General features: G+C 34.1%; 3 protein-coding genes across 24 annotated transcripts; 2 read left to right on the plus strand and 1 right to left on the minus strand.

Annotated features, from left to right (window-relative positions):
* Nucleotides 1-11,010: 11,010 nt before the first annotated feature.
* LOC18439386 (Nitrilase/cyanide hydratase and apolipoprotein N-acyltransferase family protein) lies at nucleotides 11,011-21,286 on the minus strand. Of its 3 annotated transcripts, none has more exons than XR_016053779.1 (10): nucleotides 20,912-21,286; nucleotides 20,303-20,419; nucleotides 16,068-16,292; nucleotides 14,178-14,271; nucleotides 13,676-13,750; nucleotides 13,036-13,114; nucleotides 12,027-12,042; nucleotides 11,778-11,864; nucleotides 11,589-11,671; nucleotides 11,011-11,448 (listed from the first exon to the last, which is right to left on the minus strand). XR_016053779.1 is itself a non-coding variant. In XM_006849552.4 (10 exons), the coding sequence occupies exons 1-10, from the start codon at nucleotides 20,984-20,986 to the stop codon at nucleotides 11,358-11,360; spliced, it is 936 nt and encodes a 311-aa protein (XP_006849615.3). In that variant the 5' UTR covers nucleotides 20,987-21,286; the 3' UTR covers nucleotides 11,011-11,357. The 3 variants fall into 3 exon arrangements, 1 of the variants encoding a protein (XP_006849615.3); XM_006849552.4 differs by having other exon boundaries at nucleotides 11,778-11,858; XR_002281828.2 differs by lacking the exon at nucleotides 12,027-12,042.
* Nucleotides 21,287-22,341: 1,055 nt separating this feature from the next.
* LOC148782189 (uncharacterized) lies at nucleotides 22,342-29,026 on the plus strand. Of its 6 annotated transcripts, none has more exons than XM_088863619.1 (5): nucleotides 22,342-22,530; nucleotides 23,418-23,591; nucleotides 24,881-24,969; nucleotides 27,466-27,565; nucleotides 28,736-29,026. In XM_088863619.1, the coding sequence occupies exons 1-5, from the start codon at nucleotides 22,485-22,487 to the stop codon at nucleotides 28,843-28,845; spliced, it is 519 nt and encodes a 172-aa protein (XP_088719745.1). In that variant the 5' UTR covers nucleotides 22,342-22,484; the 3' UTR covers nucleotides 28,846-29,026. The 6 variants fall into 6 exon arrangements, 4 of the variants coding, with proteins under 4 accessions (XP_088719745.1, XP_088719746.1, XP_088719744.1 ...); XM_088863620.1 differs by having other exon boundaries at nucleotides 22,353-22,545; nucleotides 23,410-23,591; XM_088863618.1 differs by having other exon boundaries at nucleotides 22,353-22,530; nucleotides 23,410-23,591.
* A 3,839-nt stretch (nucleotides 29,027-32,865) lies between these two features.
* LOC110007714 (uncharacterized) lies at nucleotides 32,866-57,065 on the plus strand. Of its 15 annotated transcripts, XR_016053785.1 has the most exons (9): nucleotides 35,831-36,669; nucleotides 37,356-37,520; nucleotides 38,399-38,661; nucleotides 51,520-52,710; nucleotides 53,028-53,128; nucleotides 53,799-53,848; nucleotides 54,400-54,468; nucleotides 56,066-56,175; nucleotides 56,720-57,065. XR_016053785.1 is itself a non-coding variant. In XM_088864326.1 (3 exons), exon 3 carries the CDS (start codon nucleotides 49,262-49,264, stop codon nucleotides 50,450-50,452), a length of 1,191 nt encoding a protein of 396 aa, XP_088720452.1. In that variant the 5' UTR covers nucleotides 34,287-36,669; nucleotides 37,356-37,520; nucleotides 49,159-49,261; the 3' UTR covers nucleotides 50,453-51,390. The 15 variants fall into 15 exon arrangements, 1 of the variants encoding a protein (XP_088720452.1); XR_002281817.2 differs by having other exon boundaries at nucleotides 35,832-36,669; nucleotides 51,520-53,128; nucleotides 53,775-53,848; XR_016053783.1 differs by having other exon boundaries at nucleotides 35,832-36,669; nucleotides 51,520-53,128.
* The last annotated feature ends 3,467 nt before the right edge of the window (nucleotides 57,066-60,532 follow it).

Below are 60,532 nucleotides of genomic sequence, written 5' to 3' on the forward strand. Positions count from 1 at the left end.
ATATATCTCAAGCGCCAAAAAAACCTTAGAGAGGCATGAAATTACAAATGCATGAGAACATATTTTTTCCAACTCCATTTATAAAATTTAAAATTCTAAAATTGCATGGGTGTAAATTGTAAGAAGCATTGGCGTGCACATGCACTAGTACGGCTTAATTTTGGTCACCCACTCTTTTTTCCACCCAATGTTCTTGCAAATGGCAACCAATATTTCACCTTTCACAATTTTGGGTGGATTGCTAAAAGATTTAGTGGCTAGTTTTTTTGGGCGAGTAAGTGGGGAAGAGGCTTCTATTCAGGTAAGAATTGAGCCTCGAACGTAGCATTGCAAATCATCAAGCGCTAACTGATTAAGCTCAAGCTTTCTTCCTAAAAGATCTGGTGGCCGAACCTAAGGGAATGAAAGGAGGATATGCAAGCATGTAATCTTCTCACATTAGAGAACAGGCTCTACCCAAGGTGTTGTTATAAGGTAAGAACCTTCTACTATTGAGGTAAAGTGTACCTAAAGAATTCTCTGGAAGAGAGTGCTTTTGCGTTGGAGAACCCGTCTATTAATCATCACGACCTTGAGATATGTGGATATGAAGAAAAATAGAATTTCTAATAGGTTATCTAGACCGTTTATTTTCTAGATTTTCAAATATTTATATAAATACTGGATTTTATTCCAGTTTTTAAATTTTAAATTTGATAACTAGGTATACAAATAGATTTCCAAGCCATGATAAAGTCATCGACATTGGAACTATATCTCCAAGTAAATTTTAAAGGTGCACCTTACTTCGATAGTATATGAAGGATGCCTTATAAAAAACTCAAAAAAGAACAAAAAGAAAAACTGTTTTGATAGAGCCTCCCCTCAAAACTCACAGAAAATTGTATTTCTGGCATTAGAAAACCTTCAAATTGATCATTTCGACCTTTGTCATTATGGTTGTGAAACATTCGGATTTAAAGCCCAAAAATTAAAATATAGTATAATATGTTATCTAGACCGTTTATTTTCAAATCTTCACAAATTCACACAATGTGTACCATTTTCTAAGCTACGAATTTCATAATCGATAATGGAAAATAATTTTAGGTTTGTATAAAGGGTCCGTCTTTTTCATTAGGCCTAGGCCTTACAGGAGTTGTATCAAAATAGAAGTCTTTTTTATAAACGCAAAGGCCAGCATGCCCTAAAAACCATGATGGATTCCCTTCATACCCACCTACTCCTCAGCGGGGGTAAGAATGGGTCGGGTCGGTCTTGGTCGAACCCGACTAGGTCTAAGTTAGATCCGGACAGTCCAAGTCTATTGGACCCAGACCCAATCTAATGAGTTGGGTCGGATTTGGATCTATAAATAAAAATTTATTTTATATATCTTATATTACATAATTAACATTATATATATGATTTATACTAACATTCGGGTCAGGTTGGCCTCGACCCAGACCTGACCCAATAGGATCCAACCCAGACTAGACCCAAACCCGGATGGGGTCAATGTCAAGTGGATCCAGACCCAATATAGACCTAGTCAAGCACTACTTATCTTTCATCTCTTTCTCATATTTATGCTTCTTAACTCTCAACAACCAAAAAAAAAAAAAGCCGAAAGGAAGAGCGAGAAACCTTCCCCGTTATAATCCCTTTTAGGCTTCTAGCTATAAGCTAATATACAATTTTATATTATATTAAAATTATGTTATGTAAAAAACATATAATAAAATAATAATAAATTATATAATCTACGATATTATTATAATAATAACATAAAGAAAACAAATTATATAAAGTTGCAACTTTAGAATGTAGAATTAAATGTCCACCTTGGATTTTGGAAACCTTTTAATTGATCATTTTGACATCGAGATGTATTAATATGAAATGAGTATATCTTGCAGCATATTATTTAGACCGTCCATTTTTTAGATTTTCATTTGTTTATAGATCTACTTGATTTGAATTATTTTTAAAGTTTAAAATTTTATAATTAGTGATAAAAATAGATTCTCAAGTTATCCATCCTAAAACTTTTTTATATCAAAATTACATTTGTAATAAAATTTAGAAGTGCACCTTAACTGGATTGTTTAAAAATGCAACTTTATACAAACCACACCCTAAAATAAATAGTACGTCTAAAATATTCGAGTCGTGTCAAACCAGCCTTGCAGTTTGACCCGAGCCGACCCGTTACTGACCTTTATTCGTTAGAAACTCAGCCTAGTACACAGGGTTCACTTTTCCACTCGTGTGGGTGACCCCACTTGTGTTCCACACTTGTGAAAAGACATATGAGGATATTCCAAGGCTTGGCACTAAGGAGACCAACCCATGTGCAATTGCTCAGACGTGTGGGCACGTAACGCAGCATGACCTTTCCTTAAACCAAGATGGGCACTAAGTTTAGGCGATAAATTTTTATTTTTTTTAGAATAGTTAAACTTATTATTTTCTGAAAAATAAATAAATTTCTTATATTTTAAAAAAATTTAGCAAAATACTCATGAAATTTGCATTAGTTAACTTTTTACACATTTACAATTATTCTATTATTCTGACTCATGATCATGTGTTTTTTTATAGGCATTTTGATATAAAATTGAGGGACATTAATCAAAAGGAAAAATATACAAAGACCTATTACTTTTAGTACATAGAGGCTGCATTTATTCTTGTCCGTCAGATTTTAAATTGAGTATTGTAAATATGTTATTGACTAGGCTCAAATTTCAAACAAAATTTATAAAAACCTCGTGACATATCCCAAACAATCTAATTTGAAATCTAATGGATTAAAAATAAACAAATGTTTGTGACATCGTTCTAACAATGGTAAATGGTCTCATATTGTACAATTTAATCAAAATACCCATAAGAGATGAACTATTCAATATTTTCCTATTGTTCCAATTCAAGACCATTTTTTTCTATAGGTATTCTAAAATTATACTAAAATATATAGATAAAGTGTTAAATTGTTCATCTCTTATAAGAAAATTAGATGAATTTCTCTAAAATCAAATTAATATAGGTAAAATGTTAAATAATTAATATATCATCAGTATTTTGATCAATTTCGCCCTATTTTCTTTGGTTGTATTTGATTTTAATTTCCTTTTGCTTAACCTCCTTTCTGGATTTCATGGACATTCTGACCTTGGGGATCAACATAAGAATCATGGAAGCTAAAATCCTAAATTTAACCTCATTTGGTGTTTTTTAAGCTTAACTTGTTATAGCCGTGATTAAATGAATAACTCGGATATCTTAGCTTTTTTTTGGGGAAATGGAGAGAAAATAAAAAATTTAATTTTATTTTACACACACACACATGAAAATAATTCCTCCTTGGCCGGCCCCATACCGGTCATGCCGTCTCAAGCCCGGATAAAGGAGGAGGGTTGTGTTAGGTAGAACTTTACCACATCTTTTCATGAATCCTAAACCTATATTTCATAATTTCCCACACACTCACACAGGTGGAAAGAGTTTGTATATGGTGGCAATCTTACTTGTAGAAACAAGATTGTGACAGTTTGCACCATCAATTTTAGTCGGTGTAGAGTTGCTATATCTTTCAAAACAATGTGTATGTTTGTGTATAAAAAGTTTGGAAAAAATGCATAGTGCCATCTCGACTTCTAAGATGTATAGAAATAAAAAAAGAAAAAGATTGCGAGTCCCGAATATAGCATCTTGTATTGTACCACATTATCTAGGTAATACATATCAAGATTTCCAATAACTTATAGATTTGTTAGATTTAGACCATTTTTTTGACATTAAATTTCATAATTAAGAGTGAAACTAGATTTTTAGAATTTTATAATTCGACATTGTGGAGCTTTCCAACACTAAAACTTTAGTTTTAAACAGGGTTTGGAGGAACCCCTTACCTTGAGAGTTTAAGGTTGGTGCCTTATATTAACATAAAAAACAAAAAAAAAAGAAGGGATTTTCAGCATTTAAATTCATAATTATTCACATATTATCATATCAAAATGATTTTTTGAGCTACAAAATCACGGATCTAAATTGAAAATGCATCTAGGGTGGCTCATGATTCATTTCAAAGTCTAAATATCCATCTCTAAGCTGGCTTTTTAAACGAGGAAGCATTTGCACAGTGTCATACCTAAAGTTTCTCTCTTTCTATGTCATATAATTTTTTTTCTTATTTATTTTATATAAAAATTTTCCTAAACTATTTCATGCTTATTTTAGATAAAATTTGTGAAACCCACTAGATGGTAATGGCCAAAGAGGGGGATTTTTCACCTTAAATAACCAATTTGTAACCTCCACACATATTTTTCGTTAATGAGTATTAATTTCTAGTTGATGTGGCTAAAATTTAGCAAATTAAAACAAGATGGAATACATGATGCGAGTGGTATGAAGGGCAATTTGTTATCGTTGATGTCTTTTGGTGGGTAAATTTATAGGCTTGTGATAACTGTGCTAAACGTATGGCCCTCAATAAATCTGGGCCCGGGTCTAGGACCGATTGATGGCGACACGTGTCGTGGTGGCAGAGTGTCTTCGGGGACAACAGTTGACGTCTTTCACACGCTTGCCACTTTTGCCTTGGACAATATCCATCCAAGTAGATGTTGTCTGCCACCGTATGGTCACCACGTGGACAGCCTGGTGGAAGACGCGTGGAAATAATACACGTCATCAAGTGGCCTTTTTTACAAGATTCAAGATTCAAGATTCCGTGCATGGAAGGAATTTGTTATTGGGGTTGATCGGGTCGGGTTAGTCATGATTAGGGCCTCACTTGGGGTCAGGTCCAACTGAATTGGACATGATTAGAGCCTCACTTGGGGTCAAGTCCAACTCAATTGGACATGACAGGTCCAGAAATAAAGAATATAAAAAACATATTATATGTATATATAGAGCACATACTTAGTGTATCAGGTCAGGTCTAGTGACTTGAACTAGAACCCGACCCTATAAGGTCCAAGTTAGACTGAACCTCAGAAGTGGCCCGAGTTGGTTCAAGGTCTAAGTGGACTTAGAACCGACCTGCTAGGTCTTGACCCAGTCCATTCCCAACTCTTTGTGTAAGTGGGACTTGGGGACCTGATGGTGTATATGATTCAAGTCGGGAAAGGCTCGGTTTCCCAGGTTGGATAGGCTATCAATGCATTTGTTGATCAGGTCCAATAAAAAGTCGAGTTCGGTAAAAAACATTAAAATTTAATCAATTTTTGCCAATTGGATCAGTGAATTTGGACAGGTTCGATCAGCTAAATTAATTTAGGTAAAATATTTAACATGCTTCATAGTTTTAATTATTAGTTTTCTTTAAATTTAGTTCGACCAGTTCGATTGACAGTTTAAATAATTTTGATTATACCGTGCCCCTAACCTGTGATTCAGCAACAATGCATTGTATTAAAACAAGTCACTTTTTAAATCTTATCCACAGGTATTATATGCACATGAAAATGGTGGGTTAAAATTCTTGAAGCTAATGATGTGATTGAGGCTAGGTCAATGAGCATGGCCTCATTCTGGAGCACTGAATTTGACTGACTGGAAAGGTATCTAATTCACCTAAGAATCAAGTTTCAAATCAAGAGGAACTCTTTATACGTAAAGCAATAATCCGTTGTCAATCTTTGTAAGAGAGACTTTCAAATCAAGAGTAACTCTTTAAGTCTTTACACATAAAGCAATTATCCGTTTTCAATCTCTGTAAGATAGACATTCAAATCAAGAGAAACTCTTTATACATAAAGTAATAATCTTTTTCTTTTTTTTTTCAGTCCTAGTAAAGCAATAACCCGCTTTTAATCTTTATGCAAGTGTTCCTGCAAGAGAGAGCGAGAGTGAGAAGTTTGTCTCAAGAGCCCATTTTATGGTTTGATGAGTAGGGAGAGGTTTGAATTTTGTAGACTTTTTTACAGAAAGGAACGATACAATGACATTATAATGCATTTTCACAATAAATCTGTATCTTTATATCATACTAGCTAATTGTGAAAGAATTACTCCAACATTCATTAGCAAGGGTTTCACAGGTTATGCAGGTCTATGAATGCAAGCGTGTGTTAATTTTTGACAAAATACAAGTGTTAGTGCAATCTCAAAAGGATAAGGTTTCTATTAGGCTTAAGCTTTTTATGAAAACAAAATAATGCCTCTACTTTAGGCGATGGAAAATTTTATGATAGCTCTAAAATCAATTTCCAACGCCGACAATAAAATTGGAAACTCAAAAAATGGTACAGATCTTGTGGATTTATGAACACTTATTTTTAAAGAAAAATGGATGATCTAAGATAATTTATTACAATATATACTATTTTTATAGCTTGAAGTCCTAATTCTTTTTCACAACCACAATGTTCAAGTCAATATGATCAATATAAAGTTTTTCCAATGCTTGACTTGCAATTTTCGATAAGTTATGAAGTGAGGATTTATAAGGCTGCAGCCCTATCGAACCATTTTCATCTTAAAATTAGCCTTTTAGATAGGATGCATAGACAAAAGATGGGGGATGTTGTATTTTTTGTGAAATTACATACAACTTGATTTTAAGAAAAAGATACTGAAAGTGTCTCGACTTCTAAAAGGGTGTGGTTTGTATAGAGCCTAAGCTCTAAACAATCAAATTAGAGCCTACCCCCAAATAGTGTCAAGAAATGTGGTTTTAATACGGGAAATCTTTGTGATCGCCTTAAAATACGTTTTTATATTTATTTATAAAGTTTAATGCTTAAGAAATAGTGTAGATCAACAGATCAATGAAAACTTGAAAATCTTGAAAATTGACGGTCAAAAAATGCATTATAAAATGCACTATTTTCAAAACTTGAAATCCATTTTTTTCTCATGTCCATGCATCTTGATGACTAGATGATCAATTTGAAGATATATGCGTATTAAAACAATTTCTTCTAATGAAATTTTTGAGGTACGCTCATTTTTTATTGTTTAAAGTCTCGGCTCTTTATAAACTTTTCCCCTTCTAAAATGTCATTTATGGATATCATGACTTTGGTGTATTGGGACGTGCAAAAAGCCATCGACAAACAAGTTTTCATGCATAATTCACAAAAGTAAACAAGGAAATAGTATAAGTTGACCATATTGCTCTTAAATTTGAAATACATAACGAATCTTGGGCATCCTATACTATGTACTCATCGAATGGTGAGGACTTTAAATTTTTCCTTAACCTATCCAATGCCCGGGTAAAAAGGATGGGTTGTGTTAAATAGACAGTCAACGTAAAACTTTGTCAAAACTTATCATAAATCGCGAAGCGGACTAAGATTTGTGTAGCTGATCCCAATTAGTTGGGAAAAGACTTTGACAGTGATGATGATATGCTGATCCCTTGTTAATTTCTATTTCGTGCTACACGCATGTTCTTTTGGCAATGCCAAGCAATAACATCTCATGGTGAGTGTATTTCCATATTCGAGTTTTACAAAAATTGTTGGACCAAATCCCAAGTCAGGAGCCAAGCGATTCTGGTGTTTTTTGAGAACCCCGGAATCGCTTGTTTGTCCCTATTTTTCATAGTTTTTACTTCCTCGCATAAAAAATTACACAGTCCAACGCTGACTCCACCCCCAGGGGATAATGCTTGGGGCCCTATCAAGTCCATGCCGAGTTCGACTGTTTAAACACCATTATCTTCCCTCATAATGGTACATGGAGAGATCTATGCCATATTATTATGAATGGTCCATGAAATCTCAACCGTTCATCTCCGTCATATTGCATGGTTAATTCTTGACCCTAAATAATAACATCTCCATCACCATCCGTTTAGGAAAAGGATGCTTAAGATTCTATCTACCATAAGTGCAATATGCCTAGAGTATCGTACTTAATAATCAGTCTATAAAAATAACCCTAAATTCCTAGCTCTCCACATCATCCTACTTTCTTTAACCTTCATGCAAGCAGTACACTGCATGATCTTGTCAACCGTCCGTTTTTAAGTATGCATGATCTTGTCAACCGTCCGTTGTTAAGTATGAAAGGTTGAATTGAGCAGTTTCTGCGCCCGATGCCTGCTTGCTTTGAGGACTCTCACATCAACCATCAATCGTCGACAACAAACAGTTGAGATGACGACCATTTGCTGTTTGCTAACTGCTTCAATCATTTTATGCAATCGCTTTCCTTCCTTCCAAGCTTGTATTCTATATAAGAAAAAATTTATATAAGTTTGACACCTTAAATGTAGAATTAAGGTGCACCTTTACCATCCTTCCAAAAAAACGTTGTTTTGAAGTTGGAAAACATCTAATTGATCATCTTGACTTCGAGATGTGTCGTTCGGCTTGATAATGTATGGATTGGCTTGATTTGAACATCTAGTTGATCATCTTGACTTTGACATGTATTGATCTCATCTCGACTTTAGACTATCCATTTCTAGGATTTTCATGGGGTTATAGATCGGCTTGATTTTGTACCATTTTAAAATTTTATAATTAAAGATAAAAATAGATACCCGTACTATTCTAGAATGTTTTACACCAAAATTACATCTCATGACAAACTTTGAGGTTTCACCTTAAATTAATTGTTTCAGGTTATAACCTTATTCAAACCACACCTTATATATATATATATATATATAATTTCGTCTACCTTCAGTACCATCCAAACTTTATTTCACGGTCACAGTTGTTCAGTAATGTTTCGATATTTTTTTTTTTTTACTGATCAGAATGATCTGAAATTTGGAACGTGTGTACATCTTAGTGAGGCTCAGCTAATAAAAATATGAAAAAAATAATTCGTAAAATACAAAATTGATCAAAATACCCCCATAAATTTACGGGGGTATTTTGATTAATTCATATTTTGTAAATTATTTTTTCATATTTTTATTAGGTGTGTATCACTAAGATGTACACACCTTCCAAATTTCAAGTAATTTGGATTTGTAGAAAAAACAAAAGAAAAATGAAATACTACCGGATAACTATAACCTTGCAATAAAGTTTGGATGGTGATGAAGGTAAGCAAAATCACAGTTCGTAGCCTATAGGCGTTGGGAAGAGTTGTCTATATATATATATATATATATATATATATATATATATATATGGGATAATTTAAACTTCACAACCCTTCAAATTACAAAGGTTCAAGATAAAAAGAGTTGTGAATGGTGGATTTATTAATTTTGTAGTCTATTTTTTTAATAAAAGATACTTTTGTAGGGGCAATTTGTAAATATTAGTACAAGACAAATGGTACTTTTGTCATCTCTATAACGAGTAAAGTTGAAATTTTAACTAAAAGACAATGGCACTCTACCGATAAAATTCCAATACACTAACTTCCAAAATACTATTGTATTTTTGTAAAAATTTCAAATTTGTTATTGCTTAATGGTAAAGTTACTTGCTTAAATAATATTTTAATAAAAAAATAATCATTGTTTCAATAAATACACCCATTACAACCCTTTCTAACTTGAACATTTGTATTTTAAGGCGTTAACTTTAGACAAACTATATATATATATATATATATATATATATATATATATATATATATATATATATATATATATATATATATATATATATATATATATATATATATATAAAAGAAGATACTATTGTTAGCCCAAAGGCTAACGGGAAGCTATGAGCCTGACGGCTCAGATTGAATTTGGACCGATCTGATGATCACGACTTCATTTCTTGTTTGAATTTTAAGTTTTTTTTCTACAAATCCAAATCACTTGAAATTTTAAGCATGTGTTCTTTTCATCAAGCCGTACCTAATAAAAATATTAAAAAAATAAACCGTAAAAATAAAATTGACAAAATACACCCAAAATATTATAAGGGTATTTTGGTCAATTTTTTATATATAAAATATTTTATTGATATTTTTCGAAAATTCACTTATTTTTTATAAACACACCTAAAATTTCAAGTGATTTGGATTTGTAAAAAAATATTAAAATTCAAACACTATCAAGTGTCTGTGATAATCAGATCGACCCAGATTCAATCTGGACCGTTGGACTCATGTCTTCCAGTTAACCCTTGAACTAACAGGAAGATTTTCCACATACATATAGCTATATATATATATATATGAGTAATAATTCTATGAGATCCGTTCCAATTTAATAGTTATCCTTTGAAATCCTACACATATAGGTGTGATAGGTGTGGGAGGGGGTCTCATAGGATCCATACCAATTACTATATATATATATATATATAAAGAGAGAGAGCCTAAGTGCATTTCCTTTCAGGGGCTCTTATACCATATGCACATGTTGCATGTATAATATAGGGTACACAGACCGGCCATGTGTCCATCCTCATCATCAAACGGTGGAGATTAACCCTAGATCCTCATAACGACTTTGGAAGTGGAACACTGGCCAATTTACACCGCCCCATGATGAAAGCAAATGGTTCATGGACGGTCCATTTACATCAGACACACGTCTTGTCTAATACACTCCCTACAGAAATCATCCAGGATGCCAATTCAAAATTTAATATGTGCTTTAAACGCACATTAACATGGGGATCCAGGGCTGGGTATCAGATCGGGCAGGACCCAAACAAGGTCGAGGTTTTGACCGGGGTAGAACTTCATGGAGTGAACACAACTTAAAAGTTCTGTATTGTTAAGAGACAAGTTCATACCTTATGCCACTGAAATCTAATCTGCCCTGTGACAATATTCATGTGGATGAAATCATGGGTAAAAGACAATTCTTTCAAGGAAAAAAAAAAAAAGAAAGAAAAACTTATTAGACTGCACCTTATACCACTTCAAAATTTGACTGCACCTTATAGCACTTTAAAATTCTGCAATCTTTCTGATAACAAGAACAAAAGCTGGTGGACATGCAAAAAACTGAGCCAGAATTTTCACAGCTCAACTTTGGGAGGACAAGGTCAAAAGCCTGTACCAGAATTTTCACTCAGCTTAATCCTTTTTTTAGTTACGGAAGCCAGTTACTGATAAAGAAGTTGAAGAAAAATATTGATAATCCAGAAATTCTGCATTAAGCTGTACATCTAATTTAAAAAGTCTCAACAATAATTCTACTCTCAACAAAGAATAGGTCTAAAAGGTTCAGGAAATATAAGTAACATCAAGTGAACTTCGTAGTTCACAGGTCTTTGTAAGATATAGGCAGACTTCCACTCACCTTTTGGCTAACCTAGCCTCCTCTGTCCCTCAGGACCAACAAGGGGCAGTACAAGAGTTTAATGGCCCTTTTCTTCAAAAGTCAATCTCGCTACATCCACCAACTGAGACTTCCACTCACCTTTCGGCTAACCTAGCCTCCTCTGTCCCTCAGGACCAACAAGGGGCAGTACAAGAGTTTAATGGCCCTTTTCTTCGGAACTCAATCTCTCTACATCCACCAACTGATAAAGATCGCCTCTCCGTTGCTTCTGGAGGGGGAGGCCCATTCTGCATTAAATGTAAAGCACAAACTAAGAAAAAAATTAATGATCAAGAAATTCCTAAGAAGGGAAAAAAAGAGATCAATTAAAGAAACTAATATCCAGAATCTTATTTTTTCCCTTCTTGGGAATTTCTGATCAGCCAACCTTATTTGATCTATCAGTGAGTAGTCGATCTCCCCTACAACAATTGCCTCCTCATGTTCAGTTGTAGCAATCAATTCCCCATACTGTAAAGAATGAAAAAAAGTTATAAATGGAACAAAATTTTGGAAGAAGGAAAATAAAGAGAAGATGAGAAAGCATTTTGAATGATTTCTTGACTGATTTACTTACTGGTGAGACAAGAGTGGAATGGCCCCAAGCAGTGTAGCCAGCTCCAGCATCTCGAGCAGGAGAGCAAGTTGCAACATATATCTGTCACTTACGATCACCAAAAAAAAAAATAGCTGTCACTATGGAAACAAGAAATGCGCATTTATAAGATGCTGGATCTCAACATCAAAACTGCTTGAGTAACAAAAAGGAAAATATAATGTCTCTTTTTTGTTTTGCCCTTAAAAGTAAAATGTTCAAGGATAGTACCTGATTATCAACAGCCCTGTTGTGTGGACTCAGTGGTACATATGCAATGACAGAAAAGCATTGGACTCAGTGGTACATATGCAATGACAGAAAAGCATTAAGTCATGTACTTATAAAGGAGGCTAAGCTTAGCCAGAGGGGTTCTGACCTAGGTGCTAGGTAGGGGCCTCAGTTTCAAGGCACCCCAGACACACATACATACAACCATGTCTGAACAACCCAAAAAGTTCCTCTATCACCCAAAATTCCTCTTGTAACCTCTCTTGATAGTTTGCATTCAGTCCCAAAAAAAAACAAAGTTGGGCTCTTTGAATTTTTTGATCTCAAGAAAACTTAAGAAATCCAAGAAACTTGATGTTACTTGCTTTTAAAACCCTCAAAGAGTTTCTAAAACCCTAAAAGAAAGTTAGAGGGGATCAGAATACCAATCCCACCATCCTTTTTCTCCCTTTAGAGGAAAAAAAAGACAAATGCTCCTTGCCAAAGGATAATTTCCACCCTCTGGCAAGGATGACGGAGGCAGCACCTCAGCTTAGGCACATGGCACCTTCCCAGGGACATGGCGCCCCGGGAGGCCCCTCCAGCCTAGGCAGGGTACTCTGGCATAAGGCAGAGCAGGGCAGATGCCCAGGTGCAAGGCGAGACAGGTGGGACAATTTTTTAAACAATGCTTATTGGCAATGAAAAGAAATTGAAAATTTTGTGCAAGTAAAATGGAAAACTTTTAGTTAGCATTCAATTCCAAGTTCTGATTCCTTCTGTTACAATAGGTGTTCTATCATAACCAGCCAAAAGGAAATGTTTGACCTTGAACTCCAAGTTAATTAGATCCTTTTGCACTTTTTATACATCTTAAATCATCTTGCTTTTAGGATGTCAGATTTTTATTTTTTTATTTTTTATTTTTAAGAAAATACGGGTCATCATCTAAAAACAGTATATACCTGATCCATCCTCAGGCCTATCATTGCAAAATTAGTTGAAGAAATAAACTTGAAATTGAAAATACCTAGCTCTTTGTAGTAGTTCCCAGTGCAGGGGACCAGTGGTCAAGTTAAAAGCCCCGGGATAGCACAACAGATGAGCACCTGTCATATGAAATAATACAAGCATCAAAGAAATGTCAAATACTGTTAATAGTAATGATAAATCTTTTAAAAAGAAATCTGTCAAGATGAAGCAAAAGGAAATGGAGCATCCTTCTCCCAAGCTTGTGAAGCCAACCAATCACCAAATGCTACTGATTTCAAGGTGGGTGGTGGAAAAAAATTCCGTTAAGTATTGCCGTTTATTAGCAAAAATAGCAAATACCCTGAGTTGTAGAGGCTCACTAGCAGGTGGAGGAATTTGTTTCCCAGATATATCACAAGGAAAATTATAATTGCATGCATTAAGCCAAATCTTCACACACTTTTTCTTCATAAACTATGGTAACCTTAACAAACAACAAAATCCATATATATCCCAATATGAAAGTTCTTGAGGGCTAATTAGTAGTACCACCTTAACAAACAACAAAGTCCATATATATCCAATGTGAAAGTTTTTGAGGGTTAATTAGTAGTACCATCTTAAGTATGGATCAGATAAAACAACATATGAAGCATGTAAATAACAACACTTCACAAGCTGATAAGAAAGAAACTGACCCCTTGCTGCATATATCATTGCCAGCTCCTGGAAGCGAATGTCATAACAAATTCCTATACCGATGCGTCCTACATCTGCAACCAAATATTGCTTGTCAGTTCTATTTTAAACAAAACTAAAACATTTATTTGATGATCTTACGTTAAAATGAGAAGATGGATCCCGGACTATGGCAAGTCCATTGCATGGATAATAGATTGAAAGGGAGTTATGAATACATTTAAATTCCAAAATTTGGCTAAAAACAATAAACACTTTCAGAATCAAATAACAGAAACTTGTTTATCTTCTCTACTTTCACAAGCTTCTGATGCTCAAGTAACCAAGAGTCTAGAATATCATCCAACGCACCACTATTTGTGTATGTGTGTGTGTGTCTCTAGCATTTTCAAGTATGCCAAAATGTCTTCCACCTAAGCATAAATCCTCCAAACTTGAAATGTCCATTCAGCAGAATCATACAAGTAAATTCGATAAAGAAGAATTAGAGTTATGGCACACCTGTATCTACAATGGTAGGAGTTGTTCCTGCTGCAAGAGTCTTGGACTCCTGGAATGTTATCTTTCCCGGAATATCAATGTCAAAAAGATGTATCTGTACATCATTGCACACTTTGATCAGATGTTTTCATAGTTATCAAATGCACCCCCTGATGCTTTATGCAGCCACATCAAAGCTGATTTCCATGGGCATACGGCATATGCCTGCCTATTTGGGTTAGCATGATACACCTGCTTAAGCAATGCATCACCCTTATACATGGGGCTCACGACTCAAAGTGCACCCACATGTGCAGAAACCTGCAAGGGGGCCAAACAATGCCTAAGAGCGGGGATCAACACCAGGAGGGGGGGGAAGGGGACAGGGAGGGGGAGGGGAGGGGAGGTAGATAAGGGGTTTTCTAAAGAGTGTTGGGTGGGTATATACCCTTACCTCCTCCCAGAAGCCTAGAACCACTTTCATGGTTCTAAGGGGATTAAATGAAAAGAAATCAAGAATTTATTTCGATGATTTTGATAAAATTTATCGATTCTTTGGGCAAAAGTTCTAGTCAATTTTCGTACTATTTTTTGATGGATTTTTGGTGAAGAGTTATTTTCTATGTCACGAACTTTCAGTCTTAGCATGCTATGTACTTGTGAGGTACTTTTAGACAATTAGACTCTTTCCTGTAAACTATTTTGGGTTATGGCTATATGCTACAGTATACTTAGTTGCTAGAAAGTATTGTATATTTCTTAGTGGCTAGAAACTATTGTATCTTTCTTAGTTGCTAGATACTATTTATCTTTTTTAATGCCTGGTTGGTAACTTGAGAATATACATGTTCCGTTGTGTTTTATTCAATTAAATAAATGAGTTGGATTCATTGTTCGTAAAATCGTCCGATCTAACAGCTAACTGACCAGTTAGATTGGAACTGGCCAGTGGCCGGTTCCGGTTTTGGGTGGTTAGGGTGATCAACCGGCATTTTAAAAAAAAAAAATCAAAAAAATGTAAATAAATTCTCAAAAATAAGGAATTTGATTTGTAATGCATTTTTAAATATTATTTACATTATGGTAAAGATTAAAAATTGTTTTGGGCAGTAATACTTACTTTTATTTTTCCCATTTTTTTTAGAAATTTTTTAAAATAGCCCTTGGAAAATATAAAATGGGTTAAAATCCATTTTTTTCGTTAATTTTCAAATGAGTTTTGTTTTAATCATTCTTTATATGCTTTTCATTTTTTAGTAGTTTTTTCTTTTGTATTTTTTTATTTTTTTTCAACACTTTTTTGACTGCCCGGGACTTCCCCAGTTAGAGCGGTTGAATCAACCGGTTTACCGGTTAGGCCAGTTAAACCATTTCCAAGCCCATGTCCGGTTAACCGTTCCGGCTCGATTTTGCGAACACTGGTCGGACTCCTTATCTTACTTGTTAGTAGAGAAAGAACATGTCTTTATTACTCCTTATCATGCCCATCAGTGACTCAGGCAACTGATATGCCACAGACACATATTGAACTAAAGTGCCTACCATCAAAAAATGATACATCCATGATATTCTTCGTTTACTCAATATTTATGTTTTTTTCATATTTATTGACTGCATTGGAAGTGATCCGACGGCATCAAAACCCCATCAACATGCATAGTGCAATGAACACCCCTAGCACACTTGAGTCCATATCCAGCTTTTGATGACCTTGTTTTGATCCATATGTAAATATTTCAATGCAACAAATTTTGATTATGCTATGAAAGAAAGAGAGAACAAATGAAGAAAATGCCATGAGAACAGGCACAAGCAATATCCACCTATTTTATTATGGCTATGCAAGTTCCTTTTTTTTATCACAAGTAAATTCTTATGGAACCACATCAAAAAGAGGAGTTTACACCTTACTTTTCTGTGTTTAGCCTTTAGCTTTCCATCAGCGCCAAATACACAAGAGGTATTGTACAGTTGATCACCGCAACGCTCTGGTATGGACCCGCCAACAATTGTGATCCCAAGACGATAAGCAGCCTCCGACAACATTAGGGTTGACGGAGATGCATCTCCCCCAGCATCAATATCTTCGGCATAGACTGGAAAGCTTTCATTTGAATATGGACTATTCCAAATTTCCTATCATGTATTGAAACCAACCAAGCCTTGTTAGATCCATAACTACTATTTTAAGAACAAATCCATAACTACTATTTTAAGAACTAATCACAAGATACATTTCCTCTGATATGGAAAGCATAATAGAGAATGGCATCATATTTACATCACATGAAGGGAGGGAGGACCAGTCAAAAACAATTTTCCATAGCCAAGAATACAGAACATCCTGAAGCAAATGTAAAGTAAATATCCAAGCTACACAACAAAAGTGGGTCACTTTATTTTTGGACAGTGATGGAAATACAGTATGCTGAAATTAGTGCTGTAAATTTCTGTGGCTGAAGCAATCAGATGAGAGAAGAGACACACAATAACATCATCAGTCTATCATTTTAAGTTTGTAGACATGAACAAGAGAAGAGAAAATCTCCAATTAATGAGGAAAGCAATTAGATATATGGTACATAAAAGTAAAAATCTCACCTTATTTTCTTAAAAGACAGTTCAAAGATTATTCGAAAATGTAAAAAGTATAACTCAGATTCCATCACTTGATTGGTCTCCCAAAACTTATACATGTTTGCCTTCACATCTATTGTCTGTACCAGCTATCTGAGATATCCTCCCCTCAAAGATTGGCCAAGGATTAACAGCCAGGAGAGTCCGTACATTCTGTGTGTCAAACACCTTTAGACAGCATGAAGCCCCAAACTATTACCTTTTTCTAGTCCCTGATTTCTAGGTCCAACAGGGATGCCCCTCTCATAAGTACCCATAGGTTTTCAAGGAGCATCCCTTGACTCTCAACTTCAATTTCGGCTTGTCCACCTCCCCAAATAAGTCACCCACAAATTCCAATACCACAAGTATCACCATTTCCCCCCTCTTCCAAACCCACCTTGAGCACTGTCATGGTATTGGCTTCCACTCCTCTTACAGAGACAATCTTCCCATATGCTAAAGACTAGCACAAAACTTTAGACAATCTCATCTAATAGAACAATATATGAAAATAAAGTTCAATAAATCAGAGACAATACATTAATATAGATCAAAAATTGAATAATGGCACGTTTTTTCTATAACAAGGGCTTCTACTTTTAAGTTTAGAAGTATAACATGTAAATAATACGAAAAGTTCATATAGAAGATATTTTGCCATATAGAAGATATTGCTACTATATTATAGGACTCATTTGTAAACATGTACATATATCATATCCAATATAATCGGAAACCATGAAAATCTAGAATTGAGAATTTAAAAAGATTTTACCACTGGTATTCTTTTTGTTTTTAGTATATAGAACAATTTTATTTCAAAGATTTAAGAAATCATACATGGAAAAGTTTTAGAAATTTATTATTTTTAGAAGCATAAAAATTTATTTAAAATATATAGTTATTTAAATAAACCAAACATTTTCTTATTTCTTACTTTTAAAGAAAAATATCATAAATTATGCAACGTATTTAAAGGATCATTATAAGAAATTTAGTAATTGGTCATAAGTTATTCTCAACGAATGAAAATTTTCATAAAAAATATGTCTTTTTCTATATTAAATTTTTCTCAAATATAAAGGAAATTTTGAAAGCATTTTTTGTTTTTTTGAAATTAACTGTTGTAATAAGATATCAAATTTATTGCAGCAAAGTTGAAACTCAAAATTCAAATATATAAAAGATCTTGAAACTCAAACATAATTGCAGCAAAGTTGGCATGGTATGTTAAAATTCTGAATGACAAAGATAAATTATGTTACCTTCGCTACAAACATAGCAATCCAGAAACGACATCATGAATGAAATATTACACATGGATAATATACAATATGGCTCATTTGTAATTTTTTTAAAAATCTTTAAAAAGGAGAAATACACATATACAACAATTTCAAGCCATAAAAAAAACATAATCCAAAAATAAAAGAATCCATAAGGATATTTGTAAACTATAATTTAAAAACATAGGCGTTTTTGAAATTGATGCTCTAAATTTTGTAGAAAATATAATATACTGTAGTTTTAAAATTTGAAAATTCTTAATAATAAAACCTGGCATTAAAAACTATTTATATTTAATTTTATAAGGATATAAGAAATATTTAAAATGTATAATGTTATTTAAGTAATTATGAAAATATGGATGCCGATTGCTTATTTTTCTGAAAAGACAACATTGAAATTGCAATTAAACACCCATGAAAGAGCTAATAGTAAATTTTTAAAAAAAAATGAAGCAAAAATGCTCACAACAAAAGGAAATCATTGGTAAAGATATGAAAGAAGGCACTTTTTATGCTTTAAAGGACATAAGTAAAAGGATTACTGAGTCACTAATAGAATAAAAAAATTAAAATCCATAATTTTAAATAGAAAAGCTTTTGAAACTAATTTATATTTTAAAATTATAATTAAAATCGTTTTCAAAATATTGGAAAAAGTAAAATTTGTCAAAATTGATACATAAAAAATCATAATTTAGAAAATAAAATATTTACTCAAACTATTTTTTGAAGCATAGAAAAACGAAAGAAACAAAACTGGTTTGCTATCTATTTTGGGTTAAGACCACAAAAGTTTTAAAATATTGGATGGTGGTAATACGTAATTAGTCAATAATTATTAAATCCTGATAAAATTCTTTATTGCTTTTGAGAATTTAAATCACAAATAAAAATAGAAAAGGCTATTTCTTTAAACATTGAATACGAAAAAATTTCTAAAGGACAACATTAGAGTCTGTCAAAATACAAAGGGAAAAGCTAATAAAAAGAAAGGAAATCTAAATGTCCCCGACAAAAGTAAATCATTAGTAATAATATAAAATAATAAATAGTGAGTTAATTGTTGACTCCTAGTTGACCCCAATTAGTTGGGAAAAGGCTTTAATGATGATGATGAAGTTAATTGTTAATTCCAAAAAGGTTAGAATTACATACACAAATTTGAAAATTTTGCCATTAAATTAAATACATAAAAAACTATACTTCAAATCACATGCATAAAGTTTTGCTGTAAATTTGAATACAAATCAAAAAGAAATTTAATCCATTAGCTTTCTAATAATGAAAATTCAAAAAAAATAAAGACCATATAATAAAATTGAAAAGATGGATAAGAATAGATTATACCTTATTCAAATAATGGCTTTGGGAGAGAATAAGAGATCACCCCAATTACTCAATATCTAAATTCTCCAACCTATATAATTGGGGTGATTTATATATATATATATATATATATATATATATATATATATATATATATATATAGAGATAAAGAAGATTGGAGAAGCATATGATAAAATCAAACCTCTAGTATATACAGATATTGTTAAAAGAGTACATCAAGTTCTTCTCACACATTGGAATACATCAATAGTATTGCGTACACATATGGAGCAAAATAGAGAGTTGAATGCAAGCATTGCCACATCACAGAAACTGAACTCACTACGATGCATATGATTGGGGTCTCCTTTGACCATTGGAGTGAGGTATTTCATACAACTGTTTATTATTCTACAAACTAGCTGCCACTAAAGGTGCTTAGTAGACTATCACCTCACTAAGCTCTCTATTGACAACGTCCAAATTATGGTCTCTTGAAAACTTCTGGTCACATTTTGTTATGTTTATGTTGACAGCCTTGAGGAATAAATTTTTACCATTGGCAGAAGCATGACAATTTTAGGCTATCCCAATGGTTTTAGTGTCTTTTTGAGCGCACTAGCATATCAATTTTAGCATGAACAAAGGTGGCATTTAATAATATAAAAATCCCCACAACTCCTAACAGTTGATTCGAGATAAAAAATTCTCATCTATGTATAGTGAATACGTAGACATTCAAAGAAGAAATGATTCCCCATAACTGAAGCCCATTGGCGTAGACATAAGAAGTGAATAGATCAACGCCTTAAAAAAGACATAAGAAGTAAATTCCAATTTCATTTGTAGCTTAGAAGGGTTTTGCTCTGTTAAGAAAAAAAAAAACAAAAATACAACCCCTTTGTAACTTACAGGCAAGACAACAAGTTTTGCACCCTTTCCTGCTGCTTCTTCAATTGCTTTACGGGCATGAGCGATGTTCCTTACCTTGTCTGCAGTGACTGATAGTTGGCAGAGAGCAATTTTGAACTACACATACATAGAACTTCGAGTTAGCAGTGGATTGATTTCTTGAAATAGGGAAAAGATTTCTTAAGCAAAGACACGTTATACAGCAATGGTTTCTTAAGCAAAGTGACAAGATTTCTGAAGAAACAGTATTACATCAAAATTGCATAACAATGAAAAACAAAACCCAATATCGAACAGTGTTTTCCTAATACATGGATAATATTTCTAAAGAAACAGCAGTATAACCACTATAAATCAATAAGATTACACAGTCAAATGTCATTCATGCCTAATCAGCGTAAAACACTAAAATTTACAGAGAAATATTTCCAACATTATCATCAAATGAACGTACTTAACTAGCATCCAGGAACTCCATGTCAATGCATCAAACAAGTACATGACCACTAAAACTAAATAGTCGAAAAGCATATCTAGCCAAGGACCAAATTAGCTCACAATCAGCAAACCAAAGCAAACAAATGACCCTTGATGAGAAATGATCATCACCTTTGATACTGCAGCAGGAAGAAAAGGAAGGGCTGGAGGGCGCCTAGCTTCCTCCGGCTTATACGCAGTGGCCATCACCGATATCGCTCTGCTTTTCTCCCTCTTTGAGAATTTCAATCGACTCTCCTCAAAAGAGTAACAAAAAGAGTAAAATCTAGGGTTTTCTCCTAAATTGAGTCTAAACTTTCTTCTCTCCGACAAATTTAAGTGCCTCTCTCCAAGTGAAAGACAAAAGGGGAAGAACTTAGGTTTCGCTTCTTTGTGTTTCTCTCTCGGTAAAAGATTGAGGTGCCTGGACTTATGGGAAACGGAAAATTGTGAAAATTTAGGGTTTGTTCCAGGGAGGGGAGGAAGTAAAGCAAAATGCGAAGGGGTAAGAGAGGTTAAATGGGAACCTATTTTGAGAGAAGATGGAAGATTAGCGAGCCCGGACCTCATATTTCAGAGAGCACTGGGCTGGGCCAGAGACCAGTGGCAAATAAGGCTCCGAGGTTTAAACCGCTTCTGGGCCCATGCCCGGTTAATCCTTGCGGTTCGATTTGGAAAGACTGCACCGGACACACGGTTTCTACGAGTCTTATATCTCACGCACAAATGAGTTTCCGACTAATATTCTGTTTTTTTTTTTTTGAAGAAATGTGGTTTCAATACTTTTGTGATAAGCCTTAAAATATATCTGGGCGCGGTTTGTATAGAGCCGAGGTTCTAACCAATCAAATTAGAGCTCACTTTCAAATAGTTTTGTGATAGCCTTTAAATTATATTTTCATTTTTAGCTATAAAATTTAATAATGTAGATCAAGCATATTTATGAAAACCTTAAAAATTGACGGTCAAAAAATGTGTTACAAAATGCATTATTTCTAAAACTTGAAACCCATTTTTTTCTTATGTCCATGCATGTTGCCGTGGAGATGATCAATTTGACGATCAATTTGACAATATTTGGACATCAAAACAACCTTTTCTAGTAAAAGTTTTGAAGTAGGTTTTAATTTGATTGTTTAGAGCTTAGGCTCTATATAAACTTTTCCCAATATATTTTCACCTTTAATTAGATTGAGTATATTTATGAAAACTTGAAAATATTTGAGAATTTACCGTTACAAAATACATTATTTTCAAAACTTGAAATAAATACGTTACAAAATACACTATTTTCAAAACTTGAAATCCATTTTTTTCTTATGTTATTGAGATGATCTATTTGAAGATATTTGAGCATCAAAGTAACCTCTTCTACTAAAATTTTTGAAGTGAGCTCTAATTTGGCTTTTTTTTTGTCCTTGTTGGATAAGGTGAGGATGATCTCTACCTTTTTTAACGTGTCCTTCACCCTTTTTGACCGTTAAAACGTAAAAAAAAAAAAAAAAAAACGGTTAAATAACTAACTAAAAGGTTTTAGTGTAAAAAAAAATCCCTCTCTTCTCAGTGTTCTGACAGGTTGTGTCCCTCCATCGTCTCTCTTCCCTCAGTGTCTTGAACTCTCGTTATGTATCAATTTTGGCAGTTCGATTTGCAGGGAACGCATCCTGACCGTGTGTGGTGACTCGTGCAGTAATGCAAGTGCAGTATGGTAATGGTGGGATCCCTTCTTCACAGGAGCAACGACTATTTGTGTAAGGATTTAACAGGTTGTTTGGCAAGCACAAAACATGTCTTAATCCATGACGTTCCATTAAAAGATGAAGGTTTTCAGTGCTAATCATGAGTCTCTCTCTCATAACTCATGCAACACAATCCCTCAAAACACACACACTCTCTTAACATGCACACGTAACACATGCAACATATCCCCTCAAATCTGAAATTTTTTGGGGTTAATAGTAATGGCCTGCAAGTAATAGTAAAAAAAGTTATATTGAAATTAGATTATTATTTTTTTTTGGGTAATAGTGGGGAAGAAAACCCTTACTCGTTTTTCTAGATAGATTAGGAAGTTAGCTTTTTTGAAAGTGTCCGTAGGTGACGTCAGTATGATTGAAAACCACAACGTGACAATTAGGTATAGGGGTGCCACGACCACAACCCGGCTCGATATGGTGCTAATTATATATGTCCCCGGTGTGCACAATGCTTAAAAAGTAAATTCATGCTAGCACTGGAAGTCCCTATAATAACCTGAGTATCTATTTTTGCCCCTGATTACAAAAATTTGAAACTCAAAAAATAGTGGTAGATTTGGCGAATATGTTAATAATTGAAAATAATGCGTTACAAGAGATGCACAGTTTTTAAAGCCGCGAATTCAAATTTTCTTTAGAGACGTAGTTGTTAGGGTCCAGAAATTGATTTTAGAATTTTCCAGTGAGATTTGAGCCGCGACGATATGCTTGATATTTATTCTCTAAGTGTGGTCTGGTCTAGTCATGTGATTTTGTATCGATTATGTTTTTAATAGTATGGATTAATTGAGGTTGCACTATGTTGAATTCAAATTCGATTATTTTCAAATGGCATTTTGGATAGTTTTACATAGAAATTGAATGATGATTTAGGTTCACAGATATGGAGGAATTGCAGCAATTTCTACTGCAATATGCACAACTGAGAAGGCGGGAAGGCTTTGCAGTGATTCAAGATTCTCTCTCTTCATTTTATGCGGCCTTGTGCACCAGCATGGAAGGGGAACCAGGCTCAAGCTCCATGTCGATTCCGCTTTCCAATGAAACTACTTCGTGTACTCTCTCTCACACACAGCTTCGGGTGCCAACGGTCTGGGGAGGGCGTTGGGCTTTCATGGAGGGGTCTGGTTCGGGCTACTTATGAGCCGCCTTCGGGCTTCCGGGCTGGGTTCAGGCCAGGACAATTACGGGCCAGTCTGATATTGAGTCATGTGGGGTTGGATGGCCACGTGCCTCACTTTTCCTAATTCTTCTTTTTTTTTTTTTTTTTTTTTTTTGTTTTTTGAGAAAAGTTTGCATAGAGCCGAAGCGCAAAACAATCAAATTTGAACTTACCTCAAAAATTTCATAAGAAGATTGTTTTGATGCCCGAATATCCTCAAATTGATCATCTCGACATCAAGATGGAATAGTATATTTTGTAACATATTTTATGACCGTCAATTTTCAAGATTTTCAAGTTTTCATAGATCTATCGATCTACACTATTTTGAAGCTTTAAACTTTATAAATAAAAAATAAAAATAGATTTTAAGGCTATCAATAAGATTTCCAGTATTGAAACTACATTTCTCAATACTATTTGAAGGTAAGCTCTAATTTGAATGTTTAGAGCCTAAGCTCTATACAAACTGCACCTTTTTATTTTTAATGGAAAAAAAAAATATACAAAGAGATCATTTACCTTCAGTTGAAGAAAATCGTAATTAATTTTGACCATTGGATGGTTGCATTTATTCTATTGACCAAGCTCAATATTCAAAAAAGAATTTATCAAACTTTATGACACACCCAAGCTATCAAATTTAACATCCGGTTATAAGTAATTGTGACCTCCTTGTATCAAGATCAATGATGTTATTGTATACCATCTCTATTTTTATTTATTAAATTTTGATTGAAAGAAATGTTTTAGTATAGTTTTTTTTATAGAAATTTTTTTTTTTTTTTTTTTTAAGATGGACTAAAAAAAACTTTGGGAAGAGAGATCTTAAAGTAATTTTTTCCTTTTTTTAAAAAAAAGTTAAGCCGGGCTGGTGTTTGGGCCTAAAGTCCACCCATAATTTAATTTTGGGCCGGTTAGCAGCCGGGCCTGAAGCATATTCTGGGCTTGGCCCAGCCCAAGAGAAAGACAGAGATTCCAGCACGGGCCGCCATCAGCCTGGCTGAAATGTTTGGACTTTTCGGTTCGGGTCAAACACGGCCCGTTGCAGCCCTACACACGCAACTGCATATGCTCAGTTAAGGGCGAGCACCTCTCCTCCTCTCTTTCTCTCTCTACTGCGATGAATGTGTCATTGTGGAACTCTCTCTCTCTCTCTAAGCGGTATGTCATTCATTGCAGACAACATGGTTCAAGAAGGCACAATTCAGATACCACAAAGCGTGAATAGAACTCCCATGAAAACCCAAAAGAATAACATCGCAAGACAGGTACGTAAAACCCATCTTCTCACGTTTTTTTTTTTTTACGTAAAAAATATATAAATGATCCACTCCGCTTTTTTATTATTTTTTTTCATTTTTTTATTTTTCTTACTGGCCAATCCTCTCAGGCGAATCGTCTAGATGGCCAGTTTACTTTTCCAGTCCGGATTTTTAAACATTGATTTGAACTCTTGAAATGGTAAATGCATTAGATTTTTTTAGTTTTTCCTAGTTTGCTAAAATCTTCAACAAGTGTATAATAAAAAGTCATTATTTTTTGTTTATCGGTAGTATTGTGTTTGTATTTATTAGAAATTGATCATTTAATTTTAATACAACGAGGCCATAATTTTTATTGACCATTGCATGTGAAAGTAGGGGATAGGGAAATGTATCATTGATTAGCTATAAAGTCCAAAATAAAATTTCTTCAATGTTGTGGCCGGTGTTTTCAAACTCGGTCCGTCCAAGTCGGAACTAGCCTATCAAACCAGAATCGGGGATTGGCCGATCCGATTTTGGTCGGTTTTGGTGGTCTGACTGGGTATTTATAAAACAATCAAAAAAAAAATATAAAATCCCAAAAAATAATGGATTTGTTTGTAAAGTTTTTTTAAATCTTTTTTTATCATTTTGGCAAAAATTGAAAAGTATTTTGGCTGTGAATACTGATTTTTACATGGACGCGGTTAGCATGCGGCCAAGCTGGCACATGTAGAAATGTGGGTTTGGCAATAAATATATTTTTTAAATATAGTTTGATCTTAATTTTTAGAAAATAATATAATTTTTAACATGAAGACCATGAATATGAAAAAATAAAATATTTGAACCGTTAGTTACATTTGATTTTAGATAGAGCACCTAATTTGCGTATATCTTTAACATGATGGATGTCTTGTACCTCTAGACAGCATATTGTCTAAGGCACCATTGGAAACTTGGAAATCTATTACATAAAAAAGATAGTTGGAGATTTTTCCAAAAAGAAGGGTAAAATCAGGAAATCTATTACATGCGGTGATAGGTGAAAATCGTCTTGACGGGTAATTGGAAGAAATGGTTCGGATGCGTCTCTCTATTATTTTCGCTACCCAAAACTACTGTAATTCACCCCTAATAAACCACGATAAAAAAAATTAAGAGCTAAAATGCATACCCCATATTCTGTAACCAATAGCTGCATTTACAAACGGAATCGCAAAGCTCAAGATATTTAAACCTAAAACGCGTACCCCATATTTTGTAACCAATAGCTTCATTTTTTAATAGCTTTTTTTCGTTTTATTTTTATTTTTACTATTGTTTGTTGATAAATTCGAAATACTTAGTGCCTGGATTTTTTTTGTTTTTTTTTTTCATAAATGTTTAAAATTATTTTACCTTTTTAATCTCCTCAAATGCCCCTAACATAATTTCTCCTCTAATACATCTCATTTAGTCCCTTCTAGGTTACTAGCTAAATTTGTCCAAACTTCTTTTTTTTTTTTTGAATTTGCCCACGGAAGTTTTATGGAGAGAGATGATCGAAAAGCTTTAGCACAAAAAAAGAAAACAAGGGTTTACGTCTTGACTTGAAATCATGTGATTCCAAATCAAGATGCAAAAGCATACAAAAAGTGTGGCTAATTTATATGCCTAAGCTACATACTAATAGGGATTATACACTCAACCATGTTTTGGGTATAAAGCCAAAAAAAAAAAACAAAGGTTGATAATGCATTTCCCATATTTCTTTTGGACGTAGCCCAACAGCAACAATGTATTTTTCAGGTTGCAGGTAAATACTATCCAAATAATGACAATCCATTTGCAAGTAATGTATTACGCAGTAATGTATTACGCAGTAATGTATTACACCAGTAATATATTTCAGACAATATATTTCCAGGTATCCAATTGTTCGTTTTACAATTCCCTGTTTTATTTAAAAAAAATTTAAAAAATACCCCTAGGTACAAATCAAATTTTTAAAATTAATTTTTCACTATTTTTAAATTTTGGATGGGTTTTGTTTAATCATGCTTTAAATATATTTTTTATATTTTTTTGTATTTTTATTTTTTAAACATTTTTTGAACCGCCCACTGCCAATTGATCGGCCGGTTTACCCGTTATTTGGACGCAGCCATTGACTGGTTTACAAGGCCGGCTCAATTTTTGAATACTGGTGACACACTTCAATCTGTTGGATCTCACGTCCAATATTTTAACAAAAAGGATCTCACGTCCAGCCTTTACGAGTGATTATAATTTCCCTTATACCAAAAATAAATAGCCTTGTAGTATAGTAAAGTATATAACTCCTTGTATATTTACCCTCATTTGTATGATGCTTGAGTTCGTCTTTTTTTTAGAGAGAAAGAGAAGTGGAAAATTAAAACAGGGAGACTTGGCCAATTATTTCCACCTCCCCATTAGTGCGGCCGCGTATAATAGAGTATATAACTCCTTGTATTTTTTCCTTCAATTGTATGATGCTTGGATTCGTCTTTTTTTTAGAGAGAGAGAACTGGAAAATTGAAACGGGGAGACTTGGCCAATTATTTCCACCTCCCCATTAGTGCGGCCGCAGAGAAAAAGAAAGTATGCCGCAGAAATGGTATGCCTCGATGGCCACAGCGCAAGGCACACTTTGTCTTATTTCTTTTTGCTTTTTAAAGAGAAATAAATTGGAAAAATCTATCTTTCTATCATGTATTTTTTTTTTTTTACTTTTTAAATAGGGGAAAAATCAATTTCTTTTAAGGTGAACTGGCCATCCAAAAATTATGTCCGGATCAGGGAATCCCTGATTTGGGTCAGCAAATGGGACTAATGTTCCGGTGTGAGGACCGGTCCAAAAAATTAAAAAGAAATAACAGTAACAACAAATGTAATATATACCGATTGAATTTGCCCAACTGGATTGCTAGGTTCCCAGACGGAACTAGTGACTCCAAGGGAAATCGAGCAATTCCCAATTCCGTAAGGGAACTCTTGGTCAAAGATTCTAGATCCGGATTGGCACTAGTTTGCTAGTTTTTTAAACACTATGTCAAACAAGTCTATTTAGAATCATGGGATGAATAAAAAATAATCCGATTCAACAGACTAGACTGATATGAATTGAGCCATTTTATCCATTGTACTAAAACCCAAAATGGGTCTTGGATGACCTTTTTGTTGAAATGATATGGTTCAATGATTCTTGATCTGGATTCTTTCAGATATAAAAAATATTAAATTAGTATTTTAAAATTTAAAATATTAAAAAAAATAAAAAATAAAGTGGACGAGAACTTGACGATGTGGCCTATCCGAATTGCCCAATTGCCCAACATAGCCACACGAATAAGATTCCTTAACCTAAGTGGATGGAGAGCTAGCCATGTTCATGTTGGAGGAATGGAACCAGCTTATTAGAGAATTGGCACTAATAACCCCATTATGGTATTATGAATAAAAGTAAAAAACAAATGTATTATCGAATATTATTGTTCTATAATGCCTATTTTACCTATTGCCCATAAGTTAAAGATTGGCTATGACTATCAGCACATTCAAACATAGGCTTAGATTTATAACCTTGTGAATTTCTATGATTCTTAATAAAGCATAATGACGGACAAAGATTCGTGTGGCCAACCTCAATTACTTGGAAAAAAGCTTTGATAACGATAATGATGTCATGTGTTATGTTTTTTATCTTAAACAATAAGATCTCTCTACCTCTCTCTCGGTGATGCATACGAGTCAAATTAATATAATTGTTTCATTATCTTTTGTGCAGATAAAAAGCATAGAGAGGAGCATTTCGAATTTAGAGCATACATTGCTCACGGAGAACGGGGATTGAGCTGCCCCCATTCTAGCGCAAATAGAGAACTTGAGAATGCATAAGGCTAAGGTTTGTGCTGGCCCTATTCAACCAAGTTGACATAGTCAGCACCATGGTTTTAAACATTTAATCAAGGTTTGGATCTTCCATATATTGTGCCCATTCGGGTCAGCTGAATCGAACATCTTCATCCTCTGGATGGATAAAAAAATAATAAATAAATAATATACTGGTATTGGGTAATTCTTGAGCGACTCGGATCCCCCATTTATTATATTTGATCCAAATGGGTGGTTTTCCAAACGGCACGATCTAGAGATCACATGCATTCAAGTAGCAGAACTCTCTCTCGTTCTCACAGAAAAGAGCTTTTCATATAACTCTGGTTTAACCACTAATATTCACCTGAGTCTTTATTTCTCCGTTAACTCTCTCATCGAAAAGATCATAGATCCCGCAGATCTACACTATTTTTGGAGCTTTAAAATTCATAGAAAAGTGGCTAAATGGAGCAGTAACAATTTATCTCTCCTCTATTGGATGATCCGAGAGGGATCCAGACCCTATGCCTTGTGCTGGTAGATTTTGTGAATAGTTATAGATCTAGGTGTGTAAAAACTTCAAGGAAATTAGTGGTTTTTTTTGCTCGAGGGATTTTTTTTGGCTCGAGGGAGGCATTCAAACAGATATCAAGTCTGTGTTAGGCGGGTGCAAATTGACTAGAGTAGGTAAAACTCTCAGTATAATATCCAACATAAAGGAAAAATAAAAAATAAAACAAATGCTATTAAAGCACCTGAAAAAAATTAGGTCCTAGGATTGAACATAGATTGTCCAAATTTGTGAAGTTAGATCTCTAGGCACATTTTTGTGAAGTTAAATCTCTAGGCACACAACTCCTCAATATCAATCTATTTTTTTCCTTTTTAAATGAGATTTTTGGGAAGTTAGATCTATAGACACCCTACTCCTCAATATCAATATTTTTTTTCTTTCTTAAGTGAGATTAGTTATCTAGAAATTTAAAAGTGATATCAAATTTTTTTCCCTTTTTAAATGAGATTTTTGGAAAGTTAGATCTCTGGACACACTACTCCTCAATATCAATCTTTTTTTTTTGGCCTTTTTAAACGAGATTAATTATCTAGAAATTTAAAAGTAGATCCAAAATTTTAAAATAAAAAAAATTCATCATAGCGGTTCTTTTGCTTGAGGGAGCAAATATGCATTTTCTTTTGAGGGTAATTCAACTATAGGAATCAAAATTGAGATATAACTTACTAACATCAACAACTAACCACTCGGAAAAGGGTATGGGTTCGTAATGGTAGCACCCCCACACTCTAGTTGTCACCATGTGGTTTTCAATCCCACCACAGACACCACCCGACTAATACTTTAAAAAAGCTAACTCCTAATCTACTTGAAAAACAGGTAAGGGCTTGTCTTCCCCATTGAATTATCCAAAAGAAACTGTCTTTCCTATTGAATTATCCAGAAGAAAAAAATACACAAATAACCACTCAAATCAAAATCTAGTTCTTGAGCATATACATTTTCTTTTTGCTATATGGAGCCGTATTTAAAACTTGGGGAAAGTTTATATAGAGCCGAGACTCTAAACAATCAAATTAAAGCCTACCACAAAAATTTCACTAGAAGAGGTTATTTTGATGCCCATATATCCTCAAATTGATCACCTTGACATCAAGATGATGGACACGAGAAAAAAATAGGTTTCAAGTTTTGGAAATAATGCATCTTGTAACTAATTTTTTGTCATTCAATTTTCAAGGTTTTCAAGTTTTCATATATTTGTCGATCTACACTATTTTTGAAGCTTTAAACTTTATAATTAAAGATGAATATATTTTAAGACTATAACAAAGATTTCCAATATTGAGATCACATATCTCGACACTATTTGAATGTGATGGTTTAGAGCCTAGGCTCTACACAAACCGCACCCTTTAAATTTATACATTTTGTTGCCATAGGGAGCCAAGCGAAGTTTTTAAATTCGTATTAATGGCCCCCTATCCGTAGTAAAAATAAAACTCAAGACGTCAAATTTTTTGAAGCGACCAATTTGACCACCCCTTCCTTGAGTCGTTTCCCTAATGACTTTGTACAGATGCTGAATAAATATTGTAATCAAAGTTTGGCCTCATGAAATTTTAGGAAAGAAAGACCCCCAAAAACCATGCTTACATGCCACTTGTGAGCCACTATGCAATGCTTTGAGCAACAATGAACAATGTTTTTGCCCATAGTCCTGGTACCATCCGATTTTTTTAAATAGTGTGGATAAATCGACTACACCGAACATGCTGCGGTCTATTTCTCACGCGAAAAACATGAGAAAGCACATCGGCTCTAGGGCGAAACACTGATTCATTTTCACCCTGTAGCATTTTTAAGACTTATATATATATATATATATATATATATATATATATATATATGGGTGCGATTCGTATAGTGTGTCAACCTTAAACTATTGAAGTAAGGTGCACCTCGAAATTATGCCAAAAATGTAATTTTGGTACCATAAAGCCTTGTGATGATATAAAAATCTATTGTTGCCCCCAATCATGAAATTCAAAATTTAAGAAATGACGATTGTCCATATAATGTGTTGGAATATGAACTATTTTTAGGACTAGAAATCCTCTATGTTTATGAATATCGAGATCGAGATGATTGATATGAGGGTTTTCCATTATAAGAACAACCATATCTAGTAGATTTTTTTGGTGCACTGTACAGTATAAGGTTGACCCCTTATATAAACTTTTTCCTATACCAAATAATCAAATCAACACCTCAAAAATTTCACTAGAAGAAGTTGTTTCGATGCTCAAAAATCTTTAAATTGATCATCTACACCTCAAGATGCATGGACATGAGAAAAAATAGATTCCAGATCTTAGAAATAATACATCACGTAATGCAATTTTAGACCGTAATTTTTGAAGGTGCACCTTACTTTGATTGTTTAGGGCCTCAGCTTCATACAAATCACCGCCCTATTGCCAATAATCACAACAACATCACTTATTATTGATGTTATTCACTGGTAATTACTGTTGCGCACTCAATAGCCACCTTTCAGGCCAAGATAGTGACAAGAAACAAAATGATCTAAATGTTGCTCTTTCAAATTGTAAATATTCATTATGCCAAGACCAAAAAGACAAACAAGTTCTGATCCTTACCCAAAATGAGCATAGGTGTTCATCAATACTGTATTATTGATTTAGAAACCACCAATCCAAATATTGGGAATGGCCAACCTGGATTGAAATCGATGGGCACCGAACCTTATTTTTTCATAAATGGGAATCGGTTTGACCTTATTTTTCTTCATAAATCGGAATCGTCCGGGTTCATTGTGACTCTTCTAATTTTGTCACATAATGGGAGTCACTTCGATAAATCACCTGGTTCCTATTTTTTTATTTCCTTTTTTTTTTATTCTAAAATATACAAATTTAAAATATATATTACATTTTTCCACATGAAAGAATCAGTTGAGGTCTCCTCTGCGATCCAAACTGGTTAAGTTGTTAACTGGTTTGGCCACTAGATCTGGGTCTTTCAACACTAAATTATACATCGGAAAAGGGTAGTAAATTATTGAAACCTCGTTAAAATTAAATCACTAATGTTCAATCCGGCTCGAAGTTGACTAGTTACCGATTTTGAGTATCCTCTTACGAGTCACACGCCCTTATTTTTTAAAACTTCCCACCCCCTTTCTCAAAAATGATATTTTAAAATCCTGTGATCTAGATAGAGAATTACCGATTCGAATCAGATTCGATGGGTGGCGATCAGGTCCCTTCCTCCTACCCCACCTTGGTATTATTTTTTTATCATTTTTTAAACAAATTTTCACTAGTTTTGACAATCTAAATCATTAATACGACAGATCAACATTAGTAAAATGGGTGAAAAATCCAAAATTCCAAAATTTAAAATACTGGCTAAATCGCTGTGTCACTATTCAGCACGGAGTCAACATTTGTTAGAACAACTTTTGAGATAACACCGTCCAATTTGAATGGATCTACATAGATTAGTAAGCAAAAGTGCACGGCGATGACTCAAAATATTTTATTATTTTATATTTATGCGCATGATTTGTATAAGGCTGTGGCTCTAAACAATCGAAATAAGCCACACTTTCAAATTGTATCGAAAGATGTTCTTTTAGTATTGGAAATCTTTGTGATAGCCTAAAAGACTATTTTTATATTTAATTATAAAATTTAAAGCTCTAAAAATAATATAGATCAAGCATATCTATGAATGCAATTCTTGAAAATTGATGGTCCAAAAAATATATTACAAGATGAACTATTTTCAAGACTTAAAATTTAATTTTTTTCTTATATTCATATATCTTGAGGTTGAAATGATCGATTTTTTAGCATCTAAATGAATTTAGGAGGTATTCCTTAATTTGATTGTTAAGAGCCTAACCCTCAAATAAACTTTTTCCTATATTTTATTTTTACAAATCATTTGAACCTCTTCCAGTCCTCCTAGTAGTTCCTATAAAGGTTCCACTTCCTCTCACTTCACAGAACAATCCTGCAGTGGTGGATAAAATAATAGGCTTGAAAACCTTTCGAGTGAGGTTTCAAACTACAGGGCATTGGTTTAAAAATCTAGAGCACCAGCCATGGGAATTAGGGTTCCGAAAGTGGTTACTAAGTATTCTCCCGGCAGCCAGTTCATGTCCCCATTGAGATCAAGCTTGATGGTATTGTCAAGTCTGCAATTACTCTGTGTTTCAGCAGGTTTGAACTCCATTTTTGTCCAATTTAAAGCTCTAAAAAATTTCAGTTTTTTCTTCTAATTTGTAACTATGATAAACTTTTCCGTCAAAAAAGAAAAAAAAAACTTATGGTGAACTTTGATATCTCTTAGCTACATTTTCTCATTTTTTTGGGGATTTCTTTGGATTTTTTTCTTATGTGACTACACCTTTAGATCAATTCATTCAACATTTTTATGTCTGAGCTATATTTCTGGTGGTTCAATTTTCCAAATGGCAATGAGGAATGCAGCTAATTTTAGTCCTCCAATCCGAGGATTCGATATTCTATTATTTTGTTTAAAATAAAATGAATTGATTTAAAGACGAGATTGAAGAAATATTTGAGTCAAGTCAGGGCATGATTGTTAGCTATAGTTATCTGGCAAATGGGCATTTGCAGAAGAGGTGCAAGAGTGGTTCTAATAATTTTCGAGCAGAGACTATTGGGACACCTCTATATTTTGGAGCAACCCACTCTTTGATGGATTCATGAGGATGAAACCCTTTAACATGTTTGCTTCATGTAATGATTACTAATTTATCAGGTTCCAAGCCATTTTGTTTAAAGCAGGATCTGGTCCATCCTCTCCATGCACTCACTTGAACCTTGATCGATCTTAGTGAATAATACACTCACTTGGTGGTGGTGGTGGTGGTGGTGGTGGTGGTGGTGGTGGTGGTGGTGGTGGGTGCGAGTGCAGTGCTATTGATGGTGTGGGTGTGGCGGTTGCAGTGGAGGTGTTTTGTATAAAATGACATATTTTTTAATGAATATTAAATGGTATCCATGCATGCTCATATCGCATTTTATGTTTGTTTTGACATGTTAAACTGTTTCTTATTGATGTTTTGGCAGCGTATCCATAGAGACAGCTTGATACCTTAGATTAGATCTTAACATGTGATTGATATGCAAAAGGGGCATGATTTCTTAAAAATATTATCTATTACATATTGTTATGCATCGTCATCATCATCGTCAAAGCCTTTTTCTAATTAATTGAGATCGGCTACAAGAATTATTGTCTTCCATTCTGCTCTATTAAAGACCATATCCTCATTACATGTTGTTATATTTATTTGCCTTATTTTACTCTAGCTAATAATTTATTTCTTTCTTAATATAAGTATTGTGATTATGGGTACTCCTACATCCGTTTTCGTCTTTGTATTGCCTGTGCCACAACTGAGAACTTGTTGGTCTTCTTACTCTTAAGCGTGCTTGATGAGAGACTTTAGAGAGTCGAATTCTACTGGACAATGATCACCTAAGACAAGTCAGAAGGCAAATTTTGTAAACATCATGCCGTTCCGTCCTGTCTTACAGTGGTTGTTGTCCATGGCATCCGACAAAGGGCGGTTGTGGAGATCAGGACTGGTTTCTATCGGTTCGTCCTATCACTCTGTTGTTTGAAATTTTTGTCACATTCACACACAATACAAATTGTTGTTTAGAGTTGCATCTCCCCCTTGGGTTTTTCTCTTGGTAGGTTAACTCAATGTTTGAATTATATGTATTATGAACCATATAACCACATAAAATGATCATGTAACCCATGGATACATACACCTACACACACAACAAATCTCATGAATGCTTCAATGTAACACCATTTTAGAATATCTTAAATGCACATTGTATATTCATTGCATTTTCTCTTTCCTTTTTTTTTAAAAAAGATTGACCTTACCAAATAACCTCCTTACCGATGTCATTACATGGAAGAGGCTTGTAGTTTTGGCCCCTCCCTCGACCACTTAATTTGTGATTTCAGGATTAAATATCTATTCTCTATCGAGAGTTTCATGAAGCTTTCATTTTGGCAATTTGGTGGCGCATATGGTAAGTAGGAATGGCAATATGAGTTTATTAGTCATGGTCAAGGTGCGGTGGTGATTGTAGTGGTGGCTGTGGTGGTGGGGGGTGAGAGTGCAGGTCGGAGGCATAGATAGCAAGTCGGGGAATATCAATAAATTCGCTCACCATAAAATTGAAAACAAATCGTTTTTATTTTAAAAAGTCGGATGAAAAAATTTGGTAAAAAATATGAATTGACAAAAATACTTCATGTAAGGATATCATTAATATATCGGTTTAGGGATTAGGCTAAAAAAATCGGAGTAACAAATCGAATAAATTTATAATATTAGAAATTTTGAAATTCTAAAAAATAAAAATTATATCAAAACTATCAATAATTAACTCATCTATAAAAATTTATTAAACTAATATAATTAAATCAATTAATTTAGATGCTTCATGACTCTGATGCAATTATCCAATATCAAATACATAATTAACTAGTATATACCAACAAAAATTGTACCATATAAATCTACCCGTTACATATAAAAAACAAATATATTATATAAATTTATTTATTAAATATTTTAACTATAGTATGATGATAAATATACTATATAAATTTATTCATTAAATACTTAAACATCACAGCTTCTAGAGGTACAAAAAAATACACGATTTTGTTTTCTAGTTGCAAGGGTTTAACTATAGTATGGTGACTATGGTCGCACCATAACTATAGTTAAAGTTTTTTGAATTTCTTTAATCGAAAAGAGGCGCGTAGAAGTTAGGGTTTCACAGCTCTGCGTTTACGGTTTGAGAGAGGAGGAAGAAGGAAGAGAGAGAAGAAGGTTACGGTTTAGAGAGAGGAAGAAGACGGAAGAGACGAAAATAGGGCTGGGCTCATAGCCAGGGGTTATAGAGAGAGAAGAAAGGAAGAAGGAAGAGGTCACGGGCTTCACAAACCCTAATGGAAGAGGCCCTAACTGATTTTTAGTAAGAGAAAAGGAAGATTGATTTTTAGTAAGAGAAAAGGAAGATGTGATGCTGATTTGGGATAGTTTGAAGAGGGTTTTTCTCTCTGATTTGGGATGTTGTTTGAGAGAAAGCCCTAACTATACTGATTTGTCAAGAGGCCTTAACTGATTTTTAGAGAGAGAGAAAGGAAGAGGGTTCATTTTCTTGGGGAAACAGCAAGCAGAGCTGAAGGATTAGGTTTGGGGACTAATCCTATATGTACAATTGCTTGCTCCTGTAAGTTTACAATTCACACTATATTGTTTATCTTTGTTATCACATAATCAAAAGCAAAATATTGACTACTTTGTCCTGTAGTCAGATTTTCTGCTTCTCATTCATCAGTGAAAAACTGTGTTTTGAGCTCTAATTTGTGCCATAAACAGTATTTCCATAAAAACAATTATCACAAATAATCACAGAAATCTGCACGTATATGATTTTCGTTACACAATGATTTACTTTACAAAATGATTTGCTATAAACAGTATTTCATTTACACAATGATTTTCCATAATAACTCTGAAATCTGCATCTATTTGTTTAAGTTTTTTTTAAAAAAGGGAAAAAAAATCGTTCAATCTGCAAGTGTGGCTTTGAAGAACATTGCGGGGATACAAATTTATATTTTAGGTTTTTTTTTGAAATATTTTTTTTTTTTTCAAAGGCATGAACGTAGCAATGGCTGCAATACACAAAACAGGAAAAAAAAAAATATATCTTTCAAAAAAAAGTTATAGGTAAAAAAAGATGGGATTTTTTGGCCTGATTTAAATCGTATTATAAAAAAAGCTGGTTTTAAACTTTTTAAGAAAACTAGGCGACTTTTTCTGACCTTTTCAAAAATTCGCTGTTTAAAACTGTTCCATAAAAACGCCTATTTTTTTAAAAAATCACCGATTAAATGATGATTTGCTTACTAGGGTCGGAGGTGAGGATGCTGTGGCGGTGGAGGTGTGATGGTCCTGGCAGTGAGGGCCAAGCGGTGGAGTTGTGGTGGCGCTGGGAGAGAGGAGGGACGGAGGGAGGGACGGAAAGGGAGGAGAGGCGATGGGATAAAGTTGGCCCATTTTATAAGTGAAATGAAAGTGAGTATTCCTCTTTCCTCCTCACTTATAAAATGGCATCTTGTTTACAAGGGTGCGGTTCGTATAGAGCCTAGGCTCTAAACAATCAAATTAGAGCCTACCTTCAAATAGTGGTTTCAATACTGGAAATTTTTGTGAGAGGCTTAAAATATATTTTCATCTTCATTTATAAAGTTTAAAGCTTAAAAAATAGTGTAGATCGACAGATCTATGAAGACTTGAAAATCTTGAGAATTGATGGTCCAAAAATGCGTTACAAAATACACTATTTCCAAAACTTGAAATCCATTTTTTTCTCATGTCCATACATCTTGATATCAAGATGATCAAGTTGAGGATATTTGGGCATCAAAACAACCTCTTCCGGTGATTTGTTTTTTTGGTAGGCTCCAATTTGATTGTTAAGAACCTCGGCTCTATATAAACTTTCCCCTTTTTACAATGCACTTAATATATATTTAATGGTATCCAATTTTTTGTAAGAGGTTAACTTGTATATTTAATGCTATACATATATGCCCAATTTGATTGTTAAGAACCTCGGCTCTATATAAACTTTCCCCTTTTTACAATGCACTTAATATATATTTAATGGTATCCAATTTTTTGTAAGAGGTTAACTTGTATATTTAATGCTATACATATGTACCCAAATCTGATATTTGCATGTGGTTTCCCATGTTAAACTGTTACCTATTGTTGTTTTGCATTGTATCCATACCAGCTCTTAGAGATAGCTTGAGTACCTTATATTAGGTCTTACCATGTGATTGATGTGCACAAAGGGCATGGTATTTTTAAAATATGATCAATTATCATGTTGTATTAATTTGCTTTATTATATTTTGGTTAATTTATTTTTATTTTTCTTAATATAGGTAATGTGATTATGGGTACTCCTACATCCGTTTTCGTCATTGTATTGCTTGCGCCACCACTGGGAACTTCTCACTCTTTAGCGCCCTTGACGAGAGACTTCAGAAAGAGGAATTCAATAGGACAAGGATCACGTAAGCCAAGACGGACAGCAAATTTTATGATCACCATGCTGTTCCATCTTGGCTTACTGTGATCGTTGTCCATGGCATCCAACAAATGGTTAGCGAAGGGTGGTTGTGGAGATCAGGAGTGGATTCCATTGGTGTGTCGTAAAACTATCTTTTGTGTAATTTATGGTTTTTATTTGTCTCATGCATGCACAACACAAATGGTTGTTTAGAGTTTATCTTCCCTTGGGTTTTTCTCTTGGTACCTTAACTCAATGTGTAAATTATATGTATTATGATCCATATGACTATAGAAAATTATTCTGTAACCTAGGGAATAATGTGGTACACACACACTTAACAAATCCACTTAAGGCCTCAATGTAACATTATTTTAGAATATATTACATTGACAACCCATCTTCATTGCGTTTTCCCTTTCACCCTTTTTTTTTCCTCTTTTAGTATTGATGTTTGGAAACTTTGGTGAGTCTGAGTGGATTCACCTAAGTCTCTCGGGCTTGGTGCCCTGCGTGAGCTTGTAGAAACCCCCAACCTCACCACCTCCCCAAAAGAAAGAACAACAAAAAACGCACACATAGAGCGACAAAAAAAAAGGGTTTATATTTAAGCATTGCTGTACCTGGGCGACTTATTAGTAACTCCCTTGAGTACTATAGCAACTAAGTGAGTGTTTTCTTGGAATATATATATATATATATATATATATATATATATATATATATATATATATATATATATATATATATATATATATATATATATATTTTGGGTGGGTGGGTGGGAGTTGTTGGGATGGAAACACGCCCACTTCATCAATGGCAACACACATTAGCTGTTGCAGTTGGTATGAATTTCTTTAGTACATCCCAATGTCAAGTATGCCGTCACTTGCCTCAAACATCCTTCTTTCACAGGAAAGATGCCTTGACCCTCATTGGTCCCTGTAAATTTCATTTTAGGCTATCAAGGTGCTCACCTAGGCACCTAGGTGCAGGTGGCCCCTCAGACTAATAACCGAATAGGGTATTTTTCGAGGCCCCTTTGGCTATCTGGTCTCCCTGGAGTGTGTAGGTGGCCAGCGTACCGGGCGGCTGAATTTTCAAACAATAAATTCTACTAGTGAGGATAATAAGCACCAACAATAAAATCACCAAGAGAGTTATGCATGGGGTTGGTTGAATGGGTTTGGATGCAATTGTGATGCAGTTACCACTATTGTCCAAAATCAAGCATGCAGCCTCTCACTGTTGAGGAACAGTCAAAGTTCAAAGTCTACTTTTTTTTTTTTCCCCTTAGGGGGATCATCTTAATAAGATCAATAAAATAACTTGGAATGTGAAAAATTCTACCCAAAGTTAGAACAAGATTTTGAATTCGAAGTGCCCAAATATATATAAAAAAGAACGTCCTTATGAAGTTTACACTTTTTTTGCTTTCAAACTTGGAAATATTGAAAAGCTGTCATGCAGCTTTAGCTGGGACCCAACAGAAGGCATTAGCTTCCAGCTTCACTTATTTATTATGCCATATCCATTTAATACTTCCATTGGCAGGTTTAGAAATCAAAGGCAGGAGCGAACTAATTAGGATTTGTTTGAATCAAAGAACCCTCAATTTTGTATGCAGAATCAAATGAGTGCATGAGAGAAGGCCTATGTCCTTGAAAAATTTTGACTCAGAGTAGCTATTCAACTGTTTAATGCACACATATTAGAAGAAACCATATATATATATATATATATATATATATATTCGCAAATTTTGAATGTAAAGACAAATTTGAACTGCATAACTTACTGGTTACATATACAGAGACTTGCAAATTTCTTCCACTCAGGAGGATAAAAAGAAGGTAAAGAAGATAGATTACAATCACACATATTATACTAGAGAAGTCATAGAAGTTATCGACTTTGGTGGTGTACAAATGTCGATGACTTGATTCTAAATCTAACATATCGTCTGATTACAGAGAGAAGAAGAAGGTAAGAAGAGAGGAGAAGAGAAGAGAAGAAGCGATAGTATGAGAAGCTTATGCTGCTATTGCTGAACGAACTCGGTCTTTCCTTGAATGCTTATTCTGCCTCTTCCTTGAGGAGGTCATGGGTATTTATAAAGGGCTGCTGAGAGAGAGCATGTGGCTGACAGTGGTTACTTTCGGACGAAGGAACTTCATGTGGTCCATAGTCGTTTGCTTGTCGAAGAGGGAATCCAAAGATAACGTTGTCGGCGATGAAGGTAGGTACGTGGCTGAAGCAGGAGAGCTCTGGGCGACTGATGGTGATTGATGAGCTGTATAGGGAATATTTGGCGTACGTGTGAGCGTTACGTGTGAGTCGTCGACGAAGGAGGAAGGGACACGTCGGTGGGTGATGTGACCCCAAATTCGTCATATCAGTGAATAGTAAGGAGAGGGAATCTTTACTGTGCTTTTTGATGTGACTCCAAATTAGTCACGTCGTCCTTTACTATTAGGAAAGAATCTTTGTACTATTGCACTGTCTAGTCATGGTCGGATGAAGAGCATCTTTTCTTATTGTGCTTTTGTCATTTTGTGCAGAAGGATAAGAGGGAATCTGTCGTTTTATGCAGAAGGATAAGATGCAGGAGGATAAGAGAGAATCTTTTGCATAAGGCTTGAGTAGACTGTATCGGGCCGGCTGTCGAAAGGAATCGAACTGTCGGGTCGGGTTATTCTGTGGGTTTCTGGCTAAAATCTTCAAGTAGGGGATTTTCGGATTGGACTGTCTCTTCTGAGGTTGCTGGCCTAGTGGTGTCAGGAGCAAAGACATGTAACAGTGTTTGCTCTATTTCTTCGATTGTAGCATTGGGATGTGACTGTTTCAGCTTTTTGAGATAGGCTGAAAAGGTAGGAAGACTCTCAGTATTATTTGACACTGGTTTGAGAGGTTCAGTTGGAGGGGGTATTCGTTTTAACGGCAATGTGGCAGGATTAGTGCTAAAAATGTCCCACCATTTAACTTTCACTGTTTTACCTAATTGGGGAATATATGTATAGTTGTTTGTATTATTTTCAGAGATAGAGTATTCCCATTTGAGAATCCAAGGGATTTGATAGATTGCCATAAAATAGAGATGGTAATCATCTAGGTCAGTACAAGTATTATATTCAACAAATTTGGTTTGTAGAGCTTGAAAGGTATCTGGCAATATTTGGGTTAAAGATCCCCATATTAAAAACCAGTGGCGAAACCAGCTGGGGAATCGTTCTAAAATAGGAAGTTTGAACTGGACATACCAGGAGTGCGTATTATTTGGATTTTGGTAGGCAAATACTTTATGCCATGCTTCAATGTATTCACTATATTTATAAGATTTGTATGGAAATTCTGGATTGAGAAGCCTTTTACCTTGGATGGGATTACATCCCCAATCTTCATAGGAAAGCAATTTTTTGATTTGAATTTTGGAATATGCATATAATTTGGTATTTCCTTGGTAGAAGTGAATTATGGAAGCTGAACCAGTTTCCATGAGAATAGCTTCATACCATTCCCGAGTCTTAATACCATAGGATGAATTCATGTGATTTGACAAGTAGAGGGGAGCTATTTTATATGGGTCAAGTTCAGTATGATCATCAGAAATGATGACTTCTGGTAAAAAGGCGGTATCAATATAAATGGATTTGGCAGAGTTTGAGTTTTGTTTATGTGGGTATGATGCCGGGGAAAATGCCGGGCTTGGAGTGGATAATGGACTTTGGGGAGGAGTCTGTATAAGATATTCTGGTACATTTGTAGATCTAAGAGGTGACATTGGTGTTAGGTCAAGAGAGGAATGGTTGGGCATAAGAGGCCCATACCTATTGCTTAGGATGAGATCCATTGGCTATTTTCCTTTGGAAGGATGAGGATTCATAGTTGTATTATTATTCTTATTTGAGTGAAAGAGTTGCAAACCGTATGAGGAGAATCCGTAAGATGAAATGGTATCGTCTTTAGGTTGTAGGATATGGTCCCCCTTGCAAAAATTCACGGGTTAAGAAATCAGGCAGAGAATTAAAAGAACCGTGAAGATGTTCAATAGAAAAATCGAAAGCAGATAAGATAGCTTGCCATCGAGCAAAGATTTGTTTTGAGACAAGGTTTTGGACATCTTTTTGCAGAATGTCTTTGGCTGCTTTGCAGTCAGTACGAATTAAAAAATGTTGATTAAGAATATCAGTTTGAAATTTGCATACACAATAAATAATAGCAAGTAATTCTTTTTTAACAGTAGAGTAATTCTTTTGGGTAGGATTCCAAGCTTTAGAAGTAAAGCGTATTAATTGTTCTTTAGAATCGATGGATTGTTTTAATATTCCTCCGAGTCTTAATTCGGAAGCATCGCATTCTATAATCTTAAAGGCTGTTGGATTAGATAAATTTAAGCATGGAAGTTCTTTAGCTTTAAGTTTAAGTTTTTGCACAGCTAAAGTATGAATATTAGTCCAAGGTGGAGGATTCTTTTTTAAACGATCATATAAAGGTTTTGCATCTAAAGCCAGGTTTTGGTAAAAATCACTGATATAATTGAGACATCTTAAAAATCGTTGTAATTCAGTTTTATCTAAGATTTTATCAGGAAATTTATCAGCAAAGAGTATTGATCGATCTATTGGAATGATTGTTCCTTGATTAATATTATGTCCGAGAAATCTTATTTGTGTTTTTATACTATATTTCTGTTCTTCAACAACTAATAGTTTATAATTCCACAATCTTTTCATATTTATTATAATTAACCAAGGAAGACATAGAGTAAGTAAATAGGGTAGATTTTGGGCGTAAATGGTATCAGAGCCAACCCTGCTTTAGAGAACTCTTAGTGTTACCAGTTCTGCTATCTTAAGAAACTTAAGAAATTTAATCCATTAGAGAAAGTTGGTCCGAGTGTTAAGGCACGAGACGAAAAAGTCTTATGCAAAGTACCGCCAAGGCCAGGAAGAGCCGCTTAGGGAAAACGCTGGACTTTTGGTCGTCCTGAGTTGTCATTATCCGCAACCTAATAATGGAAAAATTTATTAAGAATCTAACAGATACCACAACTAGTAAAACTAATAGAACTCTAAGAATTAAAAACAAAGAAGAACTTATTATTAATGATATTGAACATCAAATACAGAATTGGAATATACCCAAAGTTCCAATATCCGATATCTACAAAAAAGGTACATTCGATCTCAAAATCGGATATGCCATAAAAACAGTAGAAGAAACTCTCTCTATGACTAACAATCAAGAAGATTTCCAGTTATTATCCAAAAAAATATTACAAGTTCATCAAAATAAGAATTATAAATATTTACATATAGGTTTAATACAAATAGCAGTTAAACCCCTGACAAGGTTAGGATTAAATAATTCTATTTTAGTTTGTTTACGAGATACTAGACATAATAGATTTTCAGATTCGTTATTAGGAATGGTCGAAACTAGTCTATGTAGTGGACCAATATATTTCAATTGTTTCCCAAATTATTCTGTATCACTCACAGATCCAAATATTTTAAATGTTTTATCTTTAAATCTTAAAACACAAGGTTTTGATATGATGGCAGGTTCTCAAAACATAGCCATTGTTTATCGAATATATTATAAAGTAATGACTACCTTATGTCCAAATATACTTCAAATAAATACTAAAGGACAAACAATATTTTTCCAAACTAATATAGAAAAATCAAATACAATTATACCAAAGACAATATCATGGTCAGATATTGTTCTACCCCAAACATGGGCTATCCATAATGAAAACCAACCATCACGAAACCACATCCAAAATATTCCAGACAAAATTACAGAATATACAGACGGAAATATTGAAATACAATTTACTAATAATAGAATCTTGAATAATGCATCCCTCCCGGATACATCTATTGCAGATATCTCTAGTACCTCTAGTAATTATTCATTTCGAGATACAGAACCCTCAAGAAAATCCATTACTACTTATATAAGAAATCCTCCAATGATAAGTGCTCCATCAATACCACAACCACAGATGGATGGATTTATACGAACAGCTGATAACGTTATTATACCTCAATACAAACAAGCTGAAAAAGAACCTTCTGAAGCAGAATTTATCCAAGTACTACAGCTTGAAGAGACATTCACTCGAGATGATATTATAAATGATTTTTTATCCCCAGAAAATAAAAATATTAGAGAATGGTATGTTAAAGAATTCAGGCCAAGATTAGTTGAATTATTTCATTCTCAATTTAATAAATGGAGACAAAAAGGCAATAAAGAGAAATGCTTTTTTGACTGGTTAAGGGATACTCTAAGACAACATAATATCCCAATTCCTGATTTTGAAATAAATACTGTAGAAACCCAATATACTGTTTTCAATACAGCGGATGGAAAAACTATTAAATCCATTCACCCTCCTGAACAAAGTTTAAAAATATAAGGGATAGCAACCACAGTACCAAAACCTCCAGAACAAGTTGTAGAATCCTCCGAAACTCAAATAGTAGTCTATGAAACGATAGCCACACCATATAAGCTTAATAATGCAAATATAGCTCGTGTGGAATTACTTCCACACATAATTGAACAAAATAATTATACAAATCTTTGTCTACATACTCTTGGACAACAAACAAATAGGATTGAAAACCTATTGCAAACTCCTACTTACGCAGAGAAAAAACAATTATTTTTCAAACCACCTCCTGACTTGAATAAAGAAAAATTTCTTATAGGAGATGATAATACAACCCTTATGGGACAATTAATTTCTAAACTATCGAAATTAGAGATAAAAGAACCCAAATCAACAATAATTATTCCACCTCTCCCAGATAATGATAAGGGAAAAACAAAAATTCTTGAACATGATAATATGACCTTACAAGAAGAAATGCTTTTCCAAACTATTGAACCAATATGATCATCTACAGGACCATCTATTGCCAATACAATACAAAATATGCAAGAAACATTTTCAGAAATACAACTCACTCCTGAAAATATAAATCGTATCAATTATAATAAAACCTGGCAACCAATAAATGCTCGGCCTTACTATAAACGACCAACTCCTGTTGATATACAATTAGAAGAAGACTTAACAAGTCATACTTCTACATACTCAGGTCGAACAATTATCGACTGGAATATAGATGGTATCTCTGATCATAGAATCCTAGATACAATAAAGCATATGACTATGTATGCATCTGCTTGTAAAATGGCTGGAAGCCATGACCAAGAAATAGCCAAAGCCATAGTCTCAGGATTTACTGGATGGCTTCGAGGATGGTGGGATTCATACCTGAATGAACAAACAAAACAACAAATATTAACAAATACCCGACAATGGACAGCAAAAAATGAACATAACCAAGATGTAGTATATTCTGAAAGTGATGCTGTCAATTCATTAATATATACAATTGCCCTTCATTTTATAGGAAATACTTCAATACTTGCAGCTAGAACTGCTGATCTTTTATCTAACTTAAGATGTCCTACATTATCACATTATAAATGGTATAAAGATGTATTTTTCTCCCGATTACTTATACGAGAAGATAGTAATCTTGATCATTGGAAAGAAAAATTTGTCGCAGGATTACCTTACCTATTTGCTGAAAAAGTTAAAGAACGCCTCAAAAATAAAAATAGTGGTGTCATAAATTATTACCAATATACATTAGGAGAATTATCTTCAGAAATTTGTGCTGAAGGCCTAGCCCTATGCACAGACCTGAAACTCAAGAAGCAACTTGATAAACAGAATCTAAGTGGCAAAAAAGAATTAGGAGATTTTTGCCAACAATTTGGCTATCATATGGACCAAGGTCATATAGATAAAACCAAACCGCATAAAATCCATAAAGTATATAAAAAGAAAAAACATCGAAATAAACCAAATAAAACTTATAAGTCTTTCCCAACTAAACAGAAAAAATATAAGAAATTTACAAAACGATTTGCTTCTAAATCATTTCAAAATAAAAAGAAATTACCTGTTTGTTATAAATGTGGCAAAGTAGGTCATTATAAAAGTCAATGAAAGTTAAACAAAAATTAGATTCTATTACTTTAGATGAATCCATCAGGAATAAAATCTATGATATTATTCAATTATATGATTCAACAGATAGTTCAGACTCAGATACTACTTCTTCTAGTAGTGATACTTCTTTTATAGGCACAATACATAATGATGACTTTTACTGGTCAGATACTAGTCCGGATATCGAAAAAGATGATGAAATATGTCAATGTCCTATTACATCCTCCGGTATTCATACATTAACAAAAGAGGATAATCTTATTCTGGACTTAATAGAAAAATTATCCGACCCTAATGAAAAAAGAGAGATAATTACTCAGTTTATCAATTTAACCAAATCAAAAACAAAACATACACCATTGGTTAAACTTCCTGATAATTATAATTTTTCTGACATCATGAAAAGGATCAGTCAGCATGAAGCTACCCAAAAAGAACCTACTATTGCTGACCTCAAATCCGAAGTCAATAATGTAAAAATAGAATTATCCCAATTAAAAACAAGGATCCAAATCCTCGAACTTCATGACAATACCTCTGAACTACATACTGAGGATAATACAATAGAATTTAATCATTTACTCAAATCATATCATCCCAATGATTATTTAGATCAAATGACTTATGGTGAATCATCAAATAAACATTCGGTAAATTTGATAAATAGAATAATAACACAAAAATGGTTTGTCTTGATAAATATTGTAATAAATGATGAATATGAGTTTCAATCTTTAGCATTAATAGATTCAGGTGCTGATTTAAATTGCCTTAATGAGGGATTAGTTCCTACAAAATATTTTGATAAAACTACGTAAATTCTCAATACCGCCGATGGTGGTAGACTCTTTATCAAATACAAATTATCCAATGCTAAAATATGTACAGAAGGACATTGTTTCCCAACTCCATTCATAATGGTCAAAGGACTCAGTCAAGCTGTGATCCTTGGTGTCCCTTTTCTTACTTTACTATACCCAGTTACAGTTTCTCATACCGGTCTTGAAACAAATACACATGGTACTCCTATTAAATTTGAATTTCTTGATAAACCAAAGATTAAAGAAATCAATACTGTGAAACAAAATATGAAATACAAAGAAAATTTCTTAGGATCTTTGCAACTTGAAATCAAACATAAGCTCACTAGCGAAAAGCTCCAATCTCCTGAGATAATACAAAAAATACAACATCTCAAAAGCTTTATTGAAAAGGAAATATGCAATGAATTACCAAATGCTTTTTGGCATAGAAAACAACATATTGTAGGTTTACCATATGAACCCAGTTTTAGTGAAACAAAAATACCAACAAAAGCTAGACCAATTCAGATGAATACCGAATTATTACAAACATGTCAAATAGAAATAAATGACCTAATCCAAAAGAAATTAATACGTCCTAGTTCATCTCCTTGGAGTTGTTCTGCTTTTTATGTAAATAAAAATGCTGAGCAGGAACGAGGAGTTCCACGGTTAGTCATCAATTATAAACCTCTTGATAAAGTTTTAAAATGGATTCGATATCCCATTCCAAATAAAAAAGATTTACTTGATAGATTATTACATGCTGTAATCTTCTCCAAATTCGATTTAAAATCTGGTTTTTGGCAAATCCAGATAAAAGAAGAAGATAAATACAAAACAGCCTTCAATGTCCCATTCGGACAATATGAGTAGAACGTCATGCCTTTTGGGCTTAAAAATGCTCCATCTGAATTTCAAAAAATAATGAATGATATCTTTAATCCTTTTTATAAATTTATGATTGTTTATATCGATGATGTTTTAGTCTTTTCAGAATCAATAGAACAACATTTTAAACATCTTCATACTTTTATTCACACGATAAAAACAGCTGGATTAGTTGTCTCTGCCAAAAAACTAAATTTGTTCCAAACAAAAATAAGATTTCTCGGACATAATATTAATCAAGGAACAATCATTCCAATAGATCGATCAATACTCTTTGCTGATAAATTTCCTGATAAAATCTTAGATAAAACTGAATTACAACGATTTTTAGGATGTCTCAATTATATCAGTGATTTTTACCAAAACCTGGCTTTAGATGCAAAACCTTTATATGATCGTTTAAAAAAGAATCCTCCACCTTGGACTAATATTCATACTTTAGCTGTGCAAAAACTTAAACTTAAAGCTAAAGAACTTCCATGCTTAAATTTATCTGATCCAACAGCCTTTAAGATTATAGAATGCGATGCTTCCGAATTAGGACTCGGAGGAATATTAAAACAATCCATCGATTCTAAAGAACAATTAATACGCTTTACTTCTAAAGCTTGGAATCCTACCCAAAAGAATTACTCTACTGTTAAAAAAGAATTACTTGCTATTATTCATTGTGTATGCAAATTTCAAACTGATATTCTTAATCAACATTTTTTAATTCGTACTGACTGCAAAGTAGCCAAAGACATTCTGCAAAAAGATGTCCAAAACCTTGTCTCAAAACAAATCTTTGCTCAATGGCAAGCCATCTTATCTGCTTTCGATTTTTCTATTGAACATCTTCACGGTTCTTCTAATTCTCTGCCTGATTGCTTCACCCGTGAATTTTTGCAGGGGGGACCATATCCTACAACCTAAAGACGATACCATTTCATCTTACGGATTCTCTTCATACGGTTTGCAACTCTTTCACTCAAATAAGAATAATAATACAACTATGAATCCTCATCCTTCCAAAGGAAAACAGCCAATGGATCTCATCCCAAGCAATAGGTATGGGCTTCTTATGCCCAACCATTCCTCTCTTGACCTAACACCAATGTCACCTCTTAGATCTACAAATGTACCAGAATATCTTATACAAACTCCTCCCCAAAGTCCATTATCCACTCCAAGCCCGGCATTTTCCCCGGCATCATACCCACATAAACAAAACTCAAACTCTGCCAAATCCATTTATATTGATACCGCCTTTTTACCAGAAGTCATCATTTCTGATGATCATGCTGAACTTGACCCATATAAAATAGCTCCCCTCTACTTGTCAAATCACATGAATTCATCCTATGGTATTAAGACTCGCGAATGGTATGAAGCTATTCTCATGGAAACTGGTTCAGCTTCCATAGTTCACTTCTACCAAGGAAATACCAAATTATATGCATATTCCAAAATTCAAATCAAAAAATTGCTTTCCTATGAAGATTGGGGATGTAATCCCATCCAAGGTAAAAGGCTTCTCAATCCAGAATTTCCATACAAATCTTATAAATATAGTGAATACATTGAAGCATGGCATAAAGTATTTGCATACCAAAATCCAAATAATACGCACTCCTGGTATGTCCAGTTCAAACTTCCTATTTTAGAACGATTCCCTAGCTGGTTTCGCCACTGGTTTTTAATATGGGGATCTTTAACCCAAATATTGCCAGATACCTTTCAAGCTCTACAAACCAAATTTGCTGAATATAATACTTGTACTGACCTAGATGATTACCATCTCTATTTTATGGCAATCTATCAAATCCCTTGGATTCTCAAATGGGAATACTCTATCTCTGAAAATAATACAAACAACTATACATATATTCCCCAATTAGGTAAAACAGTGAAAGTTAAATGGTGGGACATTTTTAGCACTAATCCTGCCACATTGCCGTTAAAACGAATACCCCCTCCAACTGAACCTCTCAAACCAGTGTCAAATAATACTGTGAGTCTTCCTACCTTTTCAGCCTATCTCAAAAAGCTGAAACAGTCACATCCCAATGCTACAATCGAAGAAATAGAGCAAACACTGTTACATGTCTTTGCTCCTGACACCACTAGGCCAGCAACCTCAGAAGAGACAGTCCAATCCGAAAATCCCCTACTGGAAGATTTTAGCCAGAAACCCACAGAATAACCCGACCCGACGGTTCGATTCCTTTCGACAGCCGGCCCGATACAGTCTACTCAAGCCTTATGCAAAAGATTCTCTCTTATCCTCCTGCATCTTATCCTTCTGCATAAAACGACAGATTCCCTCTTATCCTTCTGCACAAAATGACAAAAGCACAATAAGAAAAGATGCTCTTCATCCGACCATGACTAGACAGCGCAATAGTACAAAGATTCTTTCCTAATAGTAAAGGACGACGTGACTAATTTGGAGTCACATCAAAAAGCACAGTAAAGATTCCCTCTCCTTACTATTCACTGATATGACGAATTTGGGGTCACATCACCCACCGACGTGTCCCTTCCTCCTTCGTCGACGACTCACACGTACCGCTCACACGTACGCCAAATATTCCCTATACAGCTCATCAATCACCATCAGTCGCCCAGAGCTCTCCTGCTTCAGCCACGTACCTACCTTCATCGCCGACAACGTTATCTTTGGATTCCCTCTTCGACAAGCAAACGACTATGGACCACATGAAGTTCCTTCGTCCGGAAGTAACCACTGTCAGCCACATGCTCTCTCTCAGCAGCCCTTTATAAATACCCATGACCTCCTCAAAGGAAGAGGCAGAATAAGCATTCAAGGAAAGACCGAGTTCGTTCAGCAATAGCAGCATAAGCTTCTCATACTATCTCTTCTTCTCTTCTCTTCTCTTCTCTTCTCTTCTTACCTTCTTCTTCTCTCTGTAATCAGACGATAGGTTAGATTTAGAATCAAGTCATCGACATTTGTACACCACCAAAGTCGGTAACTTCTATGACTTCTCTAGTATAATATGTGTGATTGTAATCTATCTTCTTTACCTTCTTTTTATCCTCCTGAGTGGAAGAAATTTGCAAGTCTCTGTATATGTAACCAGTAAGTTATGCAGTTCGAATTTGTCTTTACATTCAAAATTTGCGATTATACTCATACGTCGTGGATCATATTTGACATTTCTGTACTTCCAATAATTATCATTTTATTTGTGTTTTTATATATATATATATATATATATATATATATATATATATATATATATATAGGGTAGGAAATTGGAGGAAGAATGCCCATCTTTCATCACATATCCTGAAGACATGGAGGAAGTTATTTGGGGTTGTTTTAGAGAGAGGAACGGGGCTGATTCATCGCGTTTAAGGTGGATTTTTGGCAGCCATCAACAAGAGTTAAGATTGGGGGAATGCAATCGGACTTAGGGGGTTATGTGAAAGCTTAAACCAGATTTTTTTCTGCAAAAGTTATGTGCGGATTTGATTTCAAAATTCATATTTCTTAGAGGCAAATATGAATGTTAAAAGGAAATGATGATAACTTATTTGTAGTGTTAATGGGAGTTGTAATGGTAGATGTGTAAAATTTTTTGTGCTTTGCTTTCCATGTTGTATTGAAAAGAAGATTGTAATCAGAATGTTGGAGATGATGATTGTGAATTATGAAAAGAAGATTGAACTCAGAATATTGGAGATGATGCTTGTGAATTATTATGCTGCAAACTGTTTTTATCTTGTAATTCATTTTCTGTTCTGTATTGAGGTGTTAAGCATATGTATGTGTTGTCTTTGAATTAAGAATTCGCATAATAGATAGTACCTTGTTTTCCTACAAATTAGTTTAAGAGCGAAGTGCACTTGAATGAATGTTTATTATTGGTATTTTTGTTATTGGTGTATTTGCTGAAATTATTGAGAGAGTCTCTCGTGTATAGTTTCTGCTCAAAGTGTTTGCTGTTTTGAAGGATTTCTCAAATTATTTGTAAATCGGTTATTTGCTCTACTTTTATAAGAGGGAAATTTTTTGGAAAATTGCATTAAACATTAAGTTGTAAGAACTCAAGTTTATATATTCTAGCTGAATCTTTCAGTCAAATGCTGGCCTCAGTGAATAACAACGGCTTTCTTTTTGGCTTTTGAGTGGCATCTGCGGTATTGTTAATCTCATACTTGCAGTAGCAAATGACAATAATAGTTTAAGATGTGTCTGATGATAAAATGGAAGACCTTTAGCTCTTTAAGGACTTGACAAAGCTAATTGCTTGCGAGGAAGATGAAGTCAAGCGTCTTGCCAAGGTGATGGGATATGGAGTTGATAGATTCCCTTGTAAGAACCTTGGCCTCCCTTTACAGATCGCCATCTCTCAAGAGCAGGTTGGGATCCATGTTGGAGAGATTCCAAAAGATACTGGATATATGGAAGGATATATATACTTATTAATAGGGGTGAGATTCCTTGAATCTAATCTCCTCTTTCCATTTTGCTGCTCGACTATATGACAGTTACAACTAATCCCACCTCAGGCATAAAAAGGTTAAGAGACTTTGATGAAAGCAATTTTGTGGGGTGCTCGTGAAGGTGCTTACAAGTTTCATCTGGCTAGCTGGAGAGGAAGGTTTGTGCACCAAAAAGACTGGGTGGACTTGGGAAAAGGCAACTCTTAACCAAATGGTGGTGGCAATATGCCACTGATACCAATCATCTATGGAGGAAGGTGGTTTCAGAGTCAGATGAATATGATTGTTTCGTTGTATTTGTGCAGATTAAAAGCATTGAGAGGGAATATAAAGTACTCGTTTCTCACAAGGATGGAGCTGCCTCCACTTGAAACAAATAGAAAAGTTGAGAATCCAGAGGGCTAAGGTATGTGCCAGCGACGTTGAACTAAGTGACATAGTTGTCACCATTGTGCACAGTATCCACATAGTTGTCACCATTGTGCACGCAATACTTCACAACTGTTGGTATACAGAAAAGTTGCATTATTCTTGGCAATTTCTGGTAGTGTGCTGTAAAACTATGAAGATTGTAAATTTGTTGCTCACTTCAGAATAATTTTATCTTTCTTCTTGAAATGAAAGTGTTCACTAATGGTGAGAATGCGGCTTATGTTACTGACGCCATCTATTTCCCTTGTGCATCTTGTTTGTTTTCTTAATTGGCACCATGAGCCATTTGTTCGTCTTCTGCGTTTATTTCTTTCCTCAATTTGGTATTAAGCTTATCCGTTTGTCTTAGCAGTTCGTACCATAAGGCAAATGTCATGAGTTTTTCACGTCCCTGGATAGATCTGCGAGTTCTGGCTTTAAAACACAAATAAAGTCGTCCTTTTCTAGTGGATTTGGGCTCGGGATTTTGACACCCTGCAAGTTTGAATTCTAACATTGGGCTGTCGAAAAACGATAAAAAAGCCTAATTGTTTACTTTTTCTCATGTCTTTAATTTTCTTATTGTTTCACGTTTTGGAATTTTGACGTAAAAACAACCCGACTTCTCTTGATTTGGACAGTTGACTGAAGAGCTTCTCTTGCAGGGGCCGCACCAATGTGGGCTCCAAAGTAAATTTCAAAAAAATTGAACCAGGTGATTTGTTAGTTTTGTGATTTGTTACCTTTGTAATTTGTTTTTTGGGAAAATTATGTAAATATCTGTTGTAGTTTTCGTTATTAACAAAATACCGAATACTTTTTGTTATTACTGATATATCAGTTTTTTGGACTTCATAATTTTTTTTTTAAAAATAGACGAAACTACCCATTTCGGTTTTTCAAAACCAAAATCAGGCTAATTTCAGTTTTTGAAGAATCGAAAATTTTAAATTTTCGGGTTTTGAAGAACCGGAAAATTTCTTTCTTGTGGGTCCTTTGTGTATACTTAAACTAGAAACTTTATCATAATCTAATGCACTTAGCACCTCCGGAGGGGCATCCACTGGGGTTGGACTTTAACTGCATGTAGTGATCCCTAGTATGGCTAGTATCCATTGTCTGCCATCAACAAAAGACTTGAGATGCTCCTTTGGATTACAGTATACCATACTGTACTCAACTCGATTATGGTATTCTTAGCGTACCATAAACCCATATATATGTTTACAATTTCTGTATACTCATTCCTAGTTTCTTGTTTTGTAGTTTCTTTGGGCATGGAATCCAAGCACTCGGCTAACTGCTGATGAGGCACTTCAACACTACTTTTTCCAGGTATTAGTTTCTTGAAAACATTTGACCTGCTTTGTTTGTGCACGTCGCTGATTAATTTTGATATAGGCTAGTTGAGTGATCGAACTTTGCTTTTGAGCAGCCCTGCTTCTATGTTCCTCCATCTTTTTGTCAAAAGACCGTTTGTGGGCCTAAAATTCTTTGTAAAGGTTCAACTTCTTCCACTTCTAATTTTATTTTGATTTACTGACCATTGTCTCTAAATTGATTCAAATGAAGTACAATATCAAATCTGAAAACTTCAAAATTTAAACTAAAAAATTGGCACCTTTCACCACTTTTTTGGAGTCTCAATCCAGATATAAGCCTAACTGCAAAAAGGCGTACCGAGATTGCTTTTCTTTGGAATTAATGATGATCTATCTGTAACTTTTGTTCGCTATGAATCCAGTTAGATGAAGATACTTGGAAAATAGATTATGGCTCTTGGGGTTTGAAAATATTACCAAGGATTTTGTGTTCTTAAGTTAGAAAAGTTGCAACAGTTCTAAATAATTGGCCTGAATTAGTGTGAGGAATCGATTCTATCCCTGTCGTCAAGCCAAGTGATTGTTTCTTCCTGAAGGCCAATTAAGATGTATTTGAAAATGAGTTTTCCTTGTTATGTTGTACCCCTTTTTTTATTTAAAAGCGTGCTATACTGTCCAATGATTCAAAGAAAATATTAGCCCTCTGGGTTTGTATTTTGAAATGAATGATGCATGGCTGGAGTTACAATGGAACCCACTAATGACGTACACATTCTGTTTTGGTGTGTTCCATACCTTTCTCTTCACTGTTCTCATTTCATCAGACCATCATGATCTACATGACTACGTTTTTCTAAAGTCCATTGACCATATTATAATATCCCTTTTATCACAATATATCATCCTTTTTTATTATAAATTTTATTTTTTGATGAACAACAAACCTAGAGATTATCCATCTCAAGTTTCTCATGTAAAATCTCAATTTGGTTCAGCTGCAAAATTGCGGCTAGAGAATGACCAGGTAGCGTATGTTAATAGATATTTTTAAGTTCTGGCCTTGTAATCATTGTTTGAAAATCCGCTCGATCTAACCGGTAACCACCCGGTTAGATTGGAACCGGCTCCTTGCCAGTTCCGGTTTCAGGCGGTTTTGGTGATCGACCGGTATTTTAAAAATAAAAATTCAAAAAAATGTCTATAAAATACCAAAAATAAGGAATTTAATTTGTAATACATTTTTTAATATTTTTTACATGTGGTAAATATTAATTTTGGTCATTAATACTTACTTTTAAAATCCATTTTTTCATTAATTTTCAACTTCATTTGAATGTGTTTTGTTTTAATCATTCTTTATATGCTTTTTATATTTTAGTAGAGTTTTTTTTGTATATTTTTTATTTTTTTCAACAATTTTTTGTCCGCCTAGGACTTGCTTGGTTAGAACGGTTGAATCGGCCGGTTTACCGGTTAGGCTGGTTATACCGCTTTTGGCCCTATATCCAGTTAACCGTTCCGGTTCGATTTTACGAACACTGCTTGTAATCTTCTAATGTGAACCGATAAAGTTATTCTCTTCTTACTAACTTCTCCTATTCTCCAAATAGGATTTTGTCTTATTGTAAAGGACAGCGTATAAAATATTTGTTTCCGATGAAAGATGTTCCAAATGAGACACAGCATATGAGATATCTCTATCCCATGGAAGATACTTCAGGTAATAGACTTGACTTAATAGGTGAAAATAAGTTTGTGCATGTGAGTGTAAATATGCTGATATATTTAATTCTCTTGGCAGGATGTTTTCTTGGTAACATTGGAATACTTAGAAATTGACTAAATGTCCATACTCCATAGTTTTTATATTTTTTCCATATTCTTAAAGTACTGTAATGCCTCTTAAGTAGTCTTTGAGGAAAAATATTCAAAAACTTCTAGTAAGCATAGCAAATACCTGCGAATGGCTTCTGCCATGGTCCATTTCAATATAGATGTACTCCTTTTAGTGGCTTGAGGTTCATATGGATTACTTGTCCTCTCTTAAACACCTTTTGTTCCTTCTTGTCAATTTCATGCGCTTCCGTTCTATGCATTCTCTACTATCATTTATTATAGTGTTGGGATTCCCATTCACAATATAAATTTATTATAGGAACCTCGTTATTTTATGTGTTTTACACTAGGTTCCTTTAACAGTTTGATCATGTTTGTGGTTAATCTTATGCCAAATATCTGCATGTGTTTATCTCAATGAACATCAGGGCTGTAGGTCATTTGAATGGAACTGGCTTTCATCATATCAACATACTTCTTCCGAGTTCCGCCAAATACAATTCTGCCAAGCATGAAGATGACTATGACTGGGGGACAACATACTGCTTCCGAATTCTTTGTAACAAACTGCATGGTTAAATTATTTTTTGATTTTTTGTAAGCCAAATATAATTTAGCAGAGCATGAAGATGACTATGACTGGGGGACAACATGCTGCTTCTGAGATCCTTGTAACAAACTGCATAGTTAAAGACAAGGAATTTTTTTTGATTTTTTTGTAAGAATCGATGTTCATAATTTCAAGTGATTTGGATTTGTAGAAAAAAATAAAAATTCAAATACGAAATGAGGTCGTGAGCACTATATCATATATGAAATCATGAAGGGTGCAGTTAGTATATAGATGCATTTGTAGCTGTACATTTGTAGCTGTACATTTGTAGCTGTAGAGGTAAGGTGCACCTTCAAATTTTATCATGGTATATAATTTTGATGTAAAATATTTTTAGGATTATCTCAAAATCTATTTTTATATCTAATTATAAAATTTTAAATTTAAAAAATGGTTAAAATCAAATAGATCTATAAACATATGAAAATTTTGAAATAGACTTTGTAGATAATATGTTGTAAAATACACTATTTTTGAGACTTAAAATCTTTTTATTGCTTATGGTCATACATCTCGATGTCGAGATGATCAATCAAAGGGTTTTTCAACATTGAAACTATCTTTTCAGATGGATTTTTGAGGTGTATCCGTAGTTCTATATATAAGGTTGCAACCTTATATAAACTTTTTCCAATCATAAATACACAAATTTGCAGTTATCGTAGTCAAGAACATACAATCAAATGATTTTATAGTGAAGGGGAGAGAGCGAAGGATACACCAGGCTCCATGTCCGCCCACCTCATCATCATCGAATAGGTAAAATCGACAGTGATGTTAATATCTTAGCATGTTGAACTTTATGTGACCTCAACAACATATAAGGTATATGTGACCATACTTTTTAGAAGTTCGATTTGAATCAAGCGGCTACGATTGTCCATATTACAATGTCACGTCAAATATTGTTCTATTTTTTATTTTTTTTTTACAAAAATATTTTTAGGTGAAATTTTGGGCATCCCATTGTAAAATTAGAAAAAACTTATAAAAACAAATTTATTTAAAAATACATGACCAAAGTGCCTCTACAAATTTCAGAGGTATTTTAGTAAATTTATCACTAAAAATATTTATTTTATTTTTTATCATGTGTGCTTCTGTCAGATCTATGTATGTCTCAAATTTTGTTTCAAAGTTATTTATAGAATAAAAAAAAATAATAAAAAACTATGTGCCATATGATCAAGGTCTGAAGATTATGATCAAGGTCTGAAGATTACGAGCTAGTTTGTGATATTGTGACTCAAGCCATCAACTCAGATGGCTGAGTCCAGAAGTCATATCTATTATTTAAGTGGTTGAGGTCATATAGAAAGATACTTATGTATAAAATGGTCGATATAAATTGGGAGGGTTACATAGCACACGCTTGTAGAAAATAAAAGGATGGAGAGAGAGGGCGGAGCGGTTTTGGTTGAGAAGAGAGAGAACCTCAATTCCCACTCCAACTTTTTTGTAAAATTGGTTGGGTGCCCCTTAATCCCTAAAATACAGCCCTTGTGTTTTGCACTTAAAAAACCATTTTTTGGTGATATGATAGTGACAAAAAATAAAATAATTTAAATGCTGCTCCAATAATCATATAAGACTTTTTTCTACTTATGTGTATAGGACTTCAAAGGACCACCATTAAATTTGGCACGGATCTTTAAAAAAATCAAGTTGCACACCTATGCGATAATTTTTTTAAAGATCCGTATCAATTTTAATGATGATCCTTTGGAGTTCTACACATAGGTGAAAAAAAGTTTTATAGGATCATTACTCCTCTTTCAAATAGTTAACTTTCTTTGGGCCAAGAACACGACCACAAGCCAAAGCAAACGTTATTAAAAAGGGAAAACTGCAACCCCCAAAATGGACTTTGTCCATACTTTAACCTCCACCCAACTTTTTCTATCAAATGCCCTCCATACAAAAGTTTATTTTTTGGATGAAAATATCTTTCTTTCCGTAATAAATTATTTTTGTTGGAGAGGGTGGTCTGGCATTTTAAACAGGCGGTCAGACGATTATTTTTGTGTCGATCCGGCGTTTCGTGGTGGTGGTTCAGCGTTTCATGGTCGTCATCAAACAATTATTATTTTTGCTGGAATGGTCGATCCAGCGTTTTGAAGTTGCGGTTAGGCATTTTGAGGGGCCAGTCCAGTGTTTTGATATGGCAATCCGGCATTTTGAAGGCACAGTTCAGCATTTTGGAGTAGCGGTGAGTTGTACAACTGCGGTCTGGCGTTTCCCTTTGATGGGATGCGAAAATGATTTGTTACTTGAGGGAAATAATATTTTTGTAAAAAAAAAATGAACATTTTATATGGGGGTATTTGCTAGTAAACATGATTTTTTGTGAGAAATTGCTAAAAAAAATTGGGCGGGATAAAATGCCTAAAAAGTCTATTTTGAAAAGTTTTTGTAATTATTCCTATTAAAAATGTCACTCATTTTTAGTGCATGCTAAAACCTCGTGAAAGTTGAATGCAAGAGACTTTTTCTTTTGTGTTTGTTAGCTTTATATTCAGACCAAAATTGAATAACAAAGGAATTGTTTACCTTCTTTTCCCAATAAATCGTAACCAGTATTTTTTGAATGAGAAATCACCGCCTTCTCTAGTTAGTGTACGTGTGCAATCTTGACCACATTTTCCCATACTATACGATCAAGATCTTTCTAGGATACTGTAGTGATATAAAGCGGTCACAATTACTTATAACTCTTTGATGTAAAATCTGATGGCTTAGATGTGTCACAAAATTTGGAAAAAATTATTTTGAACTTTATGTTTAATCAATGAACAAATACAGCAACCGGATTTCACATTCAATAGTTAAGATTAATTGCGACTGCTTTGTTCTCATTATTTATTTATTTTTATTTTCCTTGAGAGTTACTCTTTAAATTTGGCATGAAAAAAGGCTCATATAGAAGGCAAAAGGTACTATGCTATTTTCAAGGACCAGGGGGGTGTTTTAGTCATTACACACTTATATGGGCCTATTTATTGCAAATGACGGCCACGGTAGCGTTGACTGTTGCGTAAAGAAAAATTACTTGTTTATTCTCATGCATTTTGCAATTTTTCTTTGGCCCCCCATGAGATTTGTGGATAAAATAGTAATTTGGATGAAAAATTACTATTCTACCCCCACGAACTCCCTCGTCTAGCTCTACGAACTCCATTAAGAAATCCAGAGAGTTAAAATAGCAATTTGCCCCTGCACTACCATTATTACTTGTCTGCCCTCATCTTAATTTAAGTAATATTTGCAACGTTTCAAACTGAATTTTGCTATTGTGGAAAAGCAAAGCAGGAGGAATCTTAATCATCATTATCAAATATTTCCTAACATCAAATTTGCGTTGGTGAATGACAAAGACCCCCCCCCACCAATGCTTCCCAGTGGTTTTAGAGAGAGACTGAGGTCCCTTAGGCTTTCAATGGTTAGAGAGAGAGAGAACCCTTGGACTTTGATCGAGTGGTTACGTTTTACTTATGCATGAATGCAATGATTTGAAATTCGGAGTGCTTTATTTATTTATAGGTAAAAATTATAAAGAAAGTCGATCATTTCATTTTTTTTAAATTTTTCAAAATTATTTCTCGGTCACCAAATTTTGATATTATTTATT

This window comes from Amborella trichopoda, chromosome 4 (assembly GCF_054954075.1).
Source record: "Amborella trichopoda isolate Santa Cruz 75 chromosome 4, AtrichopodaSantaCruz75HAP2 v2.0, whole genome shotgun sequence".
Lineage (NCBI taxonomy): Eukaryota > Viridiplantae > Streptophyta > Magnoliopsida > Amborellales > Amborellaceae > Amborella > Amborella trichopoda.

Coding starts and splice junctions, on each gene's coding strand:
- LOC18439386 (XM_006849552.4), bottom strand. CDS start 20,986: ATGGCCACTGCGTATAAGCCGGAGGAAGCTAGGCGCCCTCCAGCCCTT. Junction 20,420..20,911: donor TTCCTGCTGCAGTATCAAAG/GTGATGATCATT, acceptor ATGTATGTGTAG/TTCAAAATTGCTCTCTGCCA. Junction 11,672..11,777: donor ATTCCACTCTTGTCTCACCA/GTAAGTAAATCA, acceptor CATTCTTTACAG/TATGGGGAATTGATTGCTAC.
- LOC148782189 (XM_088863618.1), top strand. CDS start 22,472: ATGCAAGTGCAGTATGGTAATGGTGGGATCCCTTCTTCACAGGAGCAA. Junction 23,592..24,880: donor TTCCAATGAAACTACTTCGT/GTACTCTCTCTC, acceptor CATTCATTGCAG/ACAACATGGTTCAAGAAGGC. Junction 24,970..27,465: donor AGAATAACATCGCAAGACAG/GTACGTAAAACC, acceptor TCTTTTTTTTAG/AGAGAGAGAACTGGAAAATT.
- LOC110007714 (XM_088864326.1), top strand. CDS start 49,262: ATGAATCCTCATCCTTCCAAAGGAAAACAGCCAATGGATCTCATCCCA.